This window comes from Heterodontus francisci, chromosome 13 (genome assembly GCF_036365525.1).
Source record: "Heterodontus francisci isolate sHetFra1 chromosome 13, sHetFra1.hap1, whole genome shotgun sequence".
Classification (NCBI taxonomy): Eukaryota; Metazoa; Chordata; class Chondrichthyes; order Heterodontiformes; family Heterodontidae; genus Heterodontus; species Heterodontus francisci.
In genome coordinates, this window is record NC_090383.1 from 74,759,726 (window position 1) to 74,831,814 (window position 72,089).

At 41.4% G+C, this 72,089-nt stretch overlaps 1 protein-coding gene across 2 annotated transcripts; it reads right to left on the reverse strand.

Moving 5' to 3' along the window:
• Window positions 1-36,891: 36,891 nt before the first annotated feature.
• On the reverse strand, window positions 36,892-59,035 carry slc30a1a (solute carrier family 30 member 1a). 2 transcript variants are annotated; one of them, XM_068044983.1, is made up of 2 exons: window positions 57,962-59,035; window positions 36,892-42,812 (listed from the first exon to the last, which is right to left on the reverse strand). In XM_068044983.1, the coding sequence occupies exons 1-2, from the start codon at window positions 58,575-58,577 to the stop codon at window positions 41,908-41,910; spliced, it is 1,521 nt and encodes a 506-aa protein (XP_067901084.1). In that variant the 5' UTR covers window positions 58,578-59,035; the 3' UTR covers window positions 36,892-41,907. The 2 variants fall into 2 exon arrangements, with proteins under 2 accessions (XP_067901084.1, XP_067901083.1); XM_068044982.1 differs by having other exon boundaries at window positions 57,926-59,033.
• Between the last annotated feature and the right edge of the window lie 13,054 nt (window positions 59,036-72,089).

A 72,089-nucleotide genomic window follows, 5' to 3' on the forward strand; every position in this document is an offset into this window, starting at 1 on the left:
AATGAGATTCCCAATTTAGCTACATATTGTGCATCAAGTAAGAACTGGGTTCAGACTACCCTAATTAACGTTACATAGGACATCTGCAGCCAGTGGAGAAAGAAGATTTATTTTTCCCTTCGATCTGAAATGAATTTGAACCTGGCTCCTAGAGATGTGAAAGGAGAGTATGCCAACCCACTGTATCATCCCTGCTGAACTTACTGTTGCACTTATTGAGTGAACTGGGAAATATCTGAAACAAATCCTTCAATGAAATCAGATAGTTCTACAAAGTGGGCACAAATTACTTTTCTTTCAGAGGTATGAAATATTTTGAGTGCTTCTTCACCATGTAGGAAGTCAAATGGTAAACCTCTGCTTCTTCAATGTTTCACATTGAAGACTGAAGCTAGCTGGGTGTCTGGAGAAAGAAGAATTCTTAACGTTCAAGACTTTGCAATGCTCAATATGATGGTAGTGGAATAACCATCACCACATTATATTAATAAAATATGTGGTGGGGAATATATACAGCAGATTTGGGTTTGACTCGTAACCAAAACTGTTACAATCAACAACAAAAAATTGCTCCTTAAACACAGTAAAGCATCTCAAGGAGCTTCCCTGGAGAATAATCAGACAAAACAAATTAACACCAAAGAATGGCACATTCGGAAAGATGATCAAAAGCTTGGTCAGACAGGTAAATTTTAAAGAGGAATGTTGGAGAGGTTTAGAGAGGAAATTCCAGAGCTTAGCGTCTGGACAGATGGGAGAAACCCCATTATAGAACTGACAGAAATAAACAGGAATGAGGAGAACAGGAAAAAGGTCAGGAGTGCAGATATGCTGACCACTTTTACAAAGAAACAGCTGACGGGTGTAATAGCATATAGATTTTAAAATGCCTTCTCCAGCCTAATGAGGACTGTTTTGTTGAAGAGTCACACCATATTGTTAGTCTGTCTTTCTCTTTTCAAATGCTTACTGACCTGTGTATTTCCAGCATATTTTGTTTTCATTTCAAGTTTCCAGTGCTCATGGTCTTTTCTTTATAAACTGAAATTTGTTTCCTTTCTTTAAAAATGGCAGGCATGGTCTGTACTAAAATGTTATTTATTTTCTGACAAATGCTTTGAATAATTTGAGCCACTAAAAGGCTTTGTGTGCAACTGTGTTACTCGGAAGATAGAATAAGGAATCAAATTATTTTTCCAAAATATAAAATCAGAGAAGACAATAAATTGTTTGCTATCTTTTTTATTGCCATATAGACAGTGCTTTAGTATAAATGTAGTTATATCATGCTTCAGGAACTTTAATGGTCTGATTAGCAGTTATATTCAAGCCGAGGAAATGGTAGAACTCCAATTTCTTGTGAAATTCATGTGGTTTCAGATTTCATAAACAAGCTAATCTCTGCACAACCAGGTCATAGAAAGAAGAAAACCATTATGCTGTTGTAGTACTAGCTGCTAGTTTTAAAAAAGCAGGCGGGGAAGGGATGGCTCATAATCTCTCTATGAACTTAGAAATTAATGTGTGTGTGCATGTATGAGAAAATCCTGGGACCCATATAACTTTACAGGAGTAAAGATTTTGTCTGAACCACCTGGGCGTTAAGCATCACCCAGGCCAAGTGCAGAAAGGAAATTCGGGTGGGGAGATTATTTTTTATTCATTCATGGGGATGTGGACACTGCTGGTTAGGCCAGCAATTATTGCTCATCCCTAATTCCCCTTAAGAAGGTGGTAGTGAGCTGCCTTCTTGAACAGCTGCAGTCCTTGGGGTGTAGGTAAACCAACAGTGCTGTCAGGAATAAAGTTCCAGGATTTTGACCCAGCGACGGTGAAGAAACGGGGCAATATAGTTCTAAGTCAGGATGGTGTGTGGCTTGGAGGGGAACTTGCAGGTGATGGTGTTCCCATGCATCTGCTGCCCTTGCCCTTCTAGGTGGTAGAGTTTGTAGTTTGGAAGGTCCTGTCGAAGGAGGCTTGGTGAGTTGCTGCAGTGCATCTTGTAGATGGTACACACTGCTGCCACTATGCGTCGGTGGGAGGGAGTGAATACTTGTGGATAGGGTGCCAATCAAGTGGGCAGTTTTGTCCTGGAGGGTATCAAACTTCTTGAGTGTTTTTGGAGCTGCACCCATCCAGGCAAGTGGAGGATATTCCATCACACTCCTGACTTGTACCTTGTAGATGGTGGACAGGCATTGGGGAGACAGGAGCTGAGTTACTTGCTGCAGAATTCCTAGCCTTTGACCTGCTCCTGTAGCCACAGCATTTATGTTACTGGTCCAATTCAATTTATGGTCAATGGTAACCCCTAGGATGTTGATAGTGGGGGATTCAGCGATGGTAGTGCCATTGAACATCAAGGGGAGATGGTTAGATTCTCTCTTGTTTGAGATGGTCATTGCTTGTCACTTGTTTGACGTGAATGTTACTTGCCACTTATCAGCCTAAGCCTGGATGCTGTCCAGATCTTGCTGCATGTGGACACAGATTGCTTCATTATTTGAGGAGCTGTGAATGGTACTCACAAATTCTCATCACCTGTACAAATCCCACTGGAATTTCTTTTCATTCATTCCATGAAAGGAAAATCAGGCAAATTTTGTGCGTTCCTCCCTGCCATACCTTCTTTGCTGTACTCTGTTCCAAGCAATGATCAATGCCCAGGCATTAAAGATGAGAATCTTATGTCTTCATGGGCTGCACTTCATGTGTTCTTTAAGTCATTGATTAAGCTGTTTTACTCAAGTAATGAGACTGAATCCAGCTCAAATTGATGGGATGAAACCTCCCTAAGTTATTCATAAGGTAATTGAGAAAGGTTACGGTTACTTTGCAGATGTTGCTTGTAGATCCAAGAAATAGGGCAGTTCCATGGCTCCACTCATGGTTCAGCAGGCTAATTCTGTGGGCACTCTAGCTGTCAACAGAGCTAACTCCAAAAGGACATCAACACTTGCCAGGGCTATTTTAATGCCCAATAAAAGTGGCAGAGAGCAGGTGCTTATCTTTGAACAGCGCTAACCACTAGTTCTTTCGCATTCAAATACTGTGACTCATTCTGTGCTACGAACACAACCTCACTACTGTTACAAGAGTACTTCTATTTTTTTGTAAAATATGTTTTTAAGGATTTATATTGAATCATGGACATTGATTCATCTGGAAGCTTGAACAGATGCTGTGAGGTTTTTTAAAAAAGAAGTCACCAGACAGTTCATGGACATGACTTGTAAACAAGTCCTTACTGGATGGCATCCGTTTTTAGATAAAATTCCAGCAGGGAGCTTTGTTGTTCTGACTTGGGGAGATATTTACAGAAAAGTGACAAGACTTATAGAGTTCAGCAGGCTTGACTTCTGGAATATTTTTGGTTTCACTTTGAATTGTAAAAAAGACATTTGTTTTTTGCCTGCCAAGAAAACCCAGCTCATCTCTTTCTCTCTTGGAAAGAAACCCTGCATATCCAATGTGTCAGTCTCCTCTTTCCTGCTGTATTTGAAGGAACGCTGCGTATCGAATGTGTGGGAACTAAAACCCCTGTTGCTGCATTTCTGCTGTAAGGCCTGTCTGAAGCCTCTGTAGCTGCATTTCTGGGAAAGCCTACCCAAACTGATCTTCAACATCACCTGGAAAGAACTGTTCTCGAGAGATCCCAGTGACAGCAATCTATACACATTTGGGACGCCAAACCAAAACAAAGGACATCTTTCCATAGTCTCCTTTTTTCAAGAATGAGCAAATATTCAGCCTAAGTGGGTTTTTTGTCTTCTTTTTTTGGTAACAGAGCTCTAAAGCAAAATTCCCTTTAATTTTTCCATTTAACCGATGTATGTATGTATGTGTGTGTGAGTGTGATGGGCTAAGGTAAAAAGGGAACTGTTATACTTCAAGCTGTGTGTTTATGCTTTGTTTCATTACTGGTTAAGACCTGTTTTATAATAAACTGATACCTGGTTGGAGTGTTTTATTCTGGGATAAAAATAGAGTCTATGATTGACCGTATGTGGGAAGAAATTTAAATATATGATTAGATTTTAGATTAGATTAGAGATACAGCACTGAAACAGGCCCTTTCGGCCCACCGAGTCTGTGCCGACCATCAACCACCCATTTATACTAATCCTACACTAATCCCATATTCCTACCAAACATCCCCACCTGTTCCTATATTTCCCTACCACCTACCTATACTAGTGACAATTTATAATGGCCAATTTACCTATCAACCTGCAAGTCTTTTGGCTTGTGGGAGGAAACCGGAGCACCCGGAGAAAACCCACGCAGACACAGGGAGAACTTGCAAACTCCACACAGGCAGTACCCGGAATCGAACCCGGGTCCCTGGAGCTGTGAGTGTTGTGACCCATGGAGAAGTGGAACTAGGATAAACAGTGCACTCCTCCTGCCTTGGGCATAACACTCTTTACATCCCCCATGATGTTTGTAGCTGTGCTGGGGTTTGATAGAGGTGCTGATTGTAACAGGGTACTTGATCCTTGATCCTGTGATCTCATGCTATTCCTCTATGCCTGAAAACATACAGAACTAAATACTGCCTCAAGTAATCACTACTTCAAACACTTTCAGAATTCCCAAATGGGTATCAGGTGCTTGTACTGCATGGGATTCCAAAGAATATGACACTATTCCTGCCAAAGGTCACATTGTCTACAAGTAAAATGATATTATTAAGGTAACGAAAGTACACATTATCACCTGGTTGTACAGCTTCACTTGCATTTTACTTACTTCAAATTGAACATATATCATCCTGTCAGGCTCATTTACCAGTGTTCCTTGTTTCAATCCCTTTTTGGAATTGTTTCTCGCCACACAAGTTGGTTCATGTACTTTCCATATATAAATAACCCCATTCAGGCTAAGCATTTGTTGTTTTGCCTCATTCATATCAGTACCTCCGCTTACTGACTCTCGCTGCTGAAAAACTGAAACAAGCAGTGTGGAGGGGAGGATTTTAATACACAGGTAAAAAATGAGGAAGCAGGAAATTAGAGAAGAGAGAACAAGCAGTGTGGAAGGAAGAATTTTAATACATAGTTAAAAAATGAGGAAGCAGGAAATCAGAGAACAGAGATCAAGTTACATAAAGTATTGCATTATTTTTACATTAATATTTACTTCCTTTGCCTTTAAGAAAAAGTGAATATCAACCTTCCAAGAGATGAAATCCTAATGCACAGCACTTAAAATATACACGTAACACTTCGGATACAGCAGGAGATTTTCCATTAAATTCCAATGATTTTTCTAGCAGGAAATGACTAAATGTTTGACAGAGCCTACCTTCTTAAATTTCTATAAATGTGTAGTTTTATATCCCTACATGAAACAGATGTTTGTCATGCATACATGTTGGATTACCTTAGCGGATATTTTCAGATCTCACACATTCTTCCTCACATCTTTCCAGGTTTTACAGGTACAGAAGACAGCATTTATTCTTTCAGCTATTTCTGTCCGTACTACACCAGGTACTTCTGGATTGAACAGTGAGGATTTGTCATCTCTGTTAAATATTCTATTCCTCTCACTCTGAAGAAATGCGTCCTGTGCCTAATTATCAAATCATCATTTACCATCCTGCAACCTCCATTCTACAGGAAAACTGCAAGTAGCTTTATTGGGCTCCTATGTGCCATTGCAAGACTAAAAATGCTACTTAATAAGTGCTACCTTTCCATTAGGTATCATGCTGTGTGGGTGTTATAACATTCTTTATTACAAGTCCTGAATTGGTAAAATTGCAAATTAACGTACTTAAAAATGCTTAAGCAACACTCAGCTAATTCATGAACAACAATTTCTAGGCTCATAGCACAAAAATCTCCCTAATTCAGGATTGTATTTTCATGGATATAAACTTAGAGGGTCAATAAAGATGGTTTTTGTAGTGAATGAAAATGTCTCCTATGTAAGGGGTGTTCTTCTGGAGGTAGTTTGGGAAGAGAGCTCAGCTTTGCATCCAGCCTGTGCTATACCCACAACTTTGTTGAATGTGTAGCTTTACATGCAATTTTGAATTCCCCTCTCAACACATCCACTGCCTCTGTGTTGTCTGACTGCGTGTCCGATATCCGATTTAAGCAGGCAGTGTTTGCTACTGCACAGAGTGTGAAGCACAGAGTGATTGGGGAACAGAGTGCTTCACAAACTGAGTGCTAAAGTCAGGAAATTGGTGCATGTGGGATCTCTCTGATAAGTGTTTCTCAAGTTGTAATTTAGATTAACATTTAGAATTTGATGTGGAACTTCAAAACGGCAAAAGAATCGGCAAACTAGTTACGATATCTAGATAACAGAAAGTGCCTGTCAATGGCAGTGGCAGTTAACTGAAAGTGGTTGCTTGAATAAATGTTAATTACTGTAGCAGAAAGCTGATTTATCAGTTGTAACCTGGGTGTGAGTTATAAGCTCTCTATTTAGGTAGGCCATGTTTGCTACCGCACAGAGTGATCAGGAAACAGAGTTGCTCGTTAGCTGAGTGCTAAACTCGGAAATCTGGTGGAAGTGGAAATTTGGTACAAAGGGGGAAGGAGGTTCTGCTTTTTATGCTTTTTGTTTTATCTCCAGTAGCTGGTGAGTGTTCTTCTGTTGACTCCAAGCTAGAAGACTGTAACTTGCTATTAATTTACTAAATTAGTAACTAGTTAACTAATCAAATAAATAAATATGGATATAAAAGCAAAATACTGCGGATGCTGGAAATCCGAACTAAAAACAAGAAATGCTGGAACCACTCAGCAGGTCTGGCAGCATCTGTGGAAAGAGAAGCAGAGTTAACGTTTCGGGTCAGCGACCCTTCTTCGGAACATATCTGTGGTAAGTGTTTGTTGCTTGAACAACTTTGTCTCAGGGGTTCTGAAGAAGAGTCATAGCTGACTCGAAATGTCAACTCTGTTTCTCTCTCCACAGATGCTGCCAGACCTGCTGAGTATTTCTAGCAATTCCTGTGTTTTTTGTCAGATTTCCAGCGTCTGTGATATTTTACTTTTATTATTCAGCTCAGAGTTGTTGAATTGGAGTCCAAGCTACAGACATTGCGGGGCATCAGGGAGGGGAGAGTTACCTAGACACTTTGTTCCAGAGGCAGTCACACCCCTTAGGTTAAGTAGGACTTTAGAGTTGATCAATGGTCAGGGGTAGGAGGGTGTGACCGCAAGTCAGGCAGGTATAGAGATCCAGGATGGAGTGATGGAGGAGCCTCAGCCCTTGACTTTGACCAACAGGTAGGAGGTACTTGATATCTGTGTTTCTGAGAACGAGGACTGCAGGGAGGATATTCAAACTGGCCATAGCACCATAATGCATAGAGTCATAGAGTTATACACCACAGAAACAGGCCCTTCGGCCCATCGTGTCTATGCCGGCCATCAAGCACCTAACTATTCTAATCTCATTTTCCAGCACTTGGCACTTAGCCTTGTATGCTATGGTGTTTCAAGTGCTCATCTAAATACTTCTTAAATGTTGTGAGGGTTCCTGCCTCTACCACCACTTCAGGCAGTGTATTCCAGATTCCAACCACCCTCTGGGTGAAAACATTTTTCCGCAAATCCCCTCTAAACCTCCTGCCCCTTACCTTAAATCTATGCCCCCTAGTTATTGACCCCCTCCGCTAAAGGAGAAAGTCTCTTCCTATCTAACCTATCAATGCCCCTCATAATTTTGCATACGTCAATCATGTCCCCCCTCATCCTTTTCTGTTCTAAGGAAAGCAACCCTAGCCTTTTCAATCTCTCTTCATAGCTGAAATGCTCCAGCCCAGGCAACATCCTGGTGAATCTCCTCTGCACCCTCTCCAGTGCAATCACATCCTTCCTATAGTGTGGTGCCCAGAACTGTACACAGTACTCCAGCTGTGGCCTAACTAGCGTTTTATACAGCTCCATAATAACCTCCCTGCTCTTATATTCTATGCCTCGGCTAATAATGGCAAGTATCCCATATGCCTTCCTAACCACCTTATCTACCTGTGCTGCTGCCTTCAATGATCTATGGACAAGTACACCAAGGTCCCTCTGACCTTCTGTACTTCCTAGGGTCCTACCATCCATTGTAAATTCCCTTGCCTTGCTAGTCCTCCAAAAATACATCACCTCACACTTCGCCGGATTAAATTCCATTTGCCACAGCTCCGCCCATCTTACCAGCCCATCTATATCGTCCTGTAATCTAAGGCTTTCCTCCTCACTATTTACAACACCACCAATTTTCATGTCATCTGCGAACTTACTTATCATACCTCTTATATTCACGTCTAAATCATTAATGTACACTACAAACAGCAAGGGTCCTAACACCGATCCCTGTGGTACACCACTGGTCACAGGCCTCCACTCGCAAAAACAACCCTCGACCATTACCCTCTGTTTCCTGCCACTAAGCCAATTTTGGATCCAATTTGCCAAATTGCCCTGGATCCCATGGGCTCTTACCTTCTTAACCAATCTCCCATGCAGAACCTTATCAAAAGCCTTACTGAAGTCCATGTAGACTACATCAACTGCTTTACCCACATCGGCACATCTAGTCACCTCCTCAAAAAATTCAATCAAGTTAGTTAGATACGATCTCCCCCGACAAAGCCGTGCAGACTATCCCTGATTATTCCCTGCCTCTCCAAGTGGAGATTAATCCTTTCCCTCAGAATGTTTCCCAATAGTTTCCCAACCATTGATGTTAGACTCACCGGCCTGTAATTGCTTGGTTTATCCCTGATACCCTTCTTGAATAATGGTACCTCATTCGCTGTCATCCAGTCCTCTGGCACCTCTCCCGTGGCCAGAGAGGATCTAAAAATTTGTGTCAGAGCCCCTGCTATCACCTCCCTTGCCTCACACAACAGCCTGGGATACATCTCATCTGGGTCTGGGGATTTATCCACTTTTAAGCCCGCTAAAGCATCTAATACTTCCTCCCTTTCAATGTTAATATGTTCAAGTATATTGCAATTCCCCTCCCTGATCTCTACACCTACATCGTCATTCTCCACTGTGAAAACAGATGAAAAGTAATCATTTAAAACCTCACCTATGTCCTCCGGCTCCACACACAGATTGCCACTTTGGTACCTAATGGGCCCTACTCATGCCCTTAATATAAAACGCCTTAGGATTTTCCTTTATATTGACCACCAATGTTTTTTCATGTCCCCTCTTCGCTCTCCTAATTACTTTTTTAAGTACCCCCCCTACACTTTCTATACTCCTCTAATGCCTCTACTGTTTTCAGTGCTCCGAATCTGCCATAAGCCTCCTTTTTTTTTCCTGATCCAATACTCTATATCCCTTGACATCCAGGGTTCCCTGGATTTGATGATCCTACCCTTCACCTTAATGGGTACATGTTGGCTCTGAACTCTCACTATTTCCTCTTTGAATGACTCCCACTGGCCTGATGTAGACTTTCCTACAAGTAGCTAGCACGTGGCACAGGGAGTAATCCAGAGATTACAACCTTTGAGGTCCTGCTTTTTAATGTGCTACCTAGCTCCCTAAATTCTTGTTGCAGGACCTCATCCCTCTTTCTACACATGTCGTCGGTACCAATGTGTATCATGACCTCTGATTGCTCCCCCTCCCCCTTCAGAATGGCTTGCAGCCGCTCCGTGACATCCTTGACCCAAGCACCAGGGAGGCAACATACCATCCTGGAGTCTTGTTTGCGGCCACAGAAACGCCTACCTGCATGCCTTATGATAGAATCCCTTATAGCTTTTCCACCCATTTTCCTCCCCTGTTGTGCAGCAGAGCCCTCCGTGGTGCCACGAACTTGGCTGTTGCTGCTTTCCCCTGGGAGGTGAACTCCCCAACAGTATCCAAAGTGGTATATCTGTTTGAGAGGGGGATGGCCACAGGGGACTACTGCACTACCTGCCTGCACCTACTACTCCATCTGGTGGTCACCCATCCCTTTTCTGCCTGTGCAGCCATTACCTGCGGTGTGACCACCTCGCTAAACGTGCTATCCACGATGTTCTCAGCATCGTGGATGCTCCACAGTGAATCCACCCGCAGCTCCAGCTCCGTAATGCGGGTATCCGGTAGCTGCAGATGGATATACTTCCTGCACACATGGTCATCAGGGATACTGGAAGCGTCCCTGATTTCCCACATAACGCAGGAGGAGCATATCACGGGCCTGAACTCTCCTGCCATGACATACCCTTAGATTAATTAGTTACTCCCTTAATTAAAAAATACTAATTATACTAGGGGCCTTGTTCTACCCACTACAATCTAAAGTCCTTAATAATTTACACTGAATTTTTAAAAAAACACTTTAGCAGTACTCACCTTATCACTAGAGGTTTTTTTGCAACAAAAAAAAACTTTCCCCTTATTTCTTAAGCTATTTAAATGCAGCTGCTACTCACCCAACCAATCACTTTGCAGGTTTCCCATGATGTCACTGTAAGTTTTTTTTCGAGTCTCAGCGCGCGCCAAGAGAGAGAGCAGGTCCGCCTGCCACTGCTGCTCCTGCCTTCAGGTAAGTGAGGGCCTCGAGCCCCGCACTCTCTTTTACAGCTCCTGCTCCGGATCAGCTTCCGCCCAGGTCCGCCAGCCGCTGCCGCTCCTGTCTTCAGGTAAGCCATTTAAGTGCAGAAAGTGAAAGGGAATGTGGTAGTGATCGGGGAGAGTATAGTTCGGGGGATAAATACCGTTCTCTGCAGCCACAACCAGGAGTTTCGAAGATTGTGTTGCCTGCCAGGGCTAGAGACATCCCCGCATGCTTGGAGATGAACTTGTACTGTTGGGGGGTCAGGGGGTGGTGCGGTTGGGGGATATCCAGTTGTTGTGGTCCACGTAGGAGCCAAAGACATATGTAGAATTAGGTATGATATTCTGCTGAGAGAGTTTGAAGAGTTAGGGTCCAAATTAAAATGCAGAACCTCAAAAGTAATAATCTCTGGATTGTTACCTGAGCCACACTTCAATTGGTATAGGGTCAAGCAGATTAGAGAATTAAATGCATGGCTGAAAGAATGGTGTGAGAAGAAGGGGATTCAATTCATGGGGCACTGGCACCAGTACTGGGAAAAGAGGGAGCTGTTCCATTGGGATGGGCTCCACGAAGCATTCATAATAAGGAAGATAAACTAGCTCCACAAATAAAGATAAATGGTTTAGATCTAATTGCCATGACAGAGACATGGTTACAAGGTGACCAAGGATCAGAAATAAATATTCCAGGGTACACAACATTTCAAAAAGACTGGCAGAATAGAAAAGGAGTAAGAGTAGCCCTGATAGTGAAAGACGACATAAGGGCCAGAATTTTAAGGCCCCCAAACAAGCGGGCTGGTGGCGGGGGGGGGCATAAAATTGAGTGAGAGGCCGGGGGGCCATTCCTGATCCCCTCCTGCTTCCGCTGCGATTTTATGCAGGGTGGTGGCGGCGGGAAATTGTCCACCTGCCCCAGGCCAATCAAGGCATTTATGTGGCCAATTAACTTGCACTTAAGGGCTCCTCCCACCGCCGCAGATATTTTACCCTCAGTGGCCAGATGGCAAAAGCCTCAAGAACCCTGCCAGGTAAAACAAGGTGGCCTTCTTGTGGGCTGGGGTGGGGGCCCTCCTGATCAGGTACCCTGTGCCCCACAGAAGGCCACCCCAGAAGCCCCAACCGCCCCCAACACACAACATTCCCCCCGCACTGCCCCCCCCAACCCCCCTTGCCTCGCCGGGGCCTGGCCAATTATACCCAGGGAGGCCCTAAAAAGTTATTTCGGTTCTGGGGCTGTCTTTCACCTTGCTTGTGATGGTTGGGTGTAGTCCCAGCACTCATGGTGGTGCTGCTGGGGCTAAGAGCTGCCGGCCCGCTGATTGGCCAGCAGCTCCATTAGGTGGGACCTCCTGCCTCAAAGAGATAGAAGTCATTCCAAGACTAATTGAGGGCCTGGGGAGCGAAAAATTCCAGCCTGGCTTCCCAGGCCCAGCGGAGGCGGGCTCACCACCAACTTATTGGCTGGTAGGCCGGACCTCTGCCCAGTTAAAAACTCCAGCCAGGGACATCAGTGAGAAAGAATCTTGGCTCAGACGATCAGTTTGTAGAATCATTATGTGTGGAAATTAGGAATAACAAAGGTCAGAAAATGCTGTTGGGAGTAGTTTATAGTCCCCTAACAGTAGGTATACTGTTGGACAAGGTATTAAACAAGAAATAATTGGAACTTGTAACAAAAGCAAGGTAATAATCATGGGGGAATTTAATCTTCATATAGACAGGACAAATCAAATTGGCAAAGGTAATCTGGAAGATGAGTTTGTAGAATGCTTTTGCAACAGTTTCCTGGAAAAATATGTGGTGGCACCAACTAGGGATAAAACAATGTTAGATTTAGTATTGTGCAATGAGGCAGGTTTAATTAGTAATCTCATAGTAAAAGATGCTCTGAGGAAAGAGTGGTCATAATACAATTGAATTCCATATTAAGTTTGAAAGTGACATACCCAAGTCTAAAACAAAATCTTAGAACATAAACAAAGCCAATTATAAACATCTGAGAGGACACCTGACTAAGGTTGGTTAAGTAAATAGACTGAAAGGTATGGCAGTAATTAAACAGTGGGGATCATTTAAAGAAACAATTCAGAATGTTTAACAAAGATACATTCCATTTAAAAACAAAAACACAGCAAGAAAGATCCATCCGTGGCTTACTAAGGAAGTTAAGGATAGTATTAGATATAAAGAAGAGGCTCATCATGTTGCAAAGAATAGTAGTGAGGCTGAGGATTGGGAGTGTTTTAGAAACCAGCAAAGGGCAACCAAAAAGTTGATAAAAAGGGAGAAATAGAATGAGGGTAAACTAGCCAGGAATATAAAAACTTATTGTAAGAGCTTTTATATAAGAAGGAGAGTGGCTACTGTAAAGGTTGGTTCCTTAGCAGCAGAGACAGGAGAAATTATCATGGGAATGAGGAAATGGCAAAGGAGTTGAACAAATATTTTGTGTCTGTGTTACGGCCAAATGAGGAGGGGTCACAGTCGTCCCTCTTGCCCTTCCTCTTATTTGACCGCAACAGGGTTTATTCCTTTTTTTTAAAACAGTGGTCGTGCTTACCACCTCAGTGAGTGTTTTATCTTTAACCTTTAATATGATTGTGAAAGAACCAATTGGACAGGTTTTCTTGGGTTTAAACAAGAAAGAGGTAAGTTTATTATACTCAACAAGTTAAACCCGTGCTAAAATAATTTTAAAATATGCTACACATTCACGCACACATTCACACGAGGTTCACACATACACACACAAGTAGATTACAAAGTGGAAAGTAGGTTTTTTGGTTGGATTAAAGTCCAGAATAAATAAAAGTTAAATACTGTCATGCCAAGAATGAGGAATATTAATTGCACCACATGAACATTAATTTTAAACTGTTACTGGAGTGAAGAAAGAACTGGTTAAAAAACCCACAATGGATCCTTGGCTGGAGAGACATTTCTGCATATTAACAGACAGTACTAGGAAAGGACAAAGGGGCTACTCCCTGCTCCAATTTAATCCACAATGGACTTTTGATTACCAGACGTTGAGGGTGGAGGAGCTCGCATTCCAGATTAACTGTTAAGATGGCCGAATACACAAAGGGACGTGGTCAGACCAGTTTAGTCACATGACTAACTGGCTGTTGCAGAGTTTTGAACTGAGTTTTAAATTGGAGAAAACAGTGTTTGAAGACAGAAAGCTGTTTGCTCCTGGACTGAAAAGACATCTCGTGGCTGGCTTGCCGCAGCCTCTCCTGTCTGTTTCATCTTTTTCTCACGGAACTGAAACTCACTGAAGATACATGAACCCCAAGAGAGAAAAGTCTCCTACAGTGAACATGGTTTAAGAAGAATACTGGGCCCCAATGAAAAGCAAGAATTACCTACAAGCAAGGACTCTACAGTGAGCTCGAAGCACAGTAACAAGAAACTTTTCTGATATTGCCTCAAACCTCTCCACTTTATTTTTCTTCTGCTCCCTTCTGTCACCATTTGCTCGTGCATTTTGCGTATGCATGCAAGCATGGGGTGTGGTAGACGTTAACTGAATTAGAGTTTAAATTTTAATAAATGTCACTTTTCTTCTTTAAACCTAAGAAAGCCTGTTTATGCTTATTTCTTTGCCTTATAATTGGAAAGTGGTGAACAAGGATTCACCAAGAGGGAGTTCAAAACACTGTGTGTTTAAAATTAAATCCTTTTACAATAAGACCAGGTGAAGGCTGAAAGGAACCCTTAGACACCTTTCTCACCTGGTCGTAACAGAAATTTGGGTGCTTGCATCCAGGATCTTACCCACAGACAAACAAGAGAAATTGGAAGTGGGAAGCCAAATTGTTTCCAATGAAAAAAGAGCAAGATTAATATAGGTTTTCTTGTGGTTGTGTGTGATTGAATACTAACATATCTGCAACTGAAGTGAGTAGCTCTCCAAGCCAGGGTGAAGTAACTTGGGATAAGTTAAAAGCACTGTCTATGGAGGAGTTGAGAAAAATGGCTAAGCAATATAGGATCACTGTACGTGGCGAGGCTAGGAGGTCTTAACTCATAAGGCTAGTAGCCAACCATTTTTCCCTTGACTCTGAAGAAGCAGAAGCAGTGTTAGAAGCAGACCCAGACAGAGTTTTGTTAGCAAAGATAATAGGAACAAAGGAAATTTGAATTTGAGGAAAGAGAGAGGGAGAAAGAAAGAGCCTTCTAGATGGAACATGAAGAAAACAAACACAGGAGAGGGAACAAGAGAGGCGAGAGAGAAATAAAGACAGGAGAAGGAACGTGAGAGAGAGGAGAGAGAGAAAGAATATTCCAGAAAGAATCCGAAGAAAGAGAGCTGAAGTTAACTAGGGGGCGACAGAGTGAAAGGATGGCCAATATGGAGGAGCATAATTCAGGGCTGGGTACAAAATTGCTAAAACTCGCTCAACTAATTCCAAAATTCAATAAGGAAGATGTGGAAGCCTTTTTTGTGTCCTTTGAGAAATTGGCAAGGCAGTTAAAAGGGCCAGCTGAGACCTGGTCTGTTTTACGACAAAGCAAGCTAACTTGAAAAGCCCATGAGGTTTATTCCTGTTGCCAGATGCGAGTTCATCAAATTATGAACTGACCAAAAATGCTATCCTCGGGGCATATGAATTAGTACCCAGAGCCTATTGCCAAAAGTTTAGAACCCTCAAAAAGCAAGCTAATCAAACTTATCTGGAGTTTGGAAGAAGTAAGCAGCTGGCTTTTGACCAATGGCTCAGGGCTCTTAAAATACAGCTCAGCTATGAGAATCTCAGGGAAGTAGTTCTGTTAGAGGAATTTAAAATCTCTCTCCCACTCTCAATGAAGACCCATGTGGAGGAGCAGCAGGTCCAGAGAGCCAGGCAAGTAGCCGTTCTGACCGATGCGTTTGCTTTAATTTATAAGTCGGTGTCCCAGGGGAGAATGTTTCCTGATCACCCCCACAAATCTGAAAAGGACAAAGGCTGGGAAGGTGATATCTGCCCAGGCAGTTCTGGGAGAGAAAGGAAAGCAGGAGACACAGGGGGCTCTCCTCCAGCCAAAAAGAAAAGTGCCTTGAGCAAGAGTGAGACCCGGAGACCTGTGTGCTTCCATTGTAATAATGCAGGGCATTTAAAAGCTGACTGCTGGAAACTAAAGGGAAAACCGGTAGTGTTAATCAGAGCACACCCACTCAGTGAAGACAGGAACTTGATGGAAAGCACAGCAGAACAAGCTGTGGCTTTAACTGCAGTAAGAATGAGACTCAGGAAGCTTGCAGCTGCAAATACAGGAAAATTTAATAGAATTCCTGAGGGTTATCAAGGTTTTGTGTCTGAAGGGAAAGTAACCCCATACCCCTCAAGTGGGGCAAGCAAGCCCATCGTAATTCTCAGGGACACAGGGGCCACTAGATCAGTTTTACTGGATAAAGGCCTGACCTTTCCTCCTGAGAGTGCAGTGAACACCAAAATGGTGGTGAATGGTATTGGAGGGCAGTGTATGTCTGTACCTGTACACTGGGTGCAGCTGGAGTGCAACCTAGTTTCAGGACCGGTGACCATAGGGATTGTCCCTAGTTTGCCTGTGGATGGGGTTGACCTGCTCCTAAGTAATGATCTGATGGGGTGAAGGTGGTAGCCTCCCCCCCCCCCCCCACCCAAGTAGTGAAAGAAAGACCACAGGAGGTCAGAGAGACAGGGCAGTGGTAGGAGACAGTCCCCTGCAGAGTCCCTGAATGTGTAGTGGATCAGGCCATGATCAACCAGCTCCCCCAGAGGAGACTGCATTGACACTGTAGGCAACTGACCATGAGGTCTGCCTGTCCGAGACTTTCTTTGGAAAGTTAGGAGACCCAGGGAATGAATTAAATGGATTTTCCCTGGCTGAGGTTCAGCGAACTGACCCAATATTGCGAGAGTTAGCACAGGCTGCCCAGTCTGAAAGTGAAGCAGAGGGAGTCCCTGATTGCTATTAATTAAAGAATGGTGTACTGATGAGGAAATGGAGTTCCCCTCACAGACCTGAGAGCAAGGAGTGGACAGTAGTTCACCAGTTAGTGGTGCCACAGAGGTACCAGGGAGAAATATTAAGAAGGGCCCACGAGACTACAATAGCTGTACATGCCGATATACGAAAGACCAAAGCCCGCATAAGACAGCAGTTTGACTGGCCAAAACTCCACAAAGATGTGGTGGAGTACTGCAGGAGTTGCCACATGTGCCAGGTTGAGGGAAAACCCCAACCTACAGTGAAACCTGCACCCCTAAGCCATATACCGGTGTTAGGAGGACCCTCCAGCAGAGGGCTGGTGAACTGTAAGGGAGTCCCGCTGAGAGCAAAAGGGGACAGGTAGGCACATGGCTGGCAAAAGTTTAGAAAGAGAAGGGGAAAAAGTGACCAAGAAGGCAGGTTATAAAGGAAGTCCAGGAGGAATCCCGGATGAAAACCCCTACTGTCTGGTCAGCCAACCCCGAAAAATTTTAAAGGTTAGACCCCAGATACTCCTATGTAAATGCAGACTCTAGAAGCACCCCACCAGAGTTGCTAACAGCATTTACATGAACCTGCAGAGACAAAGACCTCTAGGGAGCAGAGAAACTGTGAGAGTGATGCCTCACCTAGTCGCAGTGCCACAGGGGAGTGCAGTAGGGTCTGCACATATACCTGTAGACAGGAATGTCCCAGAGAACAAAGGGGAGATTAGCAAAGAATCCTCCCCCACAGTCAGAGGAAAAGCGAACCACCCATCCCCTGAAGTCAAACACCTTTTCATGACTCAGCAAAGCAATGAAAGAGAGTTCAGGATAGACACGCCCACTACTAACTCTCCGGAAAAAATAAATTACCTCAGCAGGAACCCAGACCCTAGGCAGTCATGGCAATGGACAAACTGAAGAAAAGCTTCCCCAAAGAACCACATGGCTACTGGCATGCCAAAAAGGGGAAATTAGAGCAGCACTGCCACCCATAAAAGACAATTTTAATAAGCTTTAAGATTTATGAATGAATGAAAATGAAGAGAAATGCATGGTTTTCTTTCTGTATCATATTTCTCTCAAACCTTTTAATGAAATGCGCCTTTTTTTTTCAAATTGCATTTCATGCTCCTGGGTGTGGCCCCAACCTGCCAAGAATTAGGAATATTAATTTTGCCACATGAACATTAATTTTAATCTGCTACTGGAGTAAAGAAAGAACTGATTAAAAAACCCACAATGGATCCTTGGCTGGAGAGACATTTTTGCATATTAACAGACAGTACTTGGAAACGAGAAACAGTGGTTGTGCTTACCACCTCAGTGAGTGTTTAACCTTTTACCTTTAATGTGATCATGAAAGAACAATCGGAAAGGTTTTCTTGAGTTTAAATAAGAAAGAGGTAAATTTATTATACTCAACTAGCTAAACCCATGCTAAAATAATTTTAAAAATGCTACGCATTCACGCACACATTCACACGAGGATCACTCACATACAAATAAGTTACAAAGTGAAAAGTAGGTTTTTTGGTTGGATTAAAGTCCAGAATAAATAAAAGTTAGATACACAGTCTGAGGTTGGATGATTCAGTGGTCTTCCAGCTGGAGTTGTATTCTTGAAGTCTTGGCTGGTCCAATTGTGGCGGCTCACTTGGCTCAGGGTTTTCTTGGAGGCAGTCTTGTAGGTGGCTCTCTTTCCCTGGTCTCCGTAGCAGTCTGTAGGCTTGGAGGGTTCACAGTCGCAGATGGTTTTCAAACTTGCTGTTTTCTGGAGAGAGAGATAAAGGGAGGCACACAGCCTTCTCTGCTGCTGCAGTCTCAGTTACTGCTCGTCTCTTATGTGTAACCAAACTCCTAGTTTTTCACTGCCAGGGGAGACAGTCACATGGTTGTCACAATCCCCTTTGTTTTTAATGAGGTCTAAAGTCTAAAACCCAAAACCTCTCTCAGATGGTTGTTTTCAGTGTTTACCCCTGGAGGGATGTCTCCATTCATGAAGACCTCAAGAATGCTTTGAATTCCCTGCTAATGAGGGCGATCTGGATAATCTACTCAGTTAGTATTGTCCTGGCTGGGCTTCTTGTTAGATTTGTGTCTCCGATTCGATCTCCTGGTATTTCAAATGCAATTTGTGGTGGCCATCTTGGTTGTCAGTTTCTTTTAAAAGATAACTGTAGGATTTTTCCATTAAAAGTTTAATGTAAGTTTCCAACCGATGAATTAATATTTCTCATTTGGCATATAGTGTTTTCTTGGGGAAGGAGAGGAAGTTCAGTAGTGGGCAAATTATTGGAATGAATTCTGAGAGACAGGATGAACTGTCACTTAGAAAGACACGGATTAATCAAGGACAGTCAGCATGGATTTGTTGAGGGAAGATCTTGTCTGACCAACTTGATCGAATTTTTTGAAGAAGTAACAAGGGTGGTGCAGTTAGTGTAGTCTACATGGATTTTATTTTTATTTTTTTATTTTTATTTAGAGATACAGCACTGAAACAGGCCCTTCGGCCCACCGAGTCTGTGCCGACCATCAACCACCCATTTATACTAATCCTACACTTAATCCCATATTCCTACCACATCCCCACCTGTCCCTATATTCCCCTACCACCTACCTATACTAGGGGCAATTTATAATGGCCAATTTACCTATCAACCTGCAAGTCTTTGGTGGTGGGAGGAAACCGGAGTACCCGGCGAAAACCCACACAGACACAGGGAGAATTTGCAAACTCCACACAGGCAGTACCCAGAATTGAACCCGGGTCACTGGAGCTGTGAGGCTGCGGTGCTAACCACTGCGCCACTGTGACAAGGTCCCACATGGCAGACTGGTTAAAAAAATAAAATCCCATGGGATCCGGGGAAATGCAACAAGGTGGATACAAAATTGGCTCACTGGCAGGAAACAAAGGGTAATTGTTGAAGGCTGTTTTAGCGACTGGAGGGCTATTTCCAGTGGCGTTCCTCAGGGCTCAGTACTGGGTCCCCTGCTTTTTGTGGTATAAACAATTTGGATGTAAATGTAGGGGGCATGATCAAGAAGTTTGCAGATGATACAAAGATTGGCCATGTGGTAGATTGCGAGGAGGATAGCTGTAGGCTGCAGGAAGATATTGATGGTCTGGTCAGATGGGCAGAAAAGTGGCAAATGGAATTCAAACCAGAGAAGTGTGAAGTGATACATTTGAGGAGGTCAAACAAGGCAAAGGAATACATGATTAAAGGAATAGTGCTGACAAGTGTAGAGGATGTGAGGGACCTTGGAGTGAATGTCCACAGATCCCTGAAGGTAGCAGGAGAGATCGAGAAGGTGGTTAAGAGCCATATGGAATCCTTTCCTTTATTAGCCAAGGTATAGAATACAAGAACAGGGAGGTTATGCTGGAACTGTATAAATCATTGGTTAGGCCACAATTTGAGTACTGTGTGCAGTTCTGGTGACCTCATTACAGAAAGGTGTAATTACACTACAGAGGGTACAGAGGAGGTTTATGAGGATGTTGCCAGGACTGGAAAAATGCAGCTATGAGGAAAGATTGGATAGGTTGGGTTTGTTCTCCTTGGAACAGGCTGAGGGGAGATCTGACTGAAATGTACAAAATGTTGAGGGACCTGGATAGAGTGGAGGTGAAGAGCCTATTTATCTTACCTTAGGTCAGTGACGAGGGGGCATAGATGTAAAGTGATTGGTAGAAAGATTAGAGGGGCGATGAGGAAAAGAATTTTCACCCAGAGGGTGACGGGGGTATGGAACTCACTGCCTGAAAGGGTAGTTGAGGCAGAAACCCTCAAATCATTCAAAAGGAGTCTCGATATGCACCTCAAGTGCCCTAATTTGCAGGGCGACGAACCAAATGCTGGAAGGTGGGATTAGACTGGGTGGATATTTTTTCGGCGGGCACAGACACAATGGGCCAAGGGGCCTCTTTCTGTGGCGCAAACTTTCTATGATTCGATGATATACCACAAACAGCAAGGGACCCAAGACTGAGCCCTGTGGAACACCACTGGAAACCATTTTCCATTCGCAAAAACATCCGTCGACCATTACCCTTTGTTTCTTGTCACTGAGCTAATTCTGGATCCAACTCGCCACATACCCCTGAATCCCATGGGATTTTACTTTCCTGACCAGTCTGCCATGTGGGACTTTGTCAAATTCCTTACTAAAATCCATGTAGACCACTGCACTACCCTCATCAATCCTCCTTGTTACTTCCTTAAAAAAAGTCAATTAAGTTAGTGAGATAACCTTCCCTTAACAAATCCATGCTGACTGTCCCTGATTAATCCGTGCCTTTCTAAGTGACGGTTTATCCTATCTCTCAGAATTGATTTTAATAATTTGCCCACCACCGAGGTCAGACGGACCAGCCTATGATCTATAATCATTTGGCTTATCCCTCGCACCCTTTTTAAACAATGGTACAACGGTCACAGACCTCCAGTCCTATGGTACCTCACCTGTATCTAGTGAGGATCTGAAAATGATCCTCAGAGCATCCGCTATTTTCTCCCTGGCTTCCTGGGATCCATTTCCATCCGGCCCTAGTGATTTATCCACTTTCAAGGATGTCAGACCCTCTAGTACTTCCTCTTTCATTATGTTTATCGTATCTAATATTTGACACTCTTCCTCTTTAACTACAATGTCTGCATCATCCCTTTCCTTTGTGAAGATAGAGACAAAGTACTCATTAAGAATCCTGCCCACATCTTCTGCATCCATGCATAAGTTACCTTGTACATCTCTGATAGGCCCTACCCTTTCCTTAGTTATCCTCTTGCTCTTAATGTACTGATAAAACATCTTTGGGTTTTCCTTGATTTTACCTGCCAATATTTTTTCATGTCCTCTCTTTGCTTTCCTAATGTCCTTTTTTACTTCACCCCTGCACTTTCTATACTCCTCTAAGCTTTCTAAAGTGTTAAGTTTTTTGTGACTGACATAAGCTTTCTTTTCCTGCTTTATCTTACCCTGTATGCTTCTAGATAATGGGCAGCTCTAGATTTGGCAGTAGCACCCTTTTTCTTTGTGGGGACATGTCTACACTGTGCCCTTAGAATCTCACTTTTGAATGCCTTCCACTGGTTTTCCTTCAAGTAATCTACTTCCAATCTACTTCCGCCAGATCACCTCTCAGCTTTGTAAAATTTGCCTACCCCCAAGTTAGAACTTTTACTCCTGTTCTATCTTTGTCCTTTTCCATAATATTTCTAAATCTAACTGTATTATGGTCACTATCTCCAAAATGGTCACCCACTGCTACTTCCTCCACTTGTCCAGCTTCATTTCCTAAGACTAAATCTAGAATTGCACCCCTTCTCATTGGGCTGGTTATGCGCTGGCTTAAAAAGTTCTCTTGAATGCAGTTCAAGAATTTTGTGTCCTTTGTGCCCTTCACACTGTTTGTATCCCAGTTGATATTAGGGTAATTGAAATCCCCAACTATTATTGCCCTATTGTTTTTGCACTCAGAAATTTGCCGACATATTTGTTCTGCTTTCTCCCTCTTACTATTTGGGGGTCTATAGTACACTCCTAGTACTGTGGTTGCCCTTTTTTTATTTCTGAGCTCAACCCAAATGGCCTCATTGGCTGATTCATTTAGCATATCATCCCTCCTCACAGCTGTAATTGATTCTTTAACCAATAATGCTACACCCCCTCCTTTTTCATCTCCCTCTCTATCCTGCCTGAAAACTCTATATCCAGGGCTGTTGAGCTGCCATTTTTGCCCCTCTTTAACGCAAGTTTCTGTTATAGCATATATATATATATATAAAATGTACATATAATGTGAGAAAGTGTGAGGTTATTCACTTTGATAGCAAGAACAGAAAGCAAAATTTTTTTTAAAAGGCGTGAAACTTGTAAATGTTGATTTTCAGAGAGACTTGAGTGTACTCGTACAAGGAACACAGAAAGTTAGAATGCAGGTACAGCATCCAATCAGGAAAGCAAATGGTATGTTGGCCTTTATTGCAAAGGGATTAGAGTAAAAGGACAAGGAAGTCTTGCTACAATTGTATAGGGCTTTGGTGAGACCACACCTGGAGTACTGTATGCAGTTTTGGTGTCCATATATGAGGAAGGATATGCTTGCATTGGAGTGAAGTGTTTATGACTTTAACCCCTTATAGGGACTAAACCAAATCAGGAATACATCCCTATGAATCTTATTTAATCAAGTTCAAACCAGACTCTCATAGACACTTATTTGGGTCCAAAGAATTGTACTAGCTTTCCCTCAAAGAAAGAAAACCAACAGAGAATATTACCATCTTTCTGACAGCCTATTTTTAATTATGGCTAAGTCATAAATATCCCAGATATTATAAGGGTCTGGGAAACTCTCTTCAATACGTATCTCTCCACTTAAAGAGACACAGGGAGGGGGTTCTTATAGTTGTATACAGAATACTACATGAGACAATTTATTAACTTTTATATATTTATTAAAGAATTTAACATGCATAAACTTCTTAAGTGGATAAGTATATCACAATATCAAATATTACTGAGAGATGTAACACATATTCTTATTTCTAACATAGAACCCAAATGTTTAACCTTGCTAATGTTACAAAATATCTTAGAATATCCAGAATATCCATCAACATTTAAAGTAAACTTTTACCTTAAATGCCCCTTAGTTGAGAAGCGTTGTTTGAGGAACTCAACACTTCTAAGTGTTTGCTGCAAAACCTAGCACGTTTATACTATTTCTAAGGTGTCAGTTGACCTCTTAGCATATATATGCTACCCTTCTGTGTGTGTTTTTCTTGTTTTCGAAATCCATATTTGGTAGTATCATGAACTAACCTTCAACTTAATGTTTTACTGGAAACCCCCTGTTTTCTTTTTTGAAGTTGTGAACATTTATCTGGTCAAAATGTTTATAATTGTGTTTAATTGACCTCTTGTTCCTGTAAGTCCATTTTCATTTATTATTTCATTATCTATAATTGCCTTTTTATTATGGTGCCCTAAAGCAACCTCTGGAGTTGATTTGTCTGTATCAACACTCCCATAAACTAATTAAGTTTATTGCTGCCTCTTACTGAGGTCAAACAGGATATTTCAATGTGTGTGTTTATCTTCCAATTGCCTGGCAACAGAAATTCTATTCTAACAGGGACCTTGAAATATTTAACTCTACCTTCTTAAAGGGGAATCTCAGTGAGTTCTAAAAACTGACCATTTATTCAATCTTTAATTCTAAAAGGTATAATATATTAACTATACTTATATTCCATCACACCCCCCACCCCCCCCCCCCCCCCCGACCCGTATAAAGGCAAAACAACAAATATAGGTCGTCTAAACTAAACAATGCCTAAAATATAAACATTCAATAAAATGTCATAACCTATTATGTGAAACAGGGCAATAATTCAAAAGAGTACATTGACAGCAATCATAGTCCGCGTTACATGGATCATCTAAATTCTTCAAAAGTAAATCTTTTAATTCCAGCACAAAGTTCAGAATAAAACTATGCGAAGCATCCACGATCTGAGGTCGCAAAATGTTCATTAAGACAACCGTAGCTCGACATGTCGAACATCAATGATCAATGAAACCATGTGATGAGGTAGACAAGGAAGGATCCATAGCTGCCGCTTGATCTTGAACCGATAGTCCTGTTGAGATAAACTAAAATGTGATTTAATCCATTTTCAGTCACATTCCAGCCAACGTCCTCATTCCAGGAATGAAACAAAAAGAGCTTAACATCAGGGAATTCTGAGGTCACCTGGATAGAAGTGTTATTCAGAACCCGAGTACCTTTATAACAGATGTACTTTCCATCAAAAGCTAACTTGCCTTAGTGCCATCACACTCTTCCAATGTTATGATGAATAAGAACATTACTTACATTACCTGCCCTCAAAATGTCACTCAGGGCAAATGCAGTAAAATGTTTTATTCCTACTTCTCTGCAAGAAATTGCATAGTGTGAGGTGTTCAAGCAGTAAGACATCTCTGGTATGTCACACGCACTGCCTGCAGCCAGAAGACCTGTAACAAAGAATCTGCCAGTACCTTAATCCTTGCTTTACGCGAGAGCAAGTCTCACCACCAAGAGTCTGCAGTACTTCATTCCTTTCCCACAGTGTTTTCTTCTTCCGTTGTTGCACCGAGTGTGGTTCCCTGTGAAACCAACCTCTGAGGCACTGCGAAGTCTGGCGTGGGGGAGGAACAATTATTGACACAGTTAGTTGCAATTTTACTAGCGTTGTTCCCAATGCCATCCTCCAGGCTGGGTCCTGAAAGACAGTGTACGACTGCACCTTGTACTGTTCCTCCATTCCTGTACCCTTCAGGACACCTCTTCAGGTTGTCTACAGAGACAATTTTATAAGATTGTTTGCCATTCGGCTGGTTAGCAAATAGTTTGACAGTTCTTTCATTAATAACAGAATGTATTTGAACAGGTTTCTTCCACTTAGGTCTCAAACCAGGTTTCTGTTCAAACGTTCTCTCCTGAACCGACTCCCCTGTTACAGGATGCCAAGCTTTGTTAGTTAACTGTTTTTGTCTATGCTTCTCTCTAATCCTCTGATCAATTTCATGAATTTGATGTTATTTCTCGTTTCGATAAGGCTTTCGAGAAGGCTTTCGATAAGGTCCAACATAAGAGATTGGCATGCAAAATTAAAGCACATGGGATTGGGGGTAAGGTACTGACATGGATAAAGAACTGGTTGGCAGACAGGAAACAAAGAGTAGGAATAAACAGGTCTTTTTCCCAGTGGCAGGCAGTGACTAGTGGGGTACCACAGGGATCGGTGCTAGGACCCCAGCTATTCAAATATATATTAATGATATAGATGAGGGAATTAAATGTAATATAATCAAATTTGCAGATGACACAAAGCTGGGAGTGTGAGCTGTGAGGAGGATGCAGAGAAGCTCCAGTGTGATTTGGACAGGTTGAGTGAGTGGGCAAATACATGGCAGATGCAGTATAATGTGGATAAATGTGAGGTGGCAAAAGCAGAAAGGCAAATTATTATCTAAATGGCGATAGATTGGGAAAGGGGGATATGCAGCGAGACCTGGGTGTCCTTGTGCACCAGTTGCTGAAAGTAAGCATGCAGATGCAACAGGCAGTTAAGAAGGCAAATGGTATGTTGGCCTTCATTGTGAGAGGATTCGAGTACAGGAGCAAGGATGTCTTGCTGCAATTATACAAGGCCTTGGTGAGACCAGATCTGGAGTGCTGTGTGCAGTTTTGATCTCCTTATCTGAGGAAGGATGTTCTTGCTATGGAGGGAGTGCAGTGAAGGTTCACCAGACTGATTCCTGGGATGGCAGGACTGATGTATGAAGAGAGATTGAGTCGATTAGGCTTGTATTCGCTAGAGTTTAGAAGAATGAGAGGGGATCTCATAGAAACCCACAAAATTCAAACAGGACTGGACAGACTAGATGCAGGAAGGATGTTCCCGATGGCAGGGGAGTCCAGGACCAGGGGTCACAATCTAAGGATAAGGGGTAAACCATTTAGGACTGAGATGAGGAGGGATTTCTTCACCCAAAGAGTGGTGAACCTGTGGAATTCTCTACCACAGAAAGCAGTTGAGGCCAAATCATTAAATATATTCAAGAAAGACTTAGATATAGTTCTTAGGGGTAAAGGAATCAAGGGATATGGGGAGAAAGTGGGAAAAGGGTACTGAGTTTGGACGATCAGCCATGGTCGTATTGAATGGTGGTGCAGGTTCGAAGGGCCGAATGGCCTACTCCTGCTCCTATTTTCTATGTTTCAAATCTAATTGTTGCTGTCGAGTCAAGGAATCAGAAAGCGTAGAAGCAATAAAAGAACTGTGAGTAAGTGGTGTATGCATTTCAACACCATACATTAAATAATACGGTGTTCTAGGGAACACTGTCCCTGACACACACATGGGCACATTACATAATACTCCCAGAATGATGGTGGCCCACTTATTCCCTCTGATTCTCAACAGTTTGGTCAATAGCTTTTTTACTTCCTGGTTTTTACATTCCACCAGTTCAGCTGACTGACCTCATTGAAACATACAAGATTCTAAAGGGGCTTGACAGGGTAGCCACTGAGAGATTGTTACCCCTGGCTAGGGAATCTAGAACATGGGGGCACAGCCTCAGGATAAAGGGCTCAATCATTTAGGACTGCGATGAGGAGAAATTTCTTCACTCAAGAGGGTTGTGAAACTTTGGAATTCTCTACCCCAGAGGGTTGTGGAAGTTCCATCTTTGACTATATTCCAGACAGATTGATAGATTTTTGATCTCTCAGGGAATCAATGGATATGGGAAACGGGCAGGAAAGTGGAACTGAGATAGAATATCAGCTATGATCATATTGAATGGCAGAGTAGGCTCAAGGGGCTGAATGATCGACTCCTGCTCCAATTTCTGATGTTTTTATGTTCTTATCCAGTGTTGGATGAGCCATAATCTCTGGGTTTAATGAGCTGGAAAGCCAAAGTTATCATGAAAACCCCAAAGTTTGGTTGCAAATCAGCTTTCGACCATTTAAATTTCACTGAAACCAATTTTTAAGTGTGAATCCAAAACTGAACGGCTGCAGGATTCAGGATGGAAATCTCTCACCTGCAGTGTCTGCACCTTGAATTTATTGTGATTGAATGTGCCAAGTCGGAGGAAGAACAGGATCTGGAACAGAATCTTCTGGAGTTACTCTAGCTGCTGCAGAGACATATTTCTGTAATGTACTGAGTAGTGGATGTGGCTTATAATATTCTACATTATAGTGCCGCTTCATTACAGTTTTCTCTCAGTACGATAACCATTCTTGATTGACTCCCAAGTAGTGACATTATAATACGGGTGTACCAGATCTGTACACACCAATCTGTGATATTGTTATCAGTTAGATTTTTTTTAAATCAAGATACCATGCAAAATTAAACATTTTTCTGCACAGTTTGGTTGGTTTATACAGTACTAGCCTAAAAAGTCATTAGAAAGGAAAATAATGAAATTGCAGAGAAAATGGGAGAATTCAAAAATATCGGCCATGAAAGATGCACAGCTGAATATTCCATATGTTGATGGTAAAGTACTTCATGTCAATTTAAGCATTCATTTTTCACACCCTGACAGATAATCTACTTAGAACAACTAAGTGTGAAAAGTAAAATCTGTGATAAAATGTTGGCTTCACGTTATGAATCATTAATCAAATTCCCTGCAAAGGTAATGAAAATTTAAAATAATCACATTTCTTTTTAAAGTCCGAATTTAATTTCACAGAGCTTTATTTTTATGTGGCTAGCAGTGTTTCATGGAAAAAGCTGAAATGTATCTGGGAATATGTAGTGCAGTTCAAATACTGTATGAAGAATATCTGAAATGTTTTCATGATGTACTCGCATTTTAGCACCTTGTACTTAGTTTGTACAACTGCCAATGTTAGTAATGTAAATTATGGAACAGAAAGAAGCCAATTTTTCATGTGACAGATCATGACCCTGCAATTTTCTGAAATCACAGCAGCAACCCTGATTATGTGTCATTGACAAACCTTCACCAGCCACTAATGACAAATGCTCAAATACCACTCATGTTCCTATAGTGATAATTTAAATCTAATTAATATGGTTTGAATTTAAGAAAGATCAGATTCTTAACTTTATCAAGATTTATACTGTTGTGCAGCAGTAGCTGGAATGAAATCAGACTGAGTCAGGAACCAAGCACAAAGAGCAACTACCATACTGGGTCAGGTTGGCATTTTTGTTTATTCACGCGGGGCGTGTGGGCATCGTTAGCTAGGGCAGCATTTATTGCCCATCCCTAATTGCCCTTGATAGTGGTGAGCTGCCTTCTTGAACAGCTGCAGTCCTTGGGGTGTACGTTCACCAACAGTGCTGTTAGGGAGTGCCAGGATTTTGACCCAGCGTCAGTGAAGGAACGGTGATATAGTTCCAAGTCAGGTGGTGTGTGGCTTGGAGGGCAACTTGCAGGTGGTGGTGTTCCCATGCATCTGCTGCTCTTGTCCTTCTAGGCGGTACAGGTCGCGGATTTGGAGGTGCTATCGAAGGAGCCTTGGTGAGTTGCTTCAGCGCATCTTGTATATGGGACACACTGCTGCCACTGTGCATCGGTGGTGGAGGGAGCAAATGTTGAAGATGGTGGATAGGGTGCCAATCAAGCGAGATGCTTTGTTGTGGATGGTGCTTCTTGAGTGTTGTTGGAGCTGCGCCCATCCGGGCAAGTGGAAAGTATTCCATCACACTCCTGCCTTGTGCCTTGTAGATGGTGGACAGGCATTGGGGAGAAAGGAGGCAAGTTATTTGCTGCAGAATTCCCAGCCTCTGGCCTGCTCATGTAATCACGGGATTTATGTGGCTGGTTCAGTTCAGTTTCTGGTCAATGGTGACCCCCAGGATGTTGATAGTTGGGGATTCAGCGATGGTAATGCCATTGACCGTCAATGGGAGATGGTTAGATTCTCTCTAGTTTGAGATGGTCATTGCCTGGCACTTGTGTGGCGTGAATGTTACTTGCCACCTATCAGCCCAAGCCTGGATGTTGTCCAGGTCATGTTGCATATAGACATGGGCTGCTTCAGTATCTGAAGAGTCGCGAATGGTGCTGAACATTGTGCAATCATCAGCGAACATCCCCACTTCTGACCTTATGATGGAGGGAAGGTCATTGATGAAGCAGCTGAAGATGGTTGGGCCTAGGACACTACCCTGAGCAGCTGATTGTGAAAAACTGTATTCAACACTAGAAATTCCTCTATTCTGTAAATATATATGCCAACTGTCAAGAGTTTTAAGCAGACTGTATTTTGACCCATTTTAAAAGAAAAATCCTTTTTTTTGCACTGGAGTCTATCAGAACTAGGTAGGTTGGAGAGCAGGATGAGAACCATCTTTCGTCCATTAGTTGTTGCACAAATTTGAGGCAGAAAAACTTGAAGTGAACTGTTGTTTTCAGAGAAGCACCATTATACATGCATTTATATATATTTTCACTAGGACAAACACAAAATAAATAAGTTGCTAAAATGTTGTTTATAACATCTTTTTATTTCCCTCAATGGAACTTTCTGGAGCATGCCCGACTGTTCTTATATGGTTTATTTTCTTGAATACTCATTGCCACCATTTTTGATCCCTGGTGCTAATGCATTAAATTGCTTTATTTAACTTGTAGGATTGCTGCAGCTTGGAAATAAAAGAGAGAATGGTGTTGAAGTGACGATAGATATTACTTAATTAAAAAATTAAAAGGAGACATACATTTTGAATTACAATAGGTTCAAAATACCAATAGATCAAATCAGGTATGCAAAAATGAACTCATGCCTTCGACACTCACACCTCCATTGTGTAATTTCTAATGCACCACTGCTGCTAACTATTTGTTTGCTGCAATAAGTGATGGAATTACATAGAATTATGCAAGAGTCTACACCACAGAAATAGGTCATTTTGGTCCAACTGGTCTATGCTGCACACACGTCTACTCCCTCCCCAATCAGCATAAACTATGCCTTTATCCCTTGTGCTTATCTAGCTTTGGTATACATGCAGTGCAGCTTATGACCAACTCTTGCCACTGCACTCTCAGTCAAATTCCTCTTTATACAACACAGGTCTATATTCAGAGCTATTTTAGAGAGGACATCTTTTTTTGAAGTTGTCAGTCTACGCTAGGTTTTTAGGTTGGTATGAATGTTTAAAATAAAGCAACTTTTGTAAGAGAAAATTAAATCTACAGTTTTTTAAAATTTAAGGTCTTCATTAAAAGGTTATAACTGAAATGCCACAGCTTCAACTCTGGTCAATTCTTGCACCTGTATCAAATACATTAGGTTGAATTATGCATCTGACATATTGGAGGAATTGAAAAAAATACATTATTGGTGGTTGAGTTGTTATTTCACCCTCCCCCCACCCCCATTCATGTGGGTACAGTAGTTGCATAAATGTTGCAAGTCTATCATTTAAATAGAAAATGTTGGAAATACTCAGCAGGTCAGGCAGCATCTGTGGACAGAAAAGCAGAGTTAACTTTTCAGGTTGATGATCTTTCATTAGAACTGGTCATTGCTGAGTAAATTGGGCCTATATTCTCTGGAGTTTAGAAGAGTGAGAGGCGATCTAATTGAGACATACAGGATTCTGAAAGGGCTAGATAGGGTAGAGCTGAGAGATTGTTCCCACTGATCAGGGGCTCTCAAACACTGGGACACAGTCTCAGGATAAGGGGCTAATCATTCAGGACTGAGATGAGGAGCATAGAAACATAGAAAATAGGAGTAGGCCATTTGGCCCTTCGAGCCTGCTCCACCATTCATTATGATCATGGCTGATCATCCAACTCAGTAGCCTGTTCCAGCTTTCGCCCCATACCCCTAGATCCCTTTAGACCCAAGAGCTACATCTAACTCCTTTTTGAAAACATTCAATGTTTTGGCCTCAACTGCTTTCTGTGGTAGCGAATTCCACAGGCTCACCACTCTCTGGGTGAAGAAATTTCTCATCTCCTTAGACTATGACCCCTGGTTCTGGACTCCCCCACCATAGGGAACATCCTTCCTGCATCTACCCTGTCAAGTCCTGTTAGAATTTTGTAGGTTTCTATGAGATCCACCCTCACTCTTCTGAACTCCAGCGAATATAATTCTAACCGACTCAATCTCTCCTCATGTGTCAGTCCCGCCACCCCAGGAATCAGTCTGGTAAACCTTCGGTGCACTCCCTCTATAGCAAGAACATCCTTCCTCAGATAAGGAGACCAAAACTGCACACAATATTCCAGGTGTGGCCTCACCAAGGCCCTGTATAATTGCAGCAAGATATCCCTGCTCCTGCACTCGAATCTTCTCGCTATGAAGGCCAACATACCATTTGCCTTTTTTACCGCCTGTTGCACCTGCATGCTTACATTCAGCGACTGGTATACCAGAACACCCAGGTCTCGCTGCATATTCCCCTCTCTCAGTTTATAACCAGATAATAATCTGCCTTCCTGTTTTTGCTACCAAAGTGGATAACCTCACATTTATCCACATTATACTGCATCTGCCATTCATTAGCCCACTCACTCAACTTGTCCAAATCACCCTGAAGCCTCTCTGCACCCTCCTCACAACTCACCCTCCCACCCAGTTTTGTGTCATCTGCAAATTTGGAGATATTACATTTAGTTCCCTTATCTAAATCATTAATGTATATTGTGAATAGCTGGGGTCCTAGCACCGATCCCTGCGGCACCCCACGAGTCACTGCCTGCCATTCGGAAAAAGACCCATTTATCCCTACTCTTTGCTTCCAGTCCGCCAACCAATTTTCTATCCATCGCAATACACTACCCCCAATCCCAGGCGCTTTAATTTTACATGCTAATCTCTTATGCGGGACTTTGTCGAAAGCCTTCTGAAAGTCCAAATAAACCACATCCACTGGCTCCTCCTCATCAACTCTACTAGTTACATCCTCGAAGAATTCTAGTAGATTTGTCAAGCATGATTTCCCTTTCATAAATCCATGTTGACTCTGTCCGATTCTACCACTGTTCTCCAAGTGCTCTGCTATAAAACCTTTGATAATGGACTCTAGAATTTTCCCCACTACCAACGTCAGGCTGACTGGTCTCTAATTCCCTGCTTTCTCTCTACCTCCCTTTTTAAATAGCGGAAGTTACATTAGCTACCCTCCAATCTGTAGGAGCTGTTCCAGAGTCTATAGAAATTACTACACTCAAAGGGTTGTGAATCTTTGGAATCCTCTACCCCAGAGGGTTGTGAATGCTCCATCATTGAATACATTTAAGGCTGGGATAGATAGATCTTTAGTCACTCAGCGAATCAAGGGATATGGCGAGTGGACAGGAAAGTGGAGTTGAAGCCTAAGATCAGCCATGATCGCATTGGATGGTGGAGCAGGCTCGATGGGCCACATGGTCTATTCCTGCTCCTATTTCTTGTGTTCTCAGCATTACTTTTTCTTTCCCTTCCTCTCTCCCAAGATGACTTCTGAACGAGATCCAGTTCCACAGCTGTCAGCTACCTTCCAGTATCTGATCCAAACGCATCAGCCAAGAGAACTTCAGGCAGCTATTCAACTACAAGGTTTATCACAACCAAGTTATATCCTGTTCTCACCTCCGTAATTCAAGCAGAGATAGAGGAGTTGCTGCAACTATGGTAGGAACTTTGGCTGGGTTTCCTTACCAAATCTACTGGCTCTATGCTGCTCTAGCAGAGATCAGCTAACTCAGCACAGCCAGGGAATCAAACATGGGACCCTGATCGTCCATACAGCTTAGTTAAACCACCACCTTAACCAAAGGAACCATTATGGAAGCCAGAGTGCTCCCTTTTATGCTTTGTATATGCAGTCAAGTCTATTTAGGAGCAAGTAATACATGTTTGAAAATGCATGGATTTCACTTTTCCATTATTGTTTGATCCAAAAGTAAATCCATATTTGGGAATTAGATCTCAGTGGCAACTTCCTGAATACAATACAGCAATCTACATTTCAACTTGGTAACTTTTCTATAGTTATTTGCTAAAGTCTAAAATGAGGAATTTATATTTCAGAATACTAATAGTTCTTGGTTCACTCAGCTATTGTTTGAGTTTTTGCACCAATACGTTTGCAACACACCAACTAAGCTTTCACCTTGTGTTCTCCACGTGTTTTGTGAAATTTACCCATCAACCATGCTGTAAAGTTGAGAAATGAAATATTCTGCCACATTACAATAGACTAAATGTTCCAACAGCTAACAATTGAAAATTAAAACTTAATTTTACTCACAGCACAAAAAAAAAGATGGGCATTAAGAGAATGACTCCCTACAATATTTCCCTTTATGAGGGGGCGTGGGACTAGCTCATTTGCTCTTACAGAAAGCCAGCACAGACATAACGGACTGTAACAATTCCATATTTGTAATGAAGAGCGTGCAGTTTAAAAGATCAAGTTTCAAAGATTACTCATACATGCATTGTAAAAAGTGACATTGAAGCATGTACAAAGTTCATTGTTCCTGTCATTTCTTTATATTTATACTTTTATATTCCTTTACCTTGTTTACCAAATATTTGCATAGCCCCTCCAGTGTTATTTCTTCCATGCAGAAACAAGGATAGATTGAAAATGAATTATGCTGTTATTGATTATCTATGCTTACTTATGAATAAGGACAAGAAGTGATCAGAATGTTTGTTTCTTCAGAGTTGTGCCTTGAAAGTTAAAATTGTAACATTTCAACTAAAAGTTGAAATCTTGACTTAACTGCATTTATTCAGAATGCAAGTTTCCAGCATCTAAATTTGGTCCAAACAAAAAAAAAGTGATGTTAAGTTGCCATTTCACTAAATCCACTTTATCATTACACTTTTGGTGGAATAATGGCTCCCCTGCTTCCTTCTCGCTCATCTACTAGAACATTTGTCTTCTCAGCTAGGGGCACCCTGTTGCTCAGACATTGCACTGCTCACAAGCCAGGTTATGCAGACTCCACTCAAATAATTAACAGTCAATATATTTAAACTGTAACACTAACTCTCCACCCCACCTGAAATCAAACTTTTACTCCAATAAGTTGAGCTGGGGTAAAGATCAAATGGAGGGGTCATTGCCATTAAACCCAAGTGTTGAATGGCTTGGTTTGACAGGACTCTGGATTATAGTTGGCCCTATAGCCACAGGTTGGTCACCTTGATCTAAGAAGTTCCTTCTTTTTGTAGTTTTTCTTTTGTATTTAGTGTTTTCTGATTTGGGGGTTTAAGAGTGGCATAGTGGCGCAGCAGTTAGCACCGCAGCCTCATAGCTCCAGCAACCAGTGTTCAATTCTGGGTACTACGTGTCCGGTTTCCTCCCACAGCCAAAGACTTGCAGGTTGATAGGTAAATTGGCCATTATAAATTACCCCTAGTATAGGTAGGGGAATTGAGGGAAGGTGGGGATGTGGTAGGAATATGGGATTAATGTAGGATTAGTATAAATGGGTGGTTGATGGTCGGCACAGACTCGGTGGGCCGAAGTGCCTGTTTCAGTACTGTATCTCTAAATAAATAAGAGTGTGGAAGGAACTTCTTAGATCAAGGAATTCAACCTGTGGTATAGGGCTAAAAGTAATCTAGCATCCAGTCAAACCAGGCTTTTCAACACTTAAGAACTTGTATTTTGTGGTTCTCTGGTTTGTCCTATGAACCTTTTATGAATCTGGAGGTTTGAAATGCATTATTTGTAGTACTGTTGCTTCAATCAGAACACCAATATTCATTAGTATCAGTATCTTCAGATTTGAAAAATAACAGGAACATTGCATCTCCATCTAGAGTTTAAGTCAAAAGACACCCCTGGTCACCCAAGTCTTAGATAATCTAAACACTGGGATCACTCCAGTCACTTTTCAAATAGTTGTGATTATTTTAATGTTTCAGCAACATTAGTAGTATTTTCTTAATGGATTGGTAGATGTTTTCCAGATGACCCTCAAGTTCAAAATCATCACGAGGGAAAAAATACTGAGAAAACTATTGGGATTGAACTCAGACAAGTCCCCAGGGCCTAATGGCCTACATTCTAGGGTCTTAAAAGGAAATGGCAGCAGAGATATTGAATCCATTGGTTATAATATTCCAAAATTCCCTGGATGCAGGAAAAGTTCCAGTGGATTGGAAAGAAGCTAATATAACACCTTTATTCAAAAAGGGAGGGAGGCAGAAAGTTGGAAACTATAGACCAGTTAGTTTAACATCTGTCGTTGGGAAATTGTTAGAATCCATTTTTAAGGAAGTAATAACCAGACATTTAAAAAGTCAAAACGCAATCCATCAGAGTCAGCATGGTTTTATGAAGGGTAAATCGTGTTTGACTAATTTGCTAGAGTTCTTCGAAGATGTAACAAGCAAAGTGGATAATGGGGATCCTGTAGATGTAGTATATCTGGACTTCCAGAAGGCATTTGATAAGGTGCCACACAAAAGGTTAATACACAAGGTAAGATCACATGGGGTTAGGGGCAATTTATTAGCTTGGATAGAGGATTGGCTAACCAAAAGAAAACAGAGTCGGGGTAAATGGGTCTTTTTCTGGTTGGCAAAATGTAACTAGTGGGGTACCACAAGGTTCATTCCTTAGGCCCCAACTATTTATAATCTATATTAATGACTTGGGTGCAGGGATAGAAGGTACGATAGCCAAATTTGCAGATGACACTAAAATAGGTGGGATAGTAAGTTGCAATAAAGAAAGAAGAAATTTACAAATGGATATCGATAGGTTAGGTGAATGGGCCAAAATTTGGCAGATGGAGTTTAACGTGGATAGGTGTGAGGTTATCCATTTTGGCCAGAAGAAGAGAAAGGCAAATTATCTAAATGGAGAGAAACTTAAGAGTGCTTCGGTGCAGAGGGATCTGGGTGTCCTCGTGCATGAATTGCAGAAATCTAGTATGCAGGTACAGCAGGTAATAAGGAAGGCAAATGGAATTTTGGCACTTATTGCTAAAAGGAAGAGTATAAAAGTAGGGAAGTGTTGCTGCAACTGTACAAGGCATTAGCGAGACCGCACCTGGAGTATCGCGAAAAGTTTTGGCCCCTTTACTTGAGGGATGTAGTTGCATAGGAGGCAGTTCAGAGGAGGTTCACTAGATTGATTCCTGAGATGAGGGGTTTGTCTTATGAAGAGAGATTGCAGTTTAGGCCTTTACTCTCTCGAGTTTAGAAGAATAAGGGGAGAACTAATTGAGGTATATAAAGATGATTAAGGGGATTGACAAAGTAGACGTAGAGAGGATGTTTCCTCTCGTGGGGCAATCTAGGATAAGGGGTAGCTGATTTAAAACACGAGAAACTACTTCTCTCAAAAGGTCGGGAGTGTGTGCAATTCACTACCCCAGAGTACAGTGCATGCCGGGACATTGGGTAAATTTAAAGGAGCAGATAGACAAGATTTTTAATTAGTAATGGGTTGAAGGGTTATGGAGACAGGCAGGAAAGTGGAGTTGAGGCCGAGATGAGATCAGCCATGATCGTATTGAATGGCTGAGCAGGCTCGAGGGGCTAAATTGCCTACTCCTGCTCCTAGTTCTTATGTTCTAAAACACTGGACATTGTCAGGACCCCACTATCTATTTTAACTCCTGACACAGCCAACAAATCCTATCAACTAAAAAACTTGGTATTTTTCAATTTGTCTCGCCATGAACTCACTACCAATGACCTTAATTCCCATTTTTCATGCTCCATAATTACCAAGAAGTTAACATCTTTCGGAACATCAAGTTGTGGAAGTGGAAATTGGAGATCCTGAATAAACAGCCCTTCTGTTAATCTAATTCAGGAACAAAACCCGAGCAAGCATTCCAAGAATTTTAAAAATTAATTTGAACCAGCAATTTCTAAAAAGGACACACAAACCAGTTTTTGTCAGGAGCAAGTTTATAATGCATCAATACATTGAAATAGTTCAAATAGTCACTATACGAAGTTGGAATAACTTCAGGAAATTACAAAATGCAACATATACAACAGCAATGAAATTCCAGATTTGAGGAGTGCAGCAGTCTAGAGATTTGCAGACAAAAAAAAAAGGCACATAGAACTGCACCAGAATCACTGCCAGAATTATGCTGGCAACAGTACTAAAGTAAACAAAAAAAATTACGCATACTACACAAATCTACAAAATACTCAAATAGGTTTAGTGCTTATTCAAATACCACATATTACTTTTAAAAAGGAAACGAGACAAGATCTCTCTATGATTAATGTGTCACCTGATTTTGTTCACACTTGCTTCATTTACAGCTCTTCACACTGAACTATTTAAATCAACATATTCATCCTCATGGCTAAAACCCCTGAATTGCAATTCTCCAACCGACACCCCTAACTGTCATTACCTGAGTCACATCAGCCTCTGCAATGGAGGAAGAGATATTAGTGCTTGAAATCATTAATAGGACACTCAGGGCACATGAAGGTAAAACTTGTAATATTGTTTGTAAGCCCAACCTATTGGATTCCTGCATTTTGAAAGGTTACAATTTTAAATGGAAAAAACAAATTTAATTCTCCACTGATTTTAGTTACAACTTTTACACACACTTTTGTATTATACATAACATACAACCTAAGGAACTTCCCCGATTAAAAACATTTTTGTGGTGGAGGAAAAGGTTTACCCACAGGGACAAGTTAACACTAGATCTCATTGTACTACCTCAAAATTAATTCAAACCAAACTAAAGCACATACATACAGAAAGTGAATAATTAGTTTTAAGAAACTGGCATTTTCAGTTCGGAGATGTTTGTGCTAATCTACAGTATGTCAGCAGCAATTCTCATACACGGCAAGGGTAGAAATCACTTTCCCTAAATCATATATGAAACAATGCATCCCAGCAAGGTTTGGCTCATTTGATTATAAATAGTCTGAACAAAGCAGCACTGCATTAAATATATGGTCTTTACATGTTTTTATGGATTTAGGCAATTGCAGGAAATAAACACATTCCTGTTGTGGACAGTGAGATGTCAATCTTGGATTAACACAAGGATCACCACATTACTAATTTGGGCATCACATTACAGTACACAACTAGTAAAGAAGAAAATAATTTTGTTAATTCTGATGAAAGGTCACAGACCTGAAACATTAATTCTGCTTCTCTCTCCACAGATGCTGCCAGACCTGCTGAGTATTTCCAGCATTGTTTTTTTTCCAGATTTCTAGCATCCGCAGTATTTTGATTTTATTAATTCTGCCTGCCTTGATAAATACATCCCTCACCTGGTGACAGTTTCTTCAAAACATACACTTCATTAAGCATTCTAATAATTCTAAACCATGCCAATTTCCACATGAAAAAAGCATGTAGCAGTACTTTAATGAAACTGTCAAAAAAATGTTTTGTTTCATAACTTTTTCTGACAAACCAGTCCTATAATCAATAGTGCAAGTTTCTCAATAATTGTAATGACTGGAGATCGGTGATTTGAACAAATAAGGCTTGAAGTGGCAAATAGTCTCATTTCCAAAATCAATTCATCGTGTTAACTTGGGAGAGCAGATTTACTGCCAACTGAAATTGACAAAAGCTACTGCAGACTTTAAATGAACATCCCTATAAACCCTCCTATAATTTCAAATGAACAAGATCAAACTGCTGATGAATTGCTTGATCTCAATGTGTTATGTTTTCCCCAGATCATCTCAAAGTCTATAAAAAAGTGTAAGGATTCTATGGAATACACATGAAATTCTCACTTTCCTCTGAATAGGAATTTTACGCTTTAATTTTGGTCCTTAGAGGCATCACTAGAATGCTTTGTATGTGAGATTTACACTTTGGCCTCTAATCATCCCCTCCAAGAAAAACTAAAATAAACATTTTGGAAATTGAAATAATGTTCTGTTTACTGATATAATTATGTGATGTCTTTTCTCACATTATCAATAATTAGACCCAAAGTACTGTTACAAAGCAAGTACAACAATGTCACATCACATGTTCCAAAACCATTATATGATGTCCAAATCAGATTCTGTTTCTAGTAACATACTTTATTCGACCTCAGAGTCGAAGCACTTTCAAAATTTATTTACCCCAAGTTTGAGACTTTGAATGAAATGTTTTGCTCCAGAGCAGAATCCCCTCAATGCTGTACTACGAATAGATCAACTGAAGATTTTTTACACCAAAAATGTGTTGTCTAATTAGCACCTGTAGAAACTGTAACTGTAAAAATTTGTGCTGGCTCCATCTAAAGCATCCACAGAATCAGTTGTAGGAGTCATGCATGTTCAAAATATAGCAGTAGAATTTACATGCAGGAATATTCATGAACCAAGCAAAACAAATTGAGGGACGAAGTATTGCAATACATTTAATGAATGCAAAAGATAGACACTTTTCAGCACTTATTTGCTTGTAAACAATTGGGCAAAACATTTGAAGCTTCTAGTAACGACAGATTATTTGCTCTGAGGGTATACACTATGTTTTCTACAAGTACATGCCACATCCTTTATGAAATTTGCCAGCTTTCCCTCTCTAACTACCCCCCCCAAAACTAAATTTGGACCTTCGATAACATTTACATTTTTTAAAATGGACTACAACCTTCATTTGAAACATTACTTAGAACCTATAAAATGAGGACTTCTGGACCCAAAGGACTTACAACTCCGCAAATCATCTATTCAAAACTCAAAAACACAAGCCTGATCTCCCATTTTTTCCCACCTCACCAATTCTAAAATTAACTGAATAGCCTTGCCACTTTGCTTCTTTGGAATATTGGGAAAACTTGTATTCAGGCCAATATGTGTCAATGTTCATTCAATACACTTCATTCATCATCTAAAATTACTCCACCACGATCACAATCAGTAACAGACTTGTAATCACCAGTACTACACCTCAATGCTAGTTTAACTGTCTCCAGGTGGAACACATTTGGGATGACAATCTAACGACAGCGGGGCGTGTTTCACAGTTTTAATGGAATTAGTATGAAATTTGCATTCACCTATTAGACTTTACTGAAATCCTAGTGAAAACACAGTATAGCCCTTCAAATTGAGCATCAAGGAATTGTCTGATTGTTTTAATTTTGATGGTAGAAATGGTTTCTATAGACCTGGGAGAAGGCATTATACTTGAAGTTTAGCCCAGAGGATTTTTGGCTGTAAATTTACTTAATATTTTCATAGTGGACTACCGTTCACCAAGCTTCCCCATGTAAAACATTACTTAATTTCTGCAGATAGTGCTGCATTAAAATCCAAAAGTACTTCTGCAAAAAGCAGAAAAGTATGCTTTAAAAACCACAATGAAAATATGGAAGCTGAAACCTGACCCAATTTCATAAGGGAATTGTATGCTTTCATCAGAATTTCAGAGGAGATTGCTTTGAGATTTATAAAATGTTAACAGTAATCCATTAGGTCGCCTCAAAATTCACACTAACCATTACACAGAATTCAAGTTCAACAAAAGTTAAACAATTTATAGTTTGTGCAGCTGCCTGATGCCTCCATACAGGCTCATCACAGACTTGCACGTATTTTTGCTTGGTTACAAAACTGCTGGCTTAAAATTTTCAAAAGTAAGGGTCAGCAAAATAGCAGCAGAGGTCATTAGAGAAAAGGTTATGATAGGTTTTTCCTTCAGATCTTGACTGTGTCTTTTATACTTCATTACCGCATGGTAAGTACTGCTTGTTGCGTACTGTAAAATGCTATCAAGAGAGAGAACTTAAAGACAAAAATCCATCCAGATTTTGTATCTCCCTGCAGTAGCACTGGAAGTAAAAGTTTCAAAAATCTATCTGAATAGCTGAAGTACATATGCCTGCTGCTGTACTCTTGTCCACTGAAAAATGGGAGGAGTATGCAGTCCAAACACCTAGTTGTGTTTGGAACAAAAAAAAGTGAATCTTGTCAAATAGGACAATCTCAGAATTTCTGTTAGCAAACAATTCCAAAAATGAAACTAAGCGGAAGTTAAAAACAAGTTGCTAAGCAGTACATTGTTACAGTCCTGCACTTGTTTACTATGCACTCAACCACCAATGTACCAGTTCAGAAACCCTGCATCTTACAGATTTAGTTGACTTTTTTTTTCTGAAATAAGCCCACACTACTTGTTCTTGCATATTTCAGTATATTTTCCATAAACTGTTGGTCCAGAGGAAAGCTATTCCTCAAAGAAACAAATACAGTTATTATCTGGGGTACAACTGCATGTCACAGTGTTAATGCATTACTTACAATTACCAGTTATAACAGGATTGATGCAAGAATTAACAGATCATTTTGTATCAAAACATTTCTATCTAATAATTTTGAGATACAATAAATGCAATCTTAGAGCTAGAGAGGGAAAAAGGTCACTATACATTTCAACCACACAAAGCAAATTACCCATGCGAAAGACCAATCATTGGGTTTAACACTCTGGCTTCAATGGGCTACTTTCCACACCACAACCCTCCCTCACCTCCCCAAGTTTTATATAGCAGCAACTCACATTGGTGGGGACAAAGCGTTTTGCAAATTGATGTAGAAGTGTTACATCAATTTATATAAAACTGCTTATAGAAAAACCTAAGTAATGTCCCAAAATGCTATAACCTTTAATAATTAAATACATTTTTCTGCTGACACAGTCAGTGATGCACTATCCACATTGCTTGTCACAAAGCTGTGATAACAGATTCAAGTAGCTTCTAGTCACCTGTCAGAGTTTGCTTTGGAATGTGCCAAATATAAATCAAGGAGCAGTGGAACAAGTTCAACAACAGTTGTGTTACCTACCACAGTTATTTTAGCTCCATGCCAATCAATTCCAGTTGACAACCCCAAAATTTGAAGTCAATAAAGTACCACATCACTTTTAAAGTTAGGTTGGCTAAATTTACACAGCTGATTCATATTGTGTGTCTTTGTTTTTTACTGCATTGTTGCCAGTCTCATTTCTTTCAGTCCTCACATTGGGGTATTCAGGAGATTCCTTGATGACCTCAAGAGAATGAGTTGATGGGGTTTCCAACTTTGAATCGCTAGAGGACTTCTCTCCATTGCCGCAGCACTGCTTTAAGGCACACTGAGTCTTGCATGGCAGTTCACAAAGGGAAATACGTGATTCAGAGTTTACTGAAGCAAATTCTGGTTGGATGGTTGTGGCATGAATTCCTTCATCATGGAAAAAGTCTTTAATGCGTTTCGCTACATCCATGTAAGCAGTTGGGTCACGGCATTTAATGTGGGCCGTTGCAATAATTCTACTACCAGCTAACTGCCAGACATGCAGCTCATGTACAGCAAGGACACCTTCCAAGTTGCGCAGCTTCTCATTTATTAACTGCATATCTATTTGTTTTGGGACTGTCTGTAACAGAATAAGAGCAGATTCCTTCAGAAGAGGATAGGTAGTGTAGAGCAAGATACATACCATAATACAACATAAAGTGGGATCCAAGAACAGCACCCAGCAGGGTCCAGCTTCTGGAATATTTTCACCATTTTCAGACATGTTTGACTGTGTGCCATTTAGATGTTCTCGATCAACACAATGATCATGTAGACATAGATTGATGCATGGGCCATTTTCAGGACATGGGTTCCAAACAAAGTAAAATATCAGCGCATTTACTACCACTATGACAGAGCCCAGGGCATCTCCTAACACATGGAGAAAGACACCACGCATGTTCAGTTGTGATGCAGACTCGTCTACGTCACTAAATTCATCACGATGGTCGTCAAGAACTGAAATTCCATTCAGTTGCAGGCCCTCCATACTATTCTCCCTCAGTAGATCTGTATTAGGAGAAAAACATTATTAGACACAACAAAAACATTTGAAGAATGCTTATCTACAGCATTTCTTTCTCCCTCTCCCTGCCTTTTAAAACTTCAATTTTTAAATTCACTGTTTTCTTCAAGTTCCTATAGAAAACACCATTCCTAGGACAAACAGACATCCTACCGTAAATTCCACTGTCAATAGCATGAGCCAGGCAAAAAATGTTCAGTGTAACCTGACTCTCACAGCACGCAAACAAAAAATTCAGAATCCAGAACCGCTACCCTATTTCATGAAATTAGGAACAGTAGGAGATTTAGCCCCTCAAGTCCGTTCTGCCATTCAATGAGATCATAGATTAAGTGAATGATCAGCTATTAATATGTCATTTTACATTTCTATTGACACTTTATGACAGTGCCTATACAGATTTAAAGTTTTAGGCAAGATATGCAGGGGGAAATGTGAGGAAGAGATTTTCTTTTGAAAACGCAATGAGTGGTAATGACCTGGAACCCACTGCTTACGAGGGTGGTGAAAGCAGAGATAATGAATGATTTCAAAAGGAAACTGGACAGGCACTTATGGGAAATAAATTTACATGGCTAAAAGGGTAGAGCAGGGGAATGGGACTGACTGGATTGCTCTACAAAGAGCTGGCATGGACTCGATGGGTCAAATAGCCTCCTTCTGTGCTATTATGACTATCACTGTCTCATTGACAAATTTGGGACATGCGGCTTTCTATCCCATCATTTAAGTCATTAATATATACAGTGAATAGTTGAGGTCCCAACACAGATTTGTGCGAGATACCATGGCTTGAAATTTATAAGCTCGCCGCCGTAAAAGGCGGCACGGCGCAAGCGCAATTTATCCGCCACTGAGCTGTCGTGGTATTTCTTGCGGGTGTTCATTTAAATATAGGGGGCGGAACAGCCGCCCCAATGATAGAAGGGGGTGGCTGCTCCGTCCCCAGCAATCGCGTCTGGCGCCACTGCGCAGGCACCATTTTTAAAGCGTTTCAAGCCCTCATCAGTAATTGTAATATTTAAATGGTGCCACTGCAATTAAAAGTGGAACTGAAATTTAAATGCAACTTTGAAACCCCTCTCCCACCCCTCCCCACTGAATAAATAGACATACTCCCCCAAAAAACTTCTGCTATGCTGAACTTTCACCCCCTTTGACCCTCAACCCCTTCCCACCATCCCCTCGCCACTGTCAATAAAATGCGCCAGGGCCTTTCAGGGGTCCCGAGGGCCTCTCCTGAAAGAATTTTCCAGGTCCCCCTGCCATGACCCCTGATGTCAGAGGGCTGGCAAAATTCAGCTCCATTGGTCACATCCTGTCAATTAGAGTACCTGCCCATTATCACAGAATTGTTACAGCACAGAAAGCGGCCATTTGGCCCACCGTGTCTGCACCAGCTCTCCCAATGAGCATTTCACCTTGTGCCACTCCCCTGCCTTCTCCCTGTAACCCTGCATATTCTTCCTTTTCATAGAACAGTCTAATTCCCTTTTGAATGCTTCAATTGAACCTGCCTCCATCACACTCAGGCAGTGCATTCCAGACCTTAACCACTCACTGCATGAAAAGTTTTTCCTCATGTCGCTTTTGCTTCTTTTACCAATTACTTTAAATTGATGCCCTCTTGTTCTTTATCCTTTCACAAGTAGGAACAGTTTATAGAAACATAGAAAGTAGGAGCAGGAGTAGGCCATTCAGCCCTTCGAGCCTGCTCCACCATTCATTATAATCATGGCTGATCATCCAACTCAGTAACCTGTTCCCACTTTCACCCCATACCCTTTGATCCCTTTAGACCCAAGAGCTATATCTAACTCCTTCTTGAAAACATACAATGTTTTGGCCTCAACTGCTTTCTGTGGTAGTGAATTCCACAGGCTCACCACTTTCTGGGTGAAGAAATTTCTCCTCATCTCAGTCCTAAAAGGTTTACCCAGTATCCTGAAACTATGATCCCTGGTTCTGGACTCCCCCACCATTTCTCCCTATCGACACCATCCAGACCCCTCATGATTGCAAATACCCCTACAAATCTCCTCTCAGCCTTATGGGCGGCACAGTGGCGCAGTGGTTAGCACCGCAGCCTCACAGCTCCAGCGACTCGGGTTCAATTCCGGGTACTGCCTGTGTGGAGTTTGCAAGTTCTCCCTGTGTCTGCGTGGGTTTTCTCCGGGTGCTCCGGTTTCCTCCCACAAGCCAAAAGACTTGCAGGTTGGTAGGTAAATTGGCCATTATAAATTACCCGTAGTATAGGTAGGTGGTAGGGAAATATAGGGACAGGTGGGGATGTGGTAGGAATATGGGATTAGTGTAGGATTAGTATAAATGGGTGGTTGATGGTCGGCACAGACTCGGTGGGCCGAAGGGCCTGTTTCAGTGCTGTATCTCTAAACTAAACTAAACTTCTCTTCTCCAAGGAAAAAACAGTCCTAACTTCTCCAATCTATCTTCATAACTGTAGTTCCTCATCCCTGGAACCATTCTCATGAATCTTTTCTGCACCCTCTTTAACGTCTTCATATTCTTTCTAAAGCGCAGTGCCCAGAACTGGACACAATACTCCAGCTGAGGCTGAACTTATGTCTCATACAAGTTCAACATAACTTCCTTGCTTTTATACTCTCTGCCCCTATTAATAAAGCCCAGGATACAGTATGCTTTATTAACTGCTCTCTCAACCTGTCCTGTTACCTTCAACGACTTATGCACATATACCCCTAGGTCCCTCTGCTCCTGCACCCCCTTTAAAAATTGTACCCTTTATTTTATATTGTCTCTCCATGTTCTTCACACTTCTCCACATTGAACTTCATCTGCCACCTGTCCGCCCAATCCATCAACTTGTCTATGTCCTTTTGAAGTTCTGCACTATCCTCCTCACAGTTCATAATGCTTCCTTTATGCCTTTGGCTAGCAAAGCTCTACTGATCTCAGATTTAAAACCATCACCTGAATTAGCATTTACTCATTTTTGTGGGACTGAGTTCCACACTTCTAACCTCCCTCTTCTCTCCCCACCCACCCCCCCCCACTGATTTTATAGTTAGTTTCTCTTGTCCTAGACACTCCCACCAGTGGAAAGCATTTCTCTCCATCTATCCTATTAATTATTCCTTTCAATTCTAAAAAAAAATCCCAATCAAATCATGCTTTAACCGTCTATTTCAAAGAATACAAGCATAGTTTATGTAATCTATTCTCAATCTAACCCTTTGGAGCCCTGGTAACATTCTGGCGAATCTGCGAAGCACTCATTACAAGGCATATACGTTCTTTCCAAGTTCAAAGCAATTTGACCCAACGATGAAAGAACAGTGATAACGTGTCCACGCAGGATGGTATGTGACTTGGGAGGGGAGGTGATGGCGAGCTTTGGCCCTGGATGGTATTGAGCTTCTTGAGTGCTGTTACAGCTGCACCCATCCAGGGAAGTGTAGAGTATTCCATCGCAGTCTGACGTGGAGATGCTTTGGAGAGTCAGGGGCTGCAGAATACCCAGTCTTTGACCAATTCTAGTAGCCACAGCATTTATGTGGTTTGTCCAGAGCAGTTTCTGGTCAATAGCAACCCCCAGGATGTTGGAGGATTCAGTAATAGAACTGCCACTGAATGTCATGGGGAGGTGGTTAAACATTACATAATATAACATACAATGCATTCAAGAAAAACATGAAAAATATTTACATTTTGAATCACAGAATGGCCTTCTTCTGTACTGTAACCATTCAGCCCATCAAGTTCATGGTAGCTCTCTGCAAGAGCAATTTAGCTAGTCCCACTCTGGAGCCCTACAAATGTTTTCCCTTCAGATGCTTATCCAATTTTCTTTTGAAAGCCATGATTGAATCGGCCTCAAACACCCTTTCAGGCAGTGCATTCCAAATCTAAACTATTCGCTGCATAAAATGTTTTTGGTCATGTAGCCTTTAGCTCTTTTGCCAATTACTTTAAATCTGTCTCCTCTGGTTCTTGACCCTTCTGCCAATGGGAACAGTTTCTCTCCATCTACTCTATCTAGACTGTTCATGATTTTGAACACCACTATCAAATCTCCTCTCAACCTTTGATTCTCTTTGGAGAAGCTGGGGTTCTTCTATCCAGTCACATAGCTGAAGTTCCTCATCCCCAGAACTGTTCTTGTTAATCTTTTATGCACCCTCTTTAAAGACTCCAGATACTTCCGAAAGTGTAGTGCCCAGAAATTGTCACAATAATCCAGCTGAGGCCAAACCAGCGTTTTATACAGGTTTGTCATAACTTCCTTGCTTTTGTACTCTATGCCTCTATAGAAGGCGCAGGATCCTGTAAGCCTTTTCAACCACTTTCTCAACCTGCCCTGCCACATCTTCAATAATTTGTGCACATATACCCCCATGTCTGTTTCCACACTCTTTTAGAATTGCACCCTTCAGTTTATATTGCCTCTCCTCATTCTCCTTACCAAAGTGCCTCACTTTGTACTTCAGTGTTAAATTGCATCTGCCACGTGGTCTGCCCATTCCATCAGCCTACGTCCTCATGAAGTCTATCACCATCCTCCTCATAGAAAGCTTGGAAGTATTGTGGACTATCATGCACAAATTTTGAAATTGTGCCCTGTACATCCAAGTCATTAATAAGATCAAGAAAAGCAGTGCATGCAAATAAATATACAGTTGGTATATCCATCTGTTCAAATTAGATAAAGCAGTCTTATTTACACTTAATAGCTCAAGTTTTTTAATAAATTCATTTACAAGTTGTGGGCACCACTGGCAAGGCTGGTATTTGTTTTCCATTTCTGGTTTTGTACAACTAGTTACGAGTCAGTCAATCATGTTGCTGTGGGAATGGAGTCACATAGGACTGACCAGATGGGGATGACAAGTTTCCTCTCCTAAAAAGTAGGCTAGTGAACCAGTTGGATTTTTATTTTTTTTAAAACAAACAGCTTGGTGGTCATTTTTACTGTTACAAAAAAAAAAAATACACAATGGAAATTCTCAATAGTGGTCTTTGAATTTGCATTCTCTGGATTTTAAGTCATTAGCTCCTCAGTTACCACATATTTTATTTTGCCATTGAACAGTGCATGAAGATGTAGTTCTGAGGACAGCATAGGGGGCAGGTACATTAGCTTTGGTTAACTCTAGCGAAGAGCTAAATGGCTTTTTTCTGCGCTACAAACTTCTATGATTCCAGGTCCTCTATTGCAGTGGGCATGCATGCGGTGGATGCGGGCATCTGTGAATCTATGCCAATTCCAATGTAAACTCATTGTGATAAGTTATCACATACAGAAAAATTATAGAATCATAGAATGATATAGCACATAAGTAGACCATTCAACCCATCATGCCTGTTCCAACTCTGAGAAAACTATCCAATTAACTCCATTCCTCTGCCCTCCTATCTAAATCACTATGGAGCATCCATATAACTGTGCTCTCATGCAGTATTTTAAAAAGCAACTCAGTGCATAAAGGTTAATGTACACAGAGGTCAGGAATCAAAAAATTACATTTGCAAATTTTGCAAATCATGTTGGTTATGCAGGTGCTTGACATCTTCTGATGCAAGTAGAGTCCAATTTTTACAACAAATTTTTTAAATCTTGTCACCCCGTTTTAATTTACTCAACTTGATCTAACCACAGAATAGAAAGTGTATGTGTGATTGGTGTGATGAAGTCCACTTTTTGTTTTTATACTGGTTCTGTAAATTTACTTTGTACGCCTACAGGACTGGTTTTAAAATATATTCTGCTGTTTTCGCAGCCAATCTTTCACTCCTGGAGTTTTATCTGATAATGTCATATCAAAAATGACGTTATAATGACATTCCTTAAATAACTGGATGACAAAAAACTGGCATACAAATAGTGTCAAGTCATAAGATTTTTTTCCTAAAATAGCAAAGCACATGCTCCAGCCCAGGAGGAAAAAAAAAAAGAGGATGACATAAACAAAATGACTGCAATCGCATTAAGTCACTTAACTATAAAACCAACCTGGCCACTCCAAAATGCAACTATTGTCATAGGATCATCAGGTTCTGGTTATGATTTGGTGACAACAAAGACTAGATCATTCAGAGGTGTCTAGGGGTCTCTTTCAGCCTTCACCTGGTCTTATTGTAAAAGGGTTTATGTTTTAACCACACTGTTTTAGCTCCACTTTGGTGAATCCTTGTTCACAGCTTTCCAATTATAAGGCAAAGAAATGAGGACAAACTGGCTTAGGTTTAAAGAAGTGAAATTTATTAAAACTTAAACTCTAATTCGGTTAACGGCTACGAATACACGCCATGCCCCATGCTAGCATGCATAAGCACATGCAAATAGAGACAGAAAAAGAGAAGAAAAATAGTGAAGAGGTTTGAGGCAATCTCTGAAAAAGGGGTTTTTGTTAGTGATTCGAGCTCGCTGTAGTCTTTGCTTGTAGGTAGATTTTGCTTTTCATTGGGGCCCAGTATTCTTCTTAAATGTCTTTCCAGTCAAGGGTCTTTTTTTTAAAAAAAAACAAGTTCTTCCTTTACCACATTAACAGTTTAAAAATCAATGTTCATGTGGCGAAATTAATGTGTCTCATTCTTGGCAGGTGGGGGCCTGCATAACAGTATGTTATCCAAACAAGGCCTAGGCATAGATTCCAAAAGCATACTGCAGCCTTTCATTTGTTAAGACACTGTCAATAAGGCCTGTACAGTGTATTAGTTAGAGACATTACTTTGGTGGTGGTGGGGGGGGGGGGGGGGGGGGGGTGGGGGGGAGGTGGAATCAGCTAAGCCTTCATTCTAACATTCTAACCTGGCAGAAAATCTTTTCTGACAAAACATCAAGTACAACTGGATTTTTGTTTTTTGATTAAATATTCAAATCAAACCAACCAAGTTAAATTGGGAGCATAGGTGAAGATTAATTAAAATTCAGCACAATTTCATGTCTGGTCACTATTTTGATGTGTTTCAGTATTATCTTTAACTAAAATTGTATGCTGTATTATTAGTGCATTGGGAATACCTACTTGTAATCTCTTTCCCAAATGCAACAGGCCATCTGTGCTAAAAGCAGCTAAAATACTACAGCTGTACAGGCAAAAACTGCAATCTCATTTGATTAAGTGGGCTACAACAGTATATTGAGTTGCAGGGTAAAGCTAGTAATTTTAACTTGTCTAATCTACTGTTAAGAACTGCACAACATATGTTGGTTTCTCAAGCTTTTGCAATAATACACATGATACAGTTAAGCAAACAGTAAAAACTCAAGCTATTTGGTTAAGTTTTGTTGTTTGGAATGATTTTACAAAGATCATGTACCAACTTCAATCAATTAGTTACAAGAAAGTTGTAAGTTTCTTTGTCTTTAAGCTTATGACTCATCCTACAACCACAGTAACAAAAACCCATTCATACATTGATAAGTATGTACAATCAGGGTTCACAGAATTTGCACAATGCAGATCGAGTTCTTTATATTTCCCCTCTCTAAAATTTCAACACCACTTCTGTGCAGAGCACTTTGAGAGTTTAGACATCTTGCTAATTGTTTACAATGCAACCAACCACAACTGATGTAGTGACAAGGGACATCAAATTTAAAGAGAAGTTGAGAGACATTTGTTGGTTATTGGAGCATGGAATGCTTTGCACAGGGATTGGCAAGTAGATATGTGCATCTTTTAGGAGAAAAAGTTGGATAAATATTTGAAACAGAGGATGATATAGGCGGAGAAGAGTGCAAGTTTTGGATTGCTCTAATGAAGAGCCAGCACAAACACAGGCCTATTAGCCTTCTTCTATACTGTACATTTCTATGGTTCTATAAAGTCCACTTCATTTAATTTCACTAACACAATGTGCATACAATACTAAGACCACATGCATCATTCTATGCTTAAATATCAAACTCTTAATATACATAGAGCAAAATAAATTTTTCCCTCTAAGAAATCGCACCTCCCTTCTGGCATCTCCAAGTGGGTAAAGGACTAACTTTGGATAGATAGATGAAGTATAGCTACTTTTTAAAAAAAATATTCAATCCAATTCTAGGTTGACATTCAAATGAACATTTTGCAAAGTTATTGGTCATTGAGAACCCAAATAGGGCACACAATGCAGAATGTACCAGTCGAGATACTGTGTATCTTATTCTATTTGAATGGTATCCTATTGTATTTGAAAGGCACTATAATTTAGTGCAAAATGAACAAGTAAAGCTATAGTTACCTTCCACACATCAAGAATAAAAATTGATATATCACAAATTCTATTCCCAATCTTTATTCCAGTGATTCTCAATCTGAGATCCATAGAGGCTTTCCATGGGGGTCTGTGAAATAACCTGAATATGCAAGTCGGGAGGTGGGAGCAGAGTCTGGCCAGAGTGGGCTGGTTGTCTCACCCAAGAGGGGAGAGAGCGGTATGAAAGTAAATACTTGTTTTCTTAGAAACAGGATTTAAAACACTCTTTGCATGCAGCACTTTCATAATTTTATATAGTTAGATGGAGGTGCTGTAATTACTAATCCATCTAAAAAGGAGACCTCCAACCAAAAGGTTTGAGAACTGTTCGATTTCTCAGCTGTATCCTAATGGAAATTTGTCTGTCTTGCATTGCCTTCCTTCTAAAGATAAGCTCTTGATGCAAAATGAAGAACAAGTTTGAAAAGCCTCAAATGCTTTATGCTACACTTAATCTGAAGAAACCAATTCAGATGCTGGATTATGTTCTTCAGTAGAGGAAGAATGCAATAACTTAGACAAACCAAAAATACCTGTTTGGCTAGTAGTTAATAAAATCAATGTTTGTCAATATGCTGTAGTTGGGAGTCTAGCGCATTCATTTGTGGTTGGATAGGGAGATAAAGTCCATAATATGTTAGTGAAGTAAATCTATTTGAGAAAATGTGTAATTGGTCTTAGACACCCATCGATGTATCTTATGATTCCATCAGTTTAAAACGACGCTGTTCAGACCCAATCACACTTACAATCCTAGATAACTGGATCCACTTATTCAGAGTTTAGGTGAAGTCATGGACTGTCTTCTCCCACGCTTGTAATTTGTTCCCCTTGACTGCAAGAATCAAGAAAACCGTGGTCATGGGACAAGGTGTTGCATCTGCGCCCCTAACCACAATAAATAATACCCCACTGCAAGTGGTTAGCAAATTCTGCTACCTTGGGTCCAGTAACAGAAAACTTGTCCTTTGATACAGAGCTTGATACAAGCATAGGAATAGCAGCTACCACCTTTGGCTGACTTGCCAAACATATAAAGCCTATGTTCTCAGCACCTTGCTGTATGGCTGTGAAACATAGGTGAACTACAGATACCAGGAAAAGAAGCTCAATAATTTCCATCTTCACTGTCTGTGGCGCATTGAGTATATCCTGGCAGAACAAAGTCACAAATGCAGCAATCCTCTCAAAGGCAGAGCTCCCAAGTGTGTTGGCACTAATCAAACATAAATGGCTTTGGTGGATCGGACACATTCAAGGATGAAATACAGACAGTCGCGTACCCGAGGATCTTCTGTATGGTGAGGTAGCCAGGGCCAGACGACCAGTGGAGCGTCCAAAACTCCACTTCAAGGATGCTTGCAAGTGCAACATGAAGGCCTTAAATGTATACAGTTGCACTTGCAAGTCACTAGCTGGCGAAAGAGGGAAATAGCGACACATCCTGTGGACTGGTGTGCACTTTTACGGCGACCAGTTGCTACAACAGCTTGGCAACAGGCACCAATGGCAAAAACATGTTCATCATCTTTCGTAGATGGAAGGGTGCTAACCAATTTAGGCTTGGTTTCATTTAATTGAACAGACTGTGGTTAAAAGCAGTTTTTGAACTTTTTTTGCCCAAATAAAAATACCTCTCAAACAAACTTTTCAGTTTTCCATGCTATTTTTAGTTTAACTTCTTAAATGTCACAACCAACATTTCTAGGAACCTATTATTTACTTCTAACACCCAACCTCCACTCCCCCAACAATAACAAAACCAAAAAAAAACTCAAACAAATTAAGCATTGCATTTCCTAGCATAGGTAATTGCCCGAACAATTTAAGTAAATTCTAATTAAGAGCAGTAGGCAGTGTGCGACTTCCATATGCAAGTTACAACATCTTCCACAATACAATGGGAATCTCTTCTATGCGAGAAAATATGGGCAGAGAGATACACAAGAATGAAGATAAGAAAGTGGTTGCAGTGCATCTCAGCAAGGATAGAAACCTCAAACATCTTGAAAGACATGCAAGATAATGAGATTGAAGGTCTCGTCATGCACATGGATGAGGAGCTGACATGAAACGTTAGGAAGAAAGTGAACAGGACAAGGAAGTTAACAGAGATATGGGAGAATGGGTTCAGGTGAAGAATGAAATCACTGAAGATGAGAAGTTGCCTGGTGCTGAGGCTGAAAACAGAATAGATGAGAATATCTGCTAAAATGTTAGAGCAGTGACTTGATTGTGTTCTTTAATGAAGTAACAGAGTTGATGAAGGGATTGCACATAGACTTTCAAAAGCCCTTTGACAAAGTACATCATTGACTACTTGTAAGCAAAATTACAGCCCATGGAACTAAAGGGACATTAACAACATGGATACAAAATTGACTAAGAGATAGAAAACATAATAGTGGTGAAAGGTTTCCCCCCACCCCAAACTGGAGGGAAGTGTACAGTGGTGTTTCTCAGGGCTCGCTATTAGGACCATTGCTCTGTTTGATATATATTAATGATCTGGACTTGGGCATACAGAACATAAATTGAAATGTTTTCAGATGACACAAAAATTGGAAATGAATTAAACAGTGGAAGAAGCTAGTAACAGACTTCAAGAGGACAAAGACAGGAAAAATGGGCACATAGCAGATGCAATTTAACACAGAAGTGTGAAGTGATGCATTTTTATAGGGAGAGTGAGGAGAAACAATTCAATTTTAAAGGGGTGCAGGAATGGAGAGATTTGGGGATGCATGTAAATATATTGTTGAAAGTGGCAGGACAAGTTGAGAAGGCTGTTTAAAAAGCAGATGGAATCCTTGGCTTTATAAAACAAAGGCATGCAGTACAAAAACAAGAAAGTAATTCTAAACTTTTATAAATCACTGGTCAGGCTCCAGTTGGAGTATTGTATCCAATTCTGGGCACCACCCTTTAGGACAAAGTCGATGCCTTAAAGAGTGGACAGGAGACTTACTAGAATGGTACCAGGGATGTGGGACCACAGTTATGTGAAAACACTAGATAGAGAAGCTGTGTTTGACCTCTAAAGAGCAGAGATGGTTAAGGAAACTGCAAGAGGATCCTTATTCTGTTTCCAGGGGCAGAAGGGTCACTTACCAGAGTCCACACATTTAAGGTAATTTGCAAAAGAACCCGAGGCATGAGGGGATATTTTTATATAAATGCAGCAAGTGAGGATCTGGAATGCACTGCCTGAAAGGGCGATGGAAGCAAGTTCAATAATAACTTTCAAAAGGAGAACTGGATAAATATTCAAAAAGGAAAACATTTGCAGGGCTATAGGAAACGGGAAAGGGAATGAGATGAACATACGAATTAGACGTAGCAGCCCATTCGGCCCCTCGAGCCTACTCCGCCATTCAATAAGATCATGGCTGATCTGTTTGTGTTTCGAATTCCACACTCCCATCTACTCCCGATACCCCTCGATTCCCTTGCCTAACCAAAATCTTTCTACTTCCACCTTAAAAATATTCAATGTTCCTGCCTCCACCACCTAAGGCAGAGAGTTCCAAAGTCGCACAACATTCAGAGAAAAAAAATTGGATAGCTTTAAAAGAATCGACAAGCACAAAGGGCCAAATGGCCTTTAGTGCTGTATCATCCTTCGAGTCAAACAGCAAAATAAGCAAACATGGATAAGAAGCGGCCAGAATAGGAAGATAGGCTAAAGTCTCAAGATGAGCCCATGCCAAAAATGCTGCAGTTCGAAGGGGAACAGAAGCTATAAAACAGAACTTGGCAGTCACCATACATCAGTGATCCCCCTACTATTCAAAACTATGTACACCACTTAGTGGATATGATCCAAACTAAAAAAGTGGCCTGAAGAAACCTCACGCTCAAAACCAAATACATTTAAAACAAATTTGTATTTACGCTGATCCTCACGACATCCCCAAGAACATGATAAATAATCATTTTGACGGGTAATCATTGTTATGTAGGAACAATTTGCTGTTAGCTGCACATAGCAAGCCCCAAAAACAGAAAGTAAAAGAATGACCAGTTAATATATTTGTTTTGATGGTGATAGCCGAGAGATGGATGTTGTCCAAGACCACTTGCTTTTTTTTTTGAATAGTGCTGTGGAATGTTTTACATGGACCGAAACACAAGGTTGGCATTTCCAATAGTGCAGCAGGGCTTGAAACCATGATTTTATGACTCAAAACTACAAATGCTAATAACTGAGCCAAGTCAGACAAGTCCAGACAAACTGGTGATAAATAACATTACCAATTTGTTTGGACAGAACTCTATCAGGATGCCTCACAAATTTGCTTCTAAACCCCTCAATTATGGAATACTTTTCAAAAATATAGTGGACTTAAAAAAAATAGCTAAAATGTGAAACAGATCCAATATTTCACCAGAAATACTGCCAGTCTCATGTGCACAGAGAAAAGGATAGGTAGCATGGCACACCATTAAGCCTTTTGCTTCTGGCCTTGTTACCATGGTACTATAATAGAGCCAGATCATCAGCCATGGGCATTCATGATTATCATTTACAAAGCCTGTCCATACCAACAAATTATGATGGGGCTCAATAGGGTAGATGTAGAGATGATGATTCCACTGTTGGGAGAGTGCAAAACTAGTTGCCATAAATATAAAATAGTCACTAACAAATCTAATAAAGGAATTCAGGAAACACTTCTTTACTCAGACTGAGAAAATGTGGAATTCACTACAACATAGAGTGGTGAGCCAAATAGCATAGATGCATTTAAGGGGAAGGTAGATAGGTACATGAAGGAAAAAGAAACAGAAGGATATGTTGACAGCATGAGATGGAGTAAGATGGAGAGAGACTCACGTGGAACATAAACACTAACATTGACCTGTGTGCTGCAAGATTCTATGCAACAGCTACCTCTTTCCCACTAATGCCCAGCATCCTCAAAAGTAATCCTCATAAATGCATGTAGCTTACAGGTAAATATATACATTAAAAATATACATTTTAGTATTCAATCTGCACCAATGGATTTTCTTTTGCATCAGAGCCAGTTTGTTGGACATCTGAACTATTTAAATCAGGTCAGTAAGGATCAATTACTAGCACTATACCCAATATTTAATTCATTGCTTACAGGAAACTAAGACAATGTCAGCCATAGATCTTTTGATTTTCTAAAAAGGTACTGATAAAACATCAATACCCAAGTGTCATGAAGACCCCCACCTGCCAAGAATGAGGCATATTAATTTCATATGAACATTAATTTTTAAACTGTTGCTGGAGTGAAGAAATGACTTGTTTTATGAGAGATCACCAGGCACTTGGCTGGAGGACATTTGCATACTAAGACAGTTCTGAGAGAGACAAAAGAATTACTCACTGATTCAATTAACAGAGATTGGGCTGGGCAATGGTGATCCATATCTTGTCAGGGTAAGAGACAGCACTACACCCCCACCCACCAAGACCTTTGGAATCCACAAACACAGAAATTGTTTCAACAGTTAGTCACATGACTAACCTGCTGGCCAACTTGGATTTTGAATTGTGCTCACAGGACATTGGGAACAAACTGCAGAGTGCAACTGAACCTAGAACAAGAGAGCTTGTCTCCTGACAGGCGCGCTCTCGCTTTTTCACAAGCCTCCAGACGCACTGAAGACATGTAAACCTCAAGACAGAAAAGACACGTACACCGAAACAAGTTAAAACGTGCAATGGGCCCCAACAAACAGCAAGACTTACCGACAACCAAAGACTCCACATTGAAGTCAAAGGACTGTAAATAACTACCAGATATTGCCTCAAACTTTTCCCCTTTATTCTTTCGACATTTTGTCTCTCTGCAGGTGTTTATCACGTATGCATGCTAGCGTAGTTGCATTGCATACTCATAGGCAAATTAGAGTTTATTAATACATTTCCACCTTTAAATCTAAAAAAAAACCTGTCTGATTTCTTGGCCTTAGAATTGGAAAGCAGTGAACAAGGATTCACCAAGGGAGAGCCAAAACAGTGTTTTTAAAATTAAACCCCGATACGGTTAAACCAGGCAAAGGCTGAGAGGGAACCCCTAGACCCCTCTCAACTGGTCATAACACTAGTTATACTGTAGGTTTTGCATTGCAGCAATGCAAAAGAGTTCACTGTTGCAAGTCCTGTAACATAACTGTGAAACTGGCATTGGAAGTATGTGGGCAAAGAGTTTGGACTGTCCATTCAAAAAATATACAAGCAAGCTATATTGCACACATTACTCCCACAGTTAGACATCCAATACTGTGCTGCTTGGTGGAGTACAAAGGGCATAATACTGGATATCAGTTCACAAACCAGATCTAGTACAAATCTTTTTAATTAAAAATTAACCTAGGCCCTAATTCAGTACAGTATAGTTTAAACGGTCCAAACGTTTGCTGGATATTCTACAAATTGTGGTGATTTTGGCCCACATTGCTATTGTAGGATAAAACGTTATTTGGGTGGTTTAAAATTCTGTCGCTGCCTGAAGCAAATTGTAATGAGACGACAACAGGTCATGCTACAGAAACAAGCTCGTGATCGAACCCTTATTAGAATTAAGGTTATTTTCCACTAGGATTTTTCGTGTGGACATAGCGGCGCATTAGGTATAGATAGGTTACAGTTTGTGTACAAATCTGCCATGACGTTTTGTTACTAGCAAATTACAGTGAATCGATGTAAATAAATAAATCTTCTACATCCCCAGTGATGTGAAGAACCAAAGAGATCATGGTTTTCCTGGTTGCTTTTTTAACCAGCCTAGATCGTGCCCCCGTTCACAGTGAGCTGGTTCTGAGGTATGCTCGACTCACATCCTCGGGATTTACCATTTACACCACAATATGTAAGAAGTGTATCTACCGTTAACAATTCGAGGGTCACCGCTTCTGCACGTACCGAACACGTCGTGCTTGTCCGGGTTGACGCCGTTAAGGGCGCTGCCGCTGACCAGGATATTGATCTCCTCCTGGTCGTGCACGCTTGTCCCATTACCAGACAGTTTCTCCGCCTCGTTCCTCCTCTTCCTGCGGAGCCAGTGACCGCTCTCCGAGCCGGGGACGTGCGAGTGAGAGTGCGAATGGCCATGGGCTGTTCCTCCACCGCCGCTACCGTGGAACATGCAAAGCCCCAGGAGGTTGACCAGGAGCCCGGCGGCTCCGACCCCGATCACCACCACCGCGTTCTGGATCTCCCTGGGCTCGCTGAAGCGCTCGATGGCCTCCAGAACGATGGTGAAGCAGAGCGCGGTGAGGAAGACGGCGTTGACCAGCGCGCCCATCACCTCGGCGCGGATCCACCCGAACGTGTTTTTGGCCGTTGACTGAGTCTTGGCGGCGAAGCGCACGGCGATGAGGGCCACCACCAGGGCGATGACATCCGACAGCATGTGGAAGGAGTCGGAAAGCATAGCCAACGAGCTGGTCAGCCGGCTCACCACGACCTCCACCACGAAGAAGCCGAATGTCAGCCACAACATGCACATCAGGCGCGCCCGGTTCGGCTCGCAGTCCATCTTCCCTCAGTCTATCTTCCCTCCGTCTGACAGCAAGCCAGCCGCCCAGCAGAAAAGCCAACCGCGCCGTTCCAAGGAACAAAGGGCCGTTTAACGTCCAAAATAACGGCCAGAATTTAAAACAAAATATAAAGGGCAGGAAACCAAAACCTAAGTCGAAAGTTCCAGAAAATGTAGAAATAGCCCTTTCGTTGTTTCACCCAACCCGTACGTATGCGGACGGTTACAAAAAACTTTTGCACCCGGCAAGTTTTTTTTCTGCGCACGGTTTTTTTTTTCAGCACGGACCCATTTCTTCCCCTTCACCAAACCCTGCCTCCAGGCGAGGCCGATTGGTCGAAATGCTAATTAGCGATCATTCTTATTCGTCAGTTGTCGTGTCAATCATTTTCACCCTGCCCACTCTGCGCACCGCTCTACTGGTTTTTAAAAGTCTGGCTTGTCTTGCGCGTTTTCCCCCCTATCGCCGTCCTAGTGATTGTGACGGCATCAGCTGTCATTGTCCCGAAAGCAATCACCGACCGCTGGGTCCGGCTCTATTCCCACCCCCATTTACCTTAGGGCTGATTGGCTACTGTTTTCAACTATTTTCTTTTTAATTGGCTGATAGTTGTGCCAAACTCAGATGCAGGAGATCGTTTTGTGGTGTGCTGACTAGTCTCTTGTCAAGGGTTCATTCCCTGTCAATGATTGACAGACCGTCCTGTGTGATCGTTTCACACTTCTCGAAAATCCATTAACTACAATCCAGACTGTTTTATTTAGTGTGACTCAGCATTGGTAGAGATTAATAATAATTAAGTAGTTTAAACGTTTAAAATTAAACACGTAAGGGAACGGTATATCTTGTTTAAAATGTGTGCATATTATACTATTTATGCTTTCGACGTTTTATTTTTACCTTTTAAATTATTTTCTTAATCATCTAGTTCAGTGGTTCAAACGTTTTTGGTTGAAGGACCCCTTTTCAAATGGATTAATCACGGACCCCTCCCCATCTAAATTATAATATTACATAATACTCATGAAAGTGCTGCATGTAAAAAATATTAATAATGCTTTTAAGAAAACAGGTAATTACTTAGGATAGCAATTTGAAGACTATTTCTCTGATGTAGCCAGCAATAAGACAGATCAGAGAAACCAAAGAAAAAGGATAAGTATGACTCAACCACACCTTGTATTTATTTCGCACCTTTAATAATAAACGTCCCCAGGCACTTCACAGGGACATTATAAAACAAAATATGACCAGGTCACAGAAGGAGATATTCGGGGAGATGACCAAAAGCTAGGTCAAAGAGGTAGGTTTTAAGGAGTGTTTTAAAGGAGTTAAATGATGCAGAAAGGGCTTTTTTTATTGGTGCTTGATATATGAGCGTTTATTGCCCCACCCCTAATTGCCTTTGAGAAGGTGCTGGTGAACTGCCTTCCTGAATCACTGCAGTCCATGTGGTGTAGTTAGGAAGGAAGTTCTCGAATTTTGACTCTGTGACGTTGAAGGAACAGTGCTATATTTCCAAGTCAGGATGGTGAGTGACTTGAAGGAGAATTTACAGGAGAGGCAATTCCAGAGCTTAGGGCCTACGCAGCTGAAGACAGGGCCACTACTAGTGGAGCAATTAAAATCAGGGATGCTCAAGAGGCCAGAATTAGAGAGGTGTAGATAGTTCAGATGTTTGTAGGGCTGGAGGAGATTACAGAGATAGAGAGGGGCGAGGCCATGGAGGGCTTAGAAAACAAGGATGAGAATTTTAAAACCAAGATGTTGTTTGACTAGGAGCCAATGTAGGTCAGTGAGCAGAGGTGTGATTGGGGAAACAGGACTTGGTGTAAATTAGGACAAGGACAGCAGAGGTTTGGATGACCAAGTTTATGGAGGGTAAAATGTAGGAGGGTGGCCAGGAATGCATTAGAATAATCTGGAGGTAACAAAGGACTTCAACAAATTCTAGTGCATGTAAACTAAACTGCTTTTAATGTGATTCAAGATTACCTGATATTGACATGCATGCACGATCAGTTCACATACAATACAAACAAATATTGGCCAAATCAGTTAACAGCAATCCCACCCTATTTATATGTTTAACAGGCTCACAGCAGGTTATTATTTTAATTTTTTAAAACTTCCAATTAATTTACAAGGTTCCTTCCCTCCAATTCTGTTTACAGAGTACTCACTTGAACGTGACATTCTCGGGAATATTTTATTGACCAGTGCAAACCCAGTCCAGTTTCTCAGTAATATTTAATCATCATTCAAGGAATTTACATTATTGCAACATAGTGGATGATTTAAGTAAGCCAAATGGACAGCTCTTCTACGATTACAAGAATCAAACCAACAAGAGATTAAACGTGAAATGCTGGAAATACGCACTCAGCCGGCCAGGCAGCATTATAATGGATACAGAAAATGCTTGAAATACTCCGCAGGTCAGGCAGCATCTATGGAGAGAGAAACACGAATTAAAGTTTCAGGTCTGTGACCTTGAACTCACAGCTAAAACGATGGCAACGGAGGCACCTATCAGCACGAAAATATGAGTATTCGGGAGCTTCGGGGTTGGATATCTTGTCAGCTACTTTTACGGGACTACAGAAACTCCCCCACCCATTCATCCCGTGTTTCTCTCTCATGCCCGATAGAGAGATTATTTGGCGGACCTCCTCGGGAAGTCTGTACGGTCCCCTAGGGGTTCGCAGAACCCAGTTTGAGAACCATGGTCCAGCCAGTTTGGAAGAGAGTAGTAGAATAGCTTGGGAAAAAGCTTTACAACTACTTATAAAAAAAGTCTTGCATATAGTTCACAAGTCGATTAAGCGTCACATTTAGTTCCTGTCATACTTTCACCAACAAATTCTGCCAACCCACTGTGAGTAATTCAACCATAGTTCTGCAAGTCGTTGGCCTAGGTTTCCTTGCAAAAACGAGATTAAATCTCCCTATCTACCGTGCAAGTTTTCCCATTGATAAATTACTCCATGGTTCAGAAATTGTGGTGAGCGGTATGAATTCAATCCTTTTCTCGCCCTTCAGATTGTATTTTTTTGCACTGCACATTGTCAGAAATATGAATTGATAATGGTGTGGCAATATTAACGAGGTATCTGCACATCAGTGGTCTATTACCTTAATTAAATTTAAGGATAGACAGAAACAAAGCAAATGATGGAAAAGGAAATAGAGTGAATTCACGTCAAATTAGATACAGAAAGAGAAATAAAGAGGGAAAAAGATTGGATTCATAGAGAAAAAAAAGTAAGATTTTTAATTCGATTTTTAAAAACTTCTAGGAACAATTTATCAGCTGCAGGAGACTCCAGAGTTTCAATTGTTCCTTTCTGGCCCTCTGAGGTTAAGAAGCATGCCACAACCATAAATTAACAGGGACGTTACGACATGAAATAACAGTCCTAAATATCTGTGGTGATATCAATTCATATTTATGGTACAAATCCAGCAATTCCTTGACAGCCATGGGGAGTTTGACGGCAAGCTCCCGTTTTTGTGAGGCTAATGGTGGATTGGCTCAAATCGTCTAGCAAATTACGACGAATCACAACTCACGTCATATCTCTTCCTTGACACAAATTGCTGGGGTTTTTTGCACAATAATAATAGCATATGCCCTGAACTCGCTATTATTTTCCCGGCAATTTCTGAGTCATTGATTTCCATCTGAGCAAAGATGACGACATCAGTGTGCTTCTGCCAGATCGTGATAGTTGTAGAACACTTCAGTGCTTGACAAACAGCAGGGACATGTTATTGAAATTTAGGTTGATAAAGGGTTCATTATAGAACTATGGCATTACAGCCTGTGTTGAATTGATGCTTTGAAGTAAATCATTAAAATATGCTTAGAAGTTATCAATGGGGAGATCTATAGTGTACCTCAGCAATCTCTGTCAGTTACAGGTGCTAAGCAAGCTCAAACCAATTAGAATATATGTTTGTTGGTCTAAGACTGATCATAGAGAAATAAATTACACAATTGTCAGGTCACAAGCACCATTATTTTTAAGTCCAAGACACAGTGGAATATCACGATGGGCATTGATTTTAATTGGGCGGGGGGGGGGGGGGGGGCTACGATAATTACCTTCTAATTGTTATCAGCGAGCATAGTGGCAGAGCAATGCGAAAGTCGAAGGACACAATAATAGCGTTAAATCACTCCATCATTTCTTTGTATCGTTCAAGGATTCCTACGACATAAATGCATCACTACAATGGTACACATTCCCAGGAGAATATGGATCATTATATTTTCTTGGACTTTCAATCACTGTGCCATGAAGTTGCAGCGGCAGAAGGTCTGAGGAAACTCAGGGCCTATATTTTGTTAAAGAGGAACTTTCTTAATCAGTGGAGGAGGACAATAGCTGGAACACCTGCATCCCATTTTACCCTTCATGATCACAGTGACACATTTAGACAACATCTGGCAAACAACAGTGAGATTTGTCTAGCACTTTTCAACAAAGTCCTCAATTGGCTGGCTGCTGGAGGAAAAATTACAGTGTTCATGATCTATTACCAACAAAGCAATATGCACTAAACTGCTGGTATTTTATGTATACCACTTCTTGTAGTATAAGATTATTATTTTAGGAATAGTATATGTAATTTTAGGAAACTTACCCTGAAAGTTATTTTTCTTGCTTTGGAAAGTACTTAGTGAATAACACCAAGGACAATTTGGGCATTTACAATTACAAGTTATGAAGAGAAACTTAAAGAATTAAGCTTATCATTCAATTGAGAAAAGAGTAAATGGAATTACATGGAATCTACAGCATAGAAACAGATCATTTGGCCTATCCGGTCTGTGCTCATGTTCATCCTCTCCTTGAGCCTCCTCCCACTCTAAATACCTCTTCCCATCCTGTCCCTTCTCCCTGATGTATGCACCAACCCTCCCTCAAATGCATCAATACTATAAGCTTCAACACTCCATGTGACAGTGAGTTCCATATTATCATCACCCTCTGCGTAAAGGTATTTTCTCCTAAATTCTTTACCGCATCTTGTACTGGCTATCTTATTTTTTATTGGGGGCGGAGTGGTTGGTGTGTATAATACAGTTTTTCAAAACATTGAAGGCTTTTGTTTGAGAAACCTAGGCGTATTGTATGCAACTTTGGCTATATTCACATTCAAGAAGCCATAGTGTTGCACACTATCAAGGTTGAAAGAAAGAAAAGATAAGATAATTCAAGAACTGATGTTGAAGCAATGCCAAGACTGTTGTATGAGAGAAAAGACAGTTCAAAAGGTCCCAGAAAAATGCTATGCTAGCAAATTGTGCAAAAAGTTTTCAATTCGTCACAGTAGTCAGGAATGAAGATCAATGTGCAGAATGGAATATTCAGAGTTTAGTGAAACAAGAGAACAATGTTCAGTGGACCAATGATTATAGTCCTACTGATAAATTACACAAAAGAGTGAAATATTGCAAGAGAAAATAGAAAGCATCTGGAGGTTATAGGTGAGAAAAGGATGGTCTCAGTTGACAGGCTTTTTTATTTCCTTTTTAGGATTGTAAGAAAGTTCTACAAGAGAATCCCAGATATTGGTGCTGTATTCAGTTTACTAATTTAGGCTTTGCTGAGAATTAAATAATTGTCACAAAAGGGAAAACCCAAGAGAAAGTTAGGCAGGCAGATTGGCAGGTAAGATAGCTCAAGCAAAGTCAGTGTTCTAGAGGATCAAATTAAGTGGCCTAGTTCTCATTTTGAGACTATGTCCCCTGGACATAGAGGAGGTGTTTTCTATAGGTGTTTACAGATTATTTTCTTCATCTTGTGAGGATGTATAACATTATTATGCAATAAAAGGTACAGGAGTTCAGCTGAATAAACCCAATCAGCACATGTCACCTATTATATGTACCATCTATTCGTGATCCTAGGTTCATTATTGAGAAATGTTTATCATTGCTGATCAAGGTTCATTCTGATAAACTGCCGTCCTTATCCACATTTACTGATCCTAGCCTTTGGCATCTTCGTCTTGGGTTAATGAAAGTATTAATTGTTGTCTGTTTATGCAAAGTTAGTGAGAAAGAAGACCTGAGACTAGTACCAACTCACATGATGATGATTCGTAAAATGGACAAAATAAAACTGGAAAGGATACAAAAATTGAAAACTGATAGTGTGAAAAATCCTATGACTTATTAACCACTGCAGAACTGGGATTGTGTTGACAGAAAAGCATGCAATGAGAAGAATAGTTTGTTAAAAGAAAACATCACTGTCATGCTAGACCCCCACCTGCCAAGAATGAGGCACATTCATTTTTTCATAAGCATTGATTTTAAACTGTTACTGGAATGAAGAAAGTACTTGTTAAACTGATCAACCGTGGCTGGAAAAGATATTTGCATATTAACAGAAAGTGCTTGTAAGGACAAAGGACCATTCCTTGTCACATTCAACCCACAATGGACCTTGATCACCAGGTATTGTGTGTAAGAGGAGCATTCCAGAGCCTGCTAAGGTGATACAATCCAAGACGTGGTCAGACCAGTTAGCCATATGACTAACCTGCTTGGCAACCTGGGTTTTTCTGAATTGTACAAACAGTTTGAGCAGTGTCTGTTTGCTCCTGGACTGAGAAGATCACTTCTGTCTGCTCCCATCTCTTTCTCATGGAACTCCAAATCCACTTAAGACACATGAACCCCAAGAGAGAAAAGTCTCCAACAGCGAACAAGGCTTATGAAGAATACTGGGCTCCAACTAAAAGCAAGATCTACCTACAATCAAGGACTCTACAGTGAGTTTGATGAACCATAACAAAAACTCTTCAGATATTGCCTCAAACGTTTCCACTTTATTTTTCTTCTACTATTTGCATGTATGCATGCTAGTGTGGGCACGTCGTGTATCCGTAGGCGTTAACCAAATTAGAGTTTGTTTAATAAATTTCAACTTTTCTTCTTTAAATCTAAGAAAATCTGTTTTTGCTGGTTTCTTTGCCTTATAATTGGAAAGCGGTGAACAAGGATTCACCAAGGGGGAGCTAAAAACACAGTGTGTTTAAAAATAAAACCCTGTTACGGTAAGATCAGGTGAAGGTTGAGAGGGACCTCTAGACACCTTTCTCACCTGGTTGTAACATTCACATATACAAAGGAAGTAGGTAACATTCTCCTTTTTTGTTACTGTACCTGAATAGTAACATAAATCATATTGTATTAGCAAGTTGGCTATTTGATGCTCTTGAAATGGGATATAGAACCAAATTACCATCACATGTGCTTGGTGATAATCTCCTCCAGGGAAAATGTCTCCTCACAGAATTTCCACCCGAATGAATAAGAGATGTACAATTTTTTAAATTGTTGATAACATAATGTTGGATAGAATGGGACTGTCAAAAATGTATACTGTATATATATAAAAATATACCATTGAGTGACTTCAGGGGCTTGATTTTCATTCCAGGGATGGGAACCTAAGACCTTGATCATTCCAAGTCCCAACTCCACGCTGCATCCGCATCGTTGATGCAATGCAATATTCAAATGCAGATCACTGAATTGGGCTGGAGGTGAGATGGTGCCCAATTAGTGGTGCTGAGCACTGCCAGGAAGTGGGAACAGACTGCTGAATACAATCCTTAAAGGCAGACGGCAGCCATGACTGGTCTTGCTGCTACCTTGCAAAATAGAGGAGGCAGGGGATCAGAAGGCCAGCAGCTTCAAGGCGTAGAGAAGTGGCCAATCAGCCAACGAAAAGGTACTACCCAGTTCTGACACAATAACCCTTTTTCCAAAATATTTTCTTCACCGTTAACATGACTTGATGCCTCCCCTCATTACACCCGACAACTGTGCGCTAACCTGCACCAGACTGTTTGGGTTCGCCAATCTGCAATTTCAAATCACCTTCTGGTCCTCCCCAGCCTATTAACAAGCTCCTCAAGGAGCTTAACAACAGTTAATTGGCAGTGAGCAGGTTCCTATCTACCCTCCCGCCCTCGCTTTGAAAATAGCAGCACGTCCTGGAGGCATCAGGACACTGACACACCATGCACACACACACACACTACAGACACGACGGGTCAAGTGGCCTCTTTCTGTACCTTAGCCATTCAATGGTTCTATCTGGGAGCGCTAACTTCAATGCGCACCCACAGTGATCTCGCCCCCATGGACGATTGAAAATCAGCTCAGTTTGAATTAAATAGAATTTACAGCATAGAAAAAGGCCATTCAGCTCAACTGCTCTATGCCAGTGTTTATGGTCCACATAGGCCACCTCTCACCTTACTTCATCTAACACAAATCAACATATCCTTCTGTTCCTTTCTCCCTCATGTACTTATCTAGCCTCTTCTTAAATGCATCTATGTTATACACCTCAATGACTCCTTGTGGTAGCAAATTTCATATTCTACCACTCACGAGTAGAGAAGTTTCTGCTGAATTCCTTATTGAATTTGTTCATGACAATCTTACATTTATGGCAATTTTTGAGGGGCGGGTATCTGAATCTCGGAGTCTCAGTGATATATTTTCCATTCACCATCAGGTACTGAAAGAAGTTTCCATTCTATGTTTGAATTTAACATTTTTAGTACAATTTTTACATATATGCTAAATATTTAGCACACTGATTCCATCTAGTGGCTATTGCGTATGCAATGTAAACTCATGCATTTACTACATATGACAATAACAAAAGGCTATTTAAAGTGGCACACTAACACTGAAATACTTCAAGTAAACAACATATAAAAAGTTTGGAACGTTGGTTGAAAAGAAACCTCCCAAATCTAACAGCGTAATCCATTGGTAGAAACAGGTTAACATGAAGCCCATTTTCTAAAAAGGTAACAAAACACATGCACAGCTATAGACCCATTAATCTTACTATTATCTTGTGTAAAGCAATGAAATTGATTATCATAAAACTATAGAATTTATAACATAAAAGAGATAATTCAGTCCACTTTATCTGAGCCAGCTCTTCGCTCGAGCAATCTAAAATTAATCCCACCACCCTCTGTCTTTTTATAGCCTCGCACCTTTCTTTGCTTCAAATATTTATCCACTTTTTCCTGAGAAGAAATGATGATCTCTACCTCAATCATTCCCTGTGGAAAAGTATTCCATGCTCCCAAAAAACCTCTGAGCAAAGACATGTCTAATGTCTTAGTGATAATTTGAAATTGATGTCCCTGCTCATTGCCACTCCAACTAAAGGAAACAGGCTTTCCCTATTCAGCTATTTAATCCTTTTTAATGTTAAAAACCTCTATTAAATCTTTATTAAGCATTTTGGAATGTCCTGAGTTTGTGAAAGGAGACATACAAATGTATCTCTTTTTTCTTCCTTTTTAAATTCCATTTTAACCTTCTCTGCTCCAGTAGAAATAGTCCAAAGTAACTCAAGTCTCCACATAACTATAGTTGCCATTCTTGGCATCATACTGCTGAATCTACACTGTATGTGTTCCATGTATTTAATGTCCTATATGTAATAGGGTGGCCAAAACTGCACACAGTACTCTAATTTTTGACCTAACCATTCCCCTATATAAAATCCCCATCATTTCTTTCGGCTTGAATCTATACCCCTATTTATGAAACCTAAAATATTATTGGTATTCTTTTAGGACATTATCTACCTGCACTCACATTTTCAGCAAATTTTGTACTTGAATTCTTACATCTTTCTGTTCAACCACATCTTTCACCACCTTTTATAGGAACAGGAGTACGCCATGCAACTCCTTGATTAGATTAAATCATGGCTGATATATACCTCAACTCCATTTACCCACCTTTTCTCTATATCTATCCCTTGATTCCTTTACCTAACAAAAAGATATTGATATCAATCTTGGAAAATTTCAATTGATCCAACATCCATAGTCTTTTGGGAAAGTGTGTTCCAGATTTCCACACCCTATGTGCGAAAATGTGCTTCCTTTTTTCACTCCAAAATAACCGAGCTCTAATTTTAAGATTATGCCTTGTCATTCTGGATTCCCCCACCAGGGGAAATAATGCGCCGGATTTTATTATCCCACCGCCACTCTCGGCGGCGTGTGCACAAGATGACGGCAGTCCCGACTATGACGTTAGCAGCCACACTGCCGCAATTACACAGTGGGTGGCCATTTAGCATAATGACAGCAGCGGTCCCGCCCAATCACGTGGTGGCGGCAGGATTGGCGCGTTGTTAACAGCGTCATCTAATGTTGGAGCAGGTGCTGCCGCTATCTTTAACAGGCTGCCAGCCCTGCATTTTCACTCTGTGCATTGAACAGCAGCTTATTGAAGCAATACTTCTGCAATACTTTTGTAATTTTGTTACTCAGCAAGCACCCCACCATCAAGCCAGGAGACCAACCCTGGTTCAATGAAGAATGCAGGAGGGCATGCCAGGAGCAGCACCAGGCATATCTCAAAATGAGGTGTCAACCTGGTGAAGCTACAACCCAGGACTACTTGCATGCCAAACTGCATAAACAGCATGCAATAGACAGAGCTGTGATTCCATAACCAACGGATCAGATTAAGCTCTGCAGTCCTGCCACATCCAGTCGTGAATGGTGGTGGACAATTAAACAACTAACTGGAGGAGGTGGCTCCATAAATATCCCCATCCTCAATGATGGGGTAGCCCAGCACATCAGTGTGAAAGATAAGGCTGAAACATTTGCAACAATCTTCAGCCAGAGGTGCCGAGTTGATGATCCATCTCGGCCCCCTCCTGAAGTCCCGAGCATTACAGATGCCAGACTTCAGCCAATTCGATTCGATTCACTCCACAGGATATCAAGAAACAACTGAAGGCACTGGATACTGCAAAGGCTATGGGTCCTGACAAAATTCCGGCAATAGTACTGAAGACCTGTGCTCCAGAACTTGCTGCACCCCTAGCCAAGCTGTTCCATTATAGCTACAACATTGGCATCGACCCGGCAATGTAGAAAATTGCCCAGGTCTGTCCTGTACACAAAAAAGCAGGACAAGTCCAACCCGGCCAATTACCGCCCCATCAGTCTACTCTCAATCATCAGTACAGTGATGGAAGGTGTCATCAACAGTGCCATCAAGCAGCACTTGCTTAGCAATAACCTGCTCAGTGATGCTCAGTTTGGGTTCCGCCAGAGCCACACAGCTCCTGACCTCATTACAGCCTTGGTTCAAACATGGACAAAAGAGCTGAACTCAAGAGGTGAGGTGTGAGTGACTGTCCTTGACATCAAGGCAGCATTTGACCGAGTAAGGCATCATGGAGCCCCAGCAAAACTGGAGTCAATGGGAATTAGGGGGAAAACTCTCTGCTGGTTGGAGTCATACCTAGCGCAAAGGCAGGTGGCTGTGGTTGTTGGAGGTCAATCATCTGAGCTCCAGGACATCACTGCAGGAGTTCCTCAGGGTGGTGTCCTCGGCCCAACCATCTTCAGTTGCTTCATCAATGACCTTCCTTCAATCATAAGGTCAGAAGCTGTTCGCTGATGATTGCACAATGTTCAGCACCATTCGCGACTTCTCAAATAATGAAGCAGTCCGTGTAGAAATGCAGCAAGACCTGGACAATATCCAGACTTGGGCTGATAAGTGGCAAGTAATATTTGCACCACACAAGTGCCAGGCAATGACCATCTCCAAAAAGACAGAATCTAACCATCTCCCCTTAACATTCAATGGCATTACCATCGCTGAATCCCCCATTATCAACATCCTGGGGGCTACCATTGACCAGAAACTGAACTGGAGTAGCCATATAAATACCATGGCTACAAGAGCAGGTCAGAGGCTAGGAATCCTGCAGCGAGTAACTCGCCTCCTGACTCCCCAAAGCCTGTCCACCATCTACAAGGCACAAGTCAGGAATGTGATGGAATACTCTCCACTTGCCTGGATGGGTGCAGCTCCAACAACACTCAAGAAGTTCGACACCATCCAGAACAAAGCAGCCCGCTTGATTGGCACACCATCCACAAACATTTACTCCCTCCACCACCGACGCACTGTGGCAGCAGTGTGTACCATCTACAAGATGCACTGCAGCAACGCACCAAGGCTCCTTAGACAGCACCTTCCAATCCCGTGACCTCTACCCACCTCGAAGGACAAGAGCAGCAGATGCATGGGAACATCACCACCTGCAGGTTCCTGTCTAAGTCACACACCATCCTGACTTGGAACTATATCGCCATTCCTTCACTGTTGCTGGGTCAAAATCCTGGAACTCCCTTCCTAACAGCACTGTGGGTGTACCTACCTCACATGGACTGCAGCGGTTCAAGAAGGAAGCTCACCACCACCTTCTCAAGGGCAATTAGGGATGGGCAATAAATGCTGGCATATCCAGTGATGCCCACATCCCATGAATGAATTAAAAAAAACTGCATCCTTGATCTTACAGAACAAGAGGGCTTACAACAGCAGGGAGGCAACCAGAACCATTGGTGGGGTGCTCAACCTGCAACCTCTGTCTCAGGCCGAAGAGTTGGTGCTAGAGTTAGCCGGAAGCCAAGGAGGATATGCCATATCTGACGTCGAGCTCGGGGTCCCAATTAAAGAGAGTGATAATTGACAAACACAGAATGAATTGAAATAACATTTTATCGAGAAATGCAATGCGGTCATCATTGGGACTTGTGTACCATAATACCTCTATGTCTGTTCTTGACATTGTATTTTGCAGGGCGGCCCTTGCAAATGCTTGGAGACATTGAGGAAACAACAACAATTCTCTGAGGACAAGTCTGTCTTTGGCCTCCTTATCTCGAGAGACAATGGATACGTGCCTGGAGGTGGTCAGTGGTTTGTGAAGCAGCGCCTGGAGTGGCTATAAAGGCCAATTCTAGAGTGACAGACTCTTCCACAGGTGCTGCAGAGAAATTTGTTTGTCGGGGCTGTTGCACAGTTGGCTCTCCCCTTGCGCCTCTGTCTTTTTTCCTGCCAACTACTAAGTCTCTTCGACTCGCCACATTTTAGCGCCGTCGTTATGGCTGCCCGCCAGCTCTGGCGAACGCTGGCAACTGACTCCCACGACTTGTGATCAATGTCACAGGATTTCATGTCGCGTTTGCAGACGTCTTTAAAGCGGAGACATGGACGGCCGGTGGGTCTGATACCAGTGACGAGCTCGCTGTACAATGTGTCTTTGGGGATCCTGCCATCTTCCATGCGGCTCACATGGCCAAGCCATCTCAAGTGCCGCTGACTCAGTAGTGTGTACAAGCTGGGGATGTTGGCCGCCTCGAGGACTTCTCGAGGACAAGTAATACTTAGAGAATGCACTGTCCCATGACTCTCCTGCACCTTCCACCAGAACATATACTCTCACCTCAGTGGGTATCTGATCGGCATTAGATTCGGGTTCACAAGCTGGTGAGAGCACCACACACTCGCCCAAGCAGATGGCTGTGGCAGAGACAGCCAGGGCCTCTGACAGTCAGAGGACTGTGGGTGTCCAGGCCCATGCTGAATCCCAGACTGATGACGAGCCTCTGGTGTCAACAGCACA

Coding starts and splice junctions, on each gene's coding strand:
- slc30a1a (XM_068044982.1), bottom strand. CDS start 58,577: ATGGACTGCGAGCCGAACCGGGCGCGCCTGATGTGCATGTTGTGGCTG. Junction 42,813..57,925: donor TGACCCTCGAATTGTTAACG/GTAGATACACTT, acceptor CTCCTAATACAG/ATCTACTGAGGGAGAATAGT.